The 65,177-nt window shown below is 42.9% G+C and overlaps 3 protein-coding genes across 6 annotated transcripts in view; 1 reads left to right on the top strand and 2 right to left on the bottom strand.

Annotated features, from left to right (window-relative positions):
- Positions 1 to 18,430: 18,430 nt before the first annotated feature.
- LOC118394773 (interferon regulatory factor 4-like) lies at positions 18,431 to 29,242 on the bottom strand. The gene is made up of 9 exons (XM_035788311.2): positions 29,089 to 29,242; positions 28,350 to 28,549; positions 27,754 to 27,940; positions 27,008 to 27,093; positions 26,687 to 26,873; positions 22,352 to 22,444; positions 21,460 to 21,858; positions 20,872 to 20,984; positions 18,431 to 20,521 (listed from the first exon to the last, which is right to left on the bottom strand). Exons 1-9 carry the CDS (start codon positions 29,096 to 29,098, stop codon positions 20,372 to 20,374), a joined length of 1,425 nt encoding a protein of 474 aa, XP_035644204.1. The 5' UTR covers positions 29,099 to 29,242; the 3' UTR covers positions 18,431 to 20,371.
- Positions 29,243 to 30,003: 761 nt separating this feature from the next.
- LOC118394774 (dual specificity protein phosphatase 22-B-like) lies at positions 30,004 to 35,668 on the bottom strand. The gene is made up of 7 exons (XM_035788313.2): positions 35,256 to 35,668; positions 34,172 to 34,205; positions 33,900 to 33,982; positions 33,014 to 33,063; positions 31,770 to 31,844; positions 31,177 to 31,348; positions 30,004 to 30,538 (listed from the first exon to the last, which is right to left on the bottom strand). The coding sequence occupies exons 1-7, from the start codon at positions 35,274 to 35,276 to the stop codon at positions 30,386 to 30,388; spliced, it is 588 nt and encodes a 195-aa protein (XP_035644206.1). The 5' UTR covers positions 35,277 to 35,668; the 3' UTR covers positions 30,004 to 30,385.
- Positions 35,669 to 54,485: 18,817 nt separating this feature from the next.
- Positions 54,486 to 65,177, top strand: part of LOC118394771 (receptor-interacting serine/threonine-protein kinase 1-like) — a 24,341-nt gene continuing 13,649 nt past the window's right edge. Inside the window, exons 1-6 of one of the 4 annotated variants that reach the window (XM_035788309.2) lie at positions 54,491 to 54,699; positions 55,050 to 55,241; positions 56,080 to 56,236; positions 56,456 to 56,593; positions 59,075 to 59,318; positions 64,656 to 64,805. In XM_035788309.2, coding sequence (XP_035644202.1) covers positions 55,087 to 55,241; positions 56,080 to 56,236; positions 56,456 to 56,593; positions 59,075 to 59,318; positions 64,656 to 64,805 — 844 coding nt within the window. In that variant the 5' untranslated portion in view covers positions 54,491 to 54,699; positions 55,050 to 55,086. Of the gene's footprint in view, positions 55,242 to 56,079; positions 56,237 to 56,455; positions 56,594 to 59,074; positions 59,319 to 64,655; positions 64,806 to 65,177 lie in introns of all 4 variants that reach the window. The other 3 variants (XM_035788308.2, XM_035788310.2, XM_035788307.2) reach the window with 3 other exon arrangements.

Here is a 65,177-nt window from a genome sequence, read left to right as displayed (position 1 = left end):
CCTTTATTTAACCAGCTAGGCTAGTTGAGAACACCTTTATTTAACCAGGTAGGCTAGTTGAGAACACCTTTATTTAACCAGGTAGGCTAGTTGAGAACACCTTTATTTAACCAGGTAGGCTAGTTGAGAACACCTTTATTTAACCAGATAGGCTAGTTGAGAACACGTTCTCATTTACAACTGCGACTTGGCCAAGATGAAGCAAAGCAGTTCGACACATACAACAACACAGAGTTACACATGGAATAAACAAACATACAGTCAATAATACATTAGAAAAAGTCTATATACAGTGTGCGCAAATGAGGTAAGATAAGGGAGGTAACGCAATAAATATGCCATGGTGGCAAAGTAATTACAATATAGTATAATTACAATATAATTACATTACCCATCAGCCACTGCTTCCTGGGAGCAGGACATCTGTGATTGACTGGTAGGTGTTGCCAGGGGGGTATGTAATGTCAGATGGGGGTCAAACAGACTGTTCTGGGGTTAGAGGGGATTGCCCATTTTTTCAGCACCCTGGACACGAAACAGTGAGAAGTGTCTCGCTTTTCATCGATCCTAAACAGACAGAGGTCGGTGACACAAGTGTTCAGACACACACATTCTCATTCATCCAAGGGGTACATGTAGGTATGTATTATAATTCCATAATTATAAAGCCATAACGATAATCTGGGATCAACACAGTTAAATGTCAATCCAGGATCAAAACATCCTAAATGGAGATCCTGGCTCAACAAAACTAAATGGAGATCCAGTTGGCTAGACTGAGCCCGATCATCATGGTGAACATTTGTGTGTATCTGTACATTTATATTTGTGTACATGAGTGTGTTCGGGAGTGTGCTTGGAAGAAGGTACATCCTACATGTGACAGAGACAGATCCATGGTCCCAGGGGTTGTTTTGGTTTGGTTGTCCTGACTTTCCTGAAACACTGATAATCTATTATAGACACTGAGAGGACTTCCAGCTGTACCTTGAGTTTGAGTGTCTAGTTATCCAACATGAAGAGGTCCAGACCTCCCTCTTCTTTTAATGTAGGTCTATTGTACGTGTGTGTGTGTGTGGCTGGTGTAGCCTACGCCTGCAGTTCAGGCACTTGGCTACTTGGTTTTCAGCTATAACAGATCTGGGAGTTTTGTTTATTGTTTAACCTACAGTTCCTGTAACTGAAGTATAATCTCACTTAATCACAACCCCCCCATCTCTCTCTCTCTCTCACCTATCATTCATGTGGTTAAACTGAGAGTCCAGTCTAGTCCAGATGGCGGATACCACAGGGTAAAAAGCATGTCCCCATGCAGCTCTTTAATTTGCCAAGTGTTTTACTGCTGTTTTGACCACCCATGGAGGTATTAAAATTATACACAAGCCACCCAGTAAGATGCCTTTCTTCCTACACATACACAGACATGCTGTACACACACACGTGTTCCCCTAGAATACATTTTTGGATGTTCAAGTATTTCGTAAAATAAAAAAACATGAGTTTCTCAGCTTTGATCTCCCATAGAGATCGTTTGTCATGTCCAGCAGAGGTCAGTAAGGTACAAACTAAATTTGAACAAAATCTGACTTATCTGTACCACCATTTTCTTTTGTTTGCAATCCTTGTTTTTTCCCCCCAGTAAAACCATAAGGTCACTATTTTCGGCAAATAAAAAACTCAGATACCTATTTTTGGTTACGTTATTTAGGTCAGCAATTTATATGATAATTTCGAATAAATTACATTCAAGAATGGCAATTACATATTAACTAAATTTAGTAGCTTACATAATTCACCGTTTTATTACATTGGGATTTTATGAATCAAGAAAACATGTTGTAACAAAGAATACCCAGGCATTTTATCACATAATTTCATAGTATCAGGTAATTTGTCATTGCCTTTGTTTCTTGTTTTCTAAGGCAATCGTTATTATGTTATTATGATATGTTTCTCTTTGAGTAATTGGCATTATTAACAGTCATTGGTTAGAGCCCACACCTTCATGATAGTTTCGTTTCTGTGTAAGGACTAATGGTTGATGGTGGGACTGCTTTCTGGTCTCTCTCATGCTAATACCATGTACCGTGTCTTTCTCCACTGCTCAGAAGCCTTTGGTGAGGTGAGAGTTGAATAACAGCTCATAGATGGAAATACTGAAACGTTAGACTCTGCTTCCTGCGAGGGGGGTACCATGGCAAAACTTGTGAATTGCTGTTGTTGTATTTCAAGCCCCTCTCTCTTTGTTTAATAATCTACTGAATGCTATCTTGACTTCACTCATGTTCTGCAATGTAGACTAGCTCTGGATATCATTAGATAATGTGGTAAATAAAAACTAAATATTAGATAAGGTGTATTTATGTCAAGTATGTTCAAATTTCAGTTAAATCCTCTCATGCTCTATCATCCTAGATTGATCGTTTTTTCTTCAAGACATTCAGTAATTTCTGGAGAGTCTGTAACTCTTTCTTTTTGAGTCAGTAATACTGCTTTTGGGGGATGTTCCAAATGGGATCGGTTTACAGTAAATTGATTAGTGTGTGTATGTGTGAGGAGTCAGACCTTTTGTCTGTGTGTGTATGAGTTACTGACGTAACCGGGTTATTACAGAGCGTGTAGGTGGGGGAGTCACGTTTTCTCATGTCTCCTCAAATGTCAAGCACTTAGAGTCGTGCTAGTGCCCCCCCCACACACACACACACATGCAAAGACACACACACACACTCACTGACTGGGGGTCAGACCCAAACACTGTGGCTTTTACAAGAACAATATGAGTTTACATGAGTCAAACGGCTGTGGTTCATGTAAGGTCATGTAACTGGGTAATTCTACAAGAAAGTCTAGTTCAAATATGAAATAAATAACCTTTTATTTTAGCCAAGAGATTGAGGGAGAGTGATTGGAAGAGGTGGGAGGGATTGGACTTTTTAATTCACACCAAATCATCCGTGGTTTTGGTTTTAAGGGCCCACAGTGAAAGTAGTGTGGTTGAAGTGTGAGGGAAGTCACTCGCAGGGACCGAAACTCTGGACAGCGAGAGAGAGAAAAAACAGGACCCTCATCTTTACTCACACTTCAGTGAACAGAACGGTCTAATTCCTGCTATCTAAATTCATGTTCAGTGAAATGCTTAGTTAACAGTGAAATGCTTAGTTACGAGCCCTTATACAACAATGCAGTTGAAAAAAATAAGAATAAGAAAATAAAGTAACAAGTAATTAAAGAGCAGCAGTAAAATAACAATAGCGAGACTATATACAGGGTGGTACGGGTACAGAGTCAATGTGCGGGGAACCGGTTAGTCAAGGTAATTGAGGTAATATGTACTTAGTTAGTTATTAAAGTGACTATGCGTAGATGATAACAACAGAGAGTAGCAGTGGTGTAAAAAGGGGGGATAAATGCAAATAGTCTGGCCATTTGATTAGATGTTCAGGAGTCTTATGGCTTGAGGTTAGAAGCTGTTTAGACACCTCTTGGACCTAGACTTGACGCTCCGGTATCGCTTGCCGTGCGGTAGCAGAGAGAACAGTCTATGAATAAGGTGGCTGGAGTCTTTGACAATTTTTTGGGCCTTCCTCTGACACTGCCTGGTATAGAGGTGGCAGGAATCTTGGCCCCAGTGATGTAATGAGCCACACACGCTACCCTCTGTAGTGCCTTGCGGTCGGAGACCGAGCAGTTGCCATACCAAGCAGTGATGCAACAAGTCAGGATGCTCTCGATGGTGCAGCTGTAGAACCTTTTGAGGATCTGAGGACCCATGCCAAATCTTTTCAGTCTCCTGAGGGGGAATAGGTTTTGTTGTGCCCTCTTCACAACTGTCTTGGTGTGCTTGGACAATGTTAGTTTGTTGGTGATGTGGACACCAAAAAACTTTGAGCTCTCAAACTGCTCCACTACAGCCCCGTCGATAAGAATGGGGACGTGCTCTGTCCTCTTTTTTCTGTAGTCCACAATTAGTTCCTTTGTCTTGAACACGTTGAGGGAGAGGTTGTTGTCCTGGCACCACACGGTCAGGTCTCTGACCTACTCCCTATAGGCTGTCTCCTCATTGTCGGTGATCAGGCACTGTTGTGTCATCGGCAAATGTAATGATGGTGTTGGACTCGTGCCTGGCCGTGCAGTCATGAGTGAGCAGGGAGTAAGGGAGGGGACTGAGCACGCACCCCTGAGGGGCCCCTGTGTTGAGGATCAGCATGGCGGATGTGTTGTTACCTACCCAGGAAGTCCAGGATACAGTTGCAGAGGGCGATGTTTAGTCCCAGGGTCCTTAGCTTATTGATGAGCTTTTAGGGCACTATGGTGTTGAACACTGAGCTGTAGTCAATGAATAGCATTCTCACGTAGGTTTTCCTTTTGTCCAGGTGGGAAAGGGTAGTGTGGAGTGCAATAGAGATTGCATCATCTGTGGATCTGTTGGGGCGGTATGCAAATTGGAGTGGGTCTAGTGCTTCTGGGATAATGGTGTTGATGTGAGCCATTACCAGCCTTTCAAAGCACTTCATGGCTATAGACGTGAGTGCTATGGGTCGGGAGTCATTTAGGCAGGTTACCTTAGTGTTCTTGGGCACAGGGACTACGGTGGTCTGCTTAAAACACGTTGGTATTACAGACTCGAACAGGGAGAGGTTGAAAATGTCAGTGAAGACACTTGCCAGTTGGTCAGCGCATGCTCAGAGTACACGTCCTGGTAATCCGTCTGGCCCTGTGGCCTTGTGTATGTTGACCTGTTTAAAGGTCATTCCCACATCGGCTGTGGAGAGCGTGATCACACAGTCTTCCAGAACAGCTGATGCTCTCATGCCTGTTTCAGTGTTATTTTCCTCAAAGCGAGCATAGAAATAGTTTAGCTCGTCTGGTAGGCTTGTGTCACTGGGCAGCTCTCGGCTCTGCTTCCCTTTGTTTTCTGTAATGGTTTGCAAGCCCTGCCACATCTGACGAGCATCAGAGCCAATATAGTGCGATTCGATCTTAGTCCTGTATTGACACTTTTCCTGTTTGATGGTATGTCGGAGGGCATAGCAGGATTTCTTGTAAGCTTCCGGGTTAGAGTCCCACTCCTTGAAAGCGACAGCTCTAGCCGTTAGCTCAGTGCAGATGTTGCCTGTAATCCATGACTTCTGGTTGGGGTATGTACTTATGGTCACTGTGGGTATGACATCATCCATGCATTTATTGATGAAGCCAATGACTGATGTGGTGTACTCCTCAATGCCATCGGAGGAATCCCTGAACATATTCTAGTCTGTGCTAGCAAAACAGTCCTGTAGCTTAGCATCTGCTTCATCTGACCACTTTCTTATTGATTGAGTCACTGGTGCTTCCTGCTTTAATTTGTGCTTGTAAGCAGGAATCAGGAGGATAGAATTAAGGTCAGATTTGCCAAATGGAGGGAGAGGGAGAGCTTTGTATGCATCTCTGTCTGAGGAGTAAAGGTGGTCCTGAGTTTTTTTCCTCTGGTTGCACATTTAACATGCTGATAGAAAATTGGTAAAACATATTTAAGTTTCGCTGCATTAAAGTCCATGGCTACTAGGAGCGCCGCCTCTGTGTGAGCGTTTTCTTGTTTGTTTATGGAGGAATACTGCTCATTCAATGCGGTCTAGTGCCAGCTTCAGTCTGTGGTGGTTTGTAAACAGCTATGAAAAATACAGATGAAAACTCTCTAGTTAGACAGTGTTGTCTACAGCTTATCATGAGATACTCTACCACAGGCGAGCAATACCTCGAGACTTCCTTAGATATCGTAGGCGGGCAATAGCTCAGGACATCCTTAGTTATCGTGCACCAACTGTTATTTGCAAAAATATATAGTCCGCCATACATTACCAGACGCCGATGTTCTATCCTGCTGGTACGGAGTATAACCAGCCACGACGACACTATCAACTGGCTTGATAGTTGCCAGCCAGTTGATAGTGTCGTCGTTCAACCACGACGACACTATCAACTGGCTTGATAGTTGCCAGCCAGTTGATAGTGTCGTCGTTCAACCACGACTCTGTGAAGCATAAGATATGACAGTTTTCAATGTCCCGTTGGTAGTTTAATCTTCCACGTAGGTCGTCTATTTTATTTTCCAAAGATTGCACGTTTGCTAGCAGAATGGAAGGAAGTGGGGGTTTATTCGTTTGCCTACAAATTCTCAGAAGGAAGCCTGCCCTTTGGCCCATATTTCTCCGCCTTCTCTTCACTCAAATCGCAGGGATCTTGGCCTGTTCTCTGAAGAGCAGTAAATCATTCACGTCGAGCTCGTCAGACTCGTTAAAGGAGAAAAAGGATTTTGCCAGTCCATGGTGAGTAATTGCAGTCCTGATGTCCGGAAGTTATTTTCTGTCATAAGAGACGGTAGCGGAAACATTGTGTACAAAATAAGTTAAAAAATAAGTTACAAACAACGCAAAGAAACAAACAAAAAACACTATTGGATGGGGACACGTAAAACGTCAGCGTTCTTCTCCGGCGCCATCTTAGCCAGTATGTTTCTGTAATGTTATATCTGGTGTTTTAATGAGCATTGTCCATCTCCCTCAACATCATCGAAACGAAGGAGATTATTTCGGAATTTAGGGACAGCAGAGGGAGCACGCCCCAATCCACATCAACGGGGTGCAGTGGAGAAGGTGAAACGCTTCAAGTTCCTCTGCGTACACAGCACTGGCAATTTGAAATGGTTCTCCCACACAGTTAGTGTGTAACGACACAGAGTGGTGAAGAAAGTGCAACAGCGCCTCTTCAACCTCAGGAGGCTGAAGAAACTCAGCTTGGCTCCTAAGACCCTCACAAACTTTTACAGATGCACCATTGAGAGAATCCTGTCGGGCTGTATCCCCGCCTGGTACGGCAACTGCACCATCCTCAACAACAGGGCTCTACTGGGGTGGTGCGGTATGCCCAACACATCACCGGGGATACATTGCCTGCGCTCCAGGACATCTCCAAGATCATCAAGGACCTCAGACATCCGAGCCATGGCCTGTTCATCCCGCTATCATCCAGAAGGCGAGGTCAGTACAGGTGCATCAACGCTGGGACAGAGAGATTGAAAAACAGCTTCTATCTCAAGGCCATCAGACTGCCACCTGGTTACTCAACCCTGCACCTTAGAGGCTGCTGCCCTAATTAAATAGACATGTAATAATAAAGGAAATAAAGGAAAATTTGTCACTTTAAAAATGTGTGCATACTGTTTTACTCATTTCATATGTAAACTCAGCAAAAATAAATGTCCTCTCACTGTCAACTGCGTTTATTTTCAGCAAACCTAACATGTGTAAATATTTGTATGAACACAAGACTTAACAACTGAGACATAAACTGAACAAGTTCCACAGACATGTGACTAAAATAAATTGAATAATGTGTCCCTGAACAAAGGGCGGGTTAAAATCAAAAGAAACACCCTCTGATCCAACAGATCCCAGACGTGCTCAATGGGATTGAGATCCGGGCTCTTTGCTGGCCATGGCAGAATCACGCACAGAATGAGCTGTATGGCGGGTGGCATTGTCATGCTGGAGGGTCATGTCAGGATGAGCCTGCAGGAAGGGTATCACATGAGGGGGGAGAACGTCTTCCCTGTAACGCACAGCATTGAGAGTGCCTGCAATGACAACAAGCTCAGTCGATGATGCTGTGACACACCGCCCCAGATCATGACAGACCCTCCACCTCCAAATCGATCCCGCTCCAGAGTACATACATTGGTGTAACGCTCATTCCTTTGACGATGAAAGCGAATCCGACCGTCACACCTGGTGAGACAAAACCGTGACTCATCAGAGAAGAGCACTTTTTGCCAGTCCTGTCTGGTCCAGTGACAATGGGTTTGTGCCCATAGGCGACGTTGTTGCCGGTGATGTCTGGTGAGGACTTGCCTTACAACAGGAGGCCTACAAGCCCTCAGTCCAGCCTCTCTCAGCCTATTGCGGACAGTCAGAGCACTGATGGAGGAATTTTGCGTTCCTAGTGTAACTCGGGCAGATGTTGTTGCCATCCTGTACCTGTCCCGCAGGTGTGATGTTCGGATGTACCGATCCTGTGCAGGTGTTGTTAGACGTGGTCTGCCACTGTGAGTACGATCAGCTGTCCGTCCTGTCTTCCGGACTTGCAATTTATTGCCCTGGCCACATCTGCAGTCCTCATTGCCTCCTTGCAGCATGCCTAAGGCACATTCACGCAGATGAGCAGGTACCCTGGGCATCTTTCTTTTGGTGTTTTTAAGTCAGTAGAAAGGCCTCTTTAGTGTCCTAAGTTTTCATAACTGTGACCCTAATTGCCTACCATCTGTAAACTGTTAGTGCCTTAACGACCCTTCCACAGGTGCATGTTTATTATTTGTTTATGGGTCATTGAACAAGCATGGGAAACAACCCTTTACAATGAATATCTGTGAAGTTATTTGGATTTTTACTAATTATCTTTGAAAGACAGGGTCCTGAAAAAGGGATGATTATTTTTTTGCTGAGTTTATAATACTGTATTCTAGTCAAGGCCATCCTATTCAATATATATATATATACATATATGTATACTCTATATATGTATACATTGCTTATCCTAATATTTGTATATTTCTTAATTCCATTCTTTTGCTTTTAGAATTCTGTGTATTGTTGTGCATTGGTCAATAATACTGCACTGTTGGAACTAGGAACACAAGCATTTCGCTACACCTGCAATAACATGTGCAAAATATGTGTATACGACCAATAACATTAGATTTAATCTGTACTGCACTTTAGTTGGATAGTCCATCTATAGGTGCTCAACAAACTATTAATAGACTAGCAGTAGCATGTGAACTGCATGTCTGTGGACTTGCAAAATGGAAGCATCTCCCTGTGTGATGCTAGTTCAGAGTGGTTCAACCTGAAAGCTCCTGTCTTGGCTGGCCTGGCCCTATAGTAAATGGAGACCACAGATAGTTTCCCTTCCCATTAGCCTGCCCACCAGTTTCGAGTCATGGGGAACAGGTGTGGTTTCTTCCCACCAGTGAAATATGACAATGGTGACATTTTCCTGACAATCCTGTCTTGACAGTTATTTCGTACATGTGAAATTATAATAACCACTTCGTAAAACACTTAATATACAAAACATTAGGAACACCTGCTCTTCCCATGACACAGAAACAGACTGCCAGCTCTTCCCATGACACAGACTGCCAGCTGAATCCAGGTGAAAGCTATGGTCTCTTATTGATGTCACTTGTTAAATCTACTTCAATCAGTGGAGATCAAGTTTTCTTAAACTTTTTCAGCCTGGGACCCAAATTTGAAATTCTGTGTTTTCCTGGGACTCAAGCTTAGGAAAATATTTAACTATATGTAAATATCGATACATTTCATTGCCCTTATGCCTAAAAAAAATGCAACATAGACGAAAACAAATAACAATGAAATACCCATAAATATCTTTTCATGTTTATTTTTCCCCGCAAAAAACACTCTTACATATCTGTCTTGGTTGGAACTCTTGCTGTTAAAATGCAATAAATCTTTTCAATCTGAACTGGAATACATCACACAGATGTATAACAGAACACACACACACACAGGCTTTTTGATTGTGCAACCCTAAGTAACAGTACAGAAAAACATGTATCAGGCCTACTGTACATCTTACTGTATAAATTATTGTTGATAAAAAGTCTAGGTTGAAACTGTTAAACTGTTAAAATACATATGTTTTTATTCTGAACTGGAATAAACAGACTGATCAAATCACACAGATGTAGACCAGAAAACACACACATACACACAGCCATAATGAGAGGTGTGTGGCTGGTTGAAGTTTTCAACAAGCATGCCTATTCTGGGCTCAGTTTTTGACAGTGAGGTCATGCTCAGCATTGACACTGTTTCTGTACAGTGTCAATTGACACTGTTTCCTGATTTGCATAGGTATGTGGTGCCAAACTGGATCAGAACATCTACTGCTTTCTCAGTCAGGCAGGAGACTGCATCCTGTTGCAGATGAGCAACCCAGAACTGTGTGTGTTTAACTCAAAAAGCATCTTGCTTCAATCAGTTTATTCCAGTTCAGAATAAAACATATTACTTGTATTTTAACAGCAACAGTTCCAACCAAGACTTGTTTTCAACAATCATTTCTACAGTAAAATGTACTGTAGGCCTGATAATTTTTCATCTGCACTGTTTCTAGGGTTGCACTATCAGTAACTAGTTAGCTTGCTTTGGCTAACGTTAGCTATTAGCTGTGTAAATTGCAAGGCAAGGGGATTGTATGAAAGAGAAACTCAAATCTACTACTATGAGAGACAATAGTCGCTCATTTCAGCTTATCATCCATCAACTGTTATAAAATTACAACAATGCCCAGCTAGTTGACTTACTTTTCTACTTTCGAAGCACTGTTTTCTGAAGCATTCTCCCCTGTTCTGAAAGAACTCCCTGAGTGTACCGTTATGTTGTGCCTGGATGTTTGGTCAGGACGTGTCGTTTTATTAATTTGTTCGTTTTGAGAGACTCATTACTAAGCACTTCCCCACACAAAACACATTGTTTTTTCTCAAAGTGTGCATGTAAGAGACAAAAAGTCATCACGATATTTACGTTTCATGACGATTGAGCTGTCAGAACTTGTGACGAGCATGAGTCCAATTCATGACAGCGGTGAGTAATGTCGCGTGGAAATGACAAGTCAGTGGCTTGAACGTCAACGTTGCAGCGTGTGACGCGGAGCGATCTTCAAGAAAACTGCAGAAAAAAAGATCCGGTAAACCGCGAAGCACATGGGCATCTCCCTATCTCACTCCCACTCGCAGCTGCCAAACTGGACAGAGATCGCGCAATGAACCGAGAGTGCAGTTGCACTTGACCAAATCAATTCCAGTTATTGATGAAATAAAAATACATTTACGTCGCGAACCACCATTAACAAGGCCATACTGCTCTTAAACGCTAGTAAAACCAAATGCATGCTTTTCAACCAATCGCTGCCTGCACCCGCATGCCCGACTAGCATCACCACCCTGGATGGTTCCGACCTTGAATATGTGGACATCTATAAGTACCTAGGTGTCTGGCTAGACTGCAAACTCTCCTTCCAGACTCATATCAAACATCTCCAATCGAAAATCAAATCAAGAGTCGGCTTTCTATTCCGCAACAAAGCCTCCTTCACTCACGCCGCCAAGCTTACCCTAGTAAAACTGACTATCCTACCGATCCTCGACTTCGGCGATGTCATCTACTAAATGGCTTCCAACACTCTACTCAGCAAACTGGATGCAGTCTATCACAGTGCCATCCGTTTTGTCACTAAAGCACCTTATACCACCCACCACTGCGACTTGTATGCTCTAGTCGGCTGGCCCTCGCTACATATTCGTCGCCAGACCCACTGGCTCCAGGTCATCTACAAGTCCATGCTAGGTAAAGCTCCGCCTTATCTCAGTTCACTGGTCACGATGGCAACACCCATCCGTAGCACGCGCTCCAGCAGGTGTATCTCACTGATCATCCCTAAAGCAAACACCTCATTTGGCCGCCTTTCGTTCCAGTACTCTGCTGCCTGTGACTGGAACGAACTGCAAAAATCACTGAAGTTGGAGACTTTTATCTCCCTCACCAACTTCAAACATCAGCTATCTGAGCAGCTAACCGATCGCTGCAGCTGTACATAGTCTATTGGTAAATAGCCCACCCATTTTCACCTACCTCATTCCCATACTGTTTTTATACTGTTTTTATTTATTTACTTTTCTGCTCTTTTGCACACCAATATCTCTACCTGTACATGACCATCTGATCATTTATCACTCCAGTGCTAATCTGCAAAATTGTAATTATTCGCCTACCTCCTCATGCCTTTTGCACACATTGTATATAGACTCCCCCTTTTTTCTACTGTGTTATTGACTTGTTAATTGTTTACTCCATGTGTAACTCTGTGTTGTTTGTTCACACTGCTATGCTTTATCTTGGCCAGGTCCCAGTTGCAAATGAGAACTTGTTCTCAACTAGCCTACCTGGTTAAATAAAGGTGAAATAAAAAATAAAAAATAAAAACTTTAAGAAACGCTGGTGTAGATGAAGAGGAGCAGGCAACATTTTTTTTTAAATCTGTGAGACAATTGTGACATGGATTGTGTATGTGTGCCATTCAGCGGGTCGATGGGCAATACAAAATATTGAAGTGCCTTTGAACCGGGTATGTGCCACCTGCACTGGTTTGAGTGTGTCAAAAACTGCAATGTTGCTCGGTTTTATCATGATAAACAGTTTCCCGTTTGCATCAGGAATGGTCCATCACCCAAAGGACATGCAGCCAACTTCACACAGCTGTGGTAAGCATTGGAGTCAACATGAGCCTGCATCCCTGTGGAACTCCTTGTAGAGTCCATGCCCTGACGAATTGAGGCTGTTCTGAGGGCAAAAGGGAGTGCAACTCAATATTAGGAATGGAAAGTATTCATCCCCTTGACTTTTTCCACATTTTGTTAGGTTATAGCCATATTCCAAAATTGATTAAATTGTTATTTTTCCTCATCAATCTACACACAATACCCCATAATGACAAAGCAAAACAGGTTTTTAGAAATGTTTGCTAAATTATCAAAATAAAATACTGAACTACTCAGTACTTTGTTGAAGCACCTTTGGCAGCGATTACAGCCTTGAGTCTTGTTGTGTATGACGCTACAAGCTTGGCACACCTGTATTTGGGGAGGTTCTCCCATTCTTCTATGCAGATCTTCTCAAGCTCTGTCAGGTTGGTTGGGGAGCGTTGCTACACAACTATTTTCAGGTCTCCAGAGATGTTTCGGGCTCTGGTTGGGCTACTCAAGGACATTCAGAGACTTGTCTCAAAGCCACTACTGCATTGTCTTGACTGTGTGCTCAGGGTCGTTGTCCTGTTGGAAGGTGAACCTCCACCCCAGTCTGAGGTCCGGAACGCTCTGGAACAGGTTTTCATCAAAGATCTCTCTGTACTTTGCTCCGTTCATCTTTCCCTCGATTCTGACTAGTTTCCCAGTCCCTGCCACTGAAAAACATCCCCACAGCATGATGCTGCCACCACCATGCTTCACTGTAGAGATGGTGCCAGGTTTCCTCCAGACGTGACGCTTGGATTCAGGCCAAATAGTTCCATCTTGGTTTCATCAGACCACACATTTTTGATTCTCACAGTCTGAGAATCTTTACGTGCCTTTCGCCAAACTCCAAGCGGGTTGTAATGTGCCTTCTACTGAGGAGTGGCTTCCGTCGGGCCACTCTACCACCTAAAATATATTGAATCCATTTTAGAATAAGGCTATAACTTTAAAAAATGTGGAAACAGTCAAGGGGTCTGAACACTTCTGAAGGCACTGTACATAGGGCAGCATCCTCTAAGGTGCTGGGATGAGTAACTGGGTGGTAGCCTGCTAGTGACAGAGACTAAGCGCTTGTAACGCCAGGGTAGTGGGTTCGATTCCCGGGACCACCCATACGTAGAATGTATGCACACATGACTGTAAGTCGCTTTGGATAAAAGCGTCTGCTAAATGGCATATATTATTATTATTATATATTACTAAGTTCAGGGCAGGGTGCAGTCTGATGGCCTTGAGATAGAAGCTGTTTTTCAGTGTCTCTGTCCCAGCTTTGATGAACCTGTACTGACCTTGCCTTCTGGATGATAACGGGGTGAAAAGTCTCAGGTGGTTGAGGTCCTTTGATGAGTTTCTTTGCCTTCCTGAGACATCGGGTGCTGTAGAGTCCTGGAGGGCAGGCAGTGTGCTCCCGGTGATGTGTTGGACTGACCGCACCACGGTCCCTCCTGAGGTTGAAGAGGCACTGTTGCACCTTCTTCATCACACTGTCTGTGTGGGTGGACCATTTCAGATTGTCAGTGAAGTGTAGGCATATTCTAAGTCAGAACCGTCCAGAGTAGTGATGCTGGACGGGTGGGCAGGTGCGGGCAGCGATAGGTTGAAGAGCATGCATTTAGTTTTACTTCCATTTAAGAGCAATTGGAGGCCACGAAAGGAGAGTTGTATGGCATTGAAGCTCGTCTGGGGGTTAGTTAACACAATGTCCAAAGAAGGGCCAGAAGTATACAGAATGGTGTCGTCTGCATAGAGGTCACACTGAACTTTGTCTGAGAAGTCGTTGGTGAACCAGGCGAGGCAGTCATTTGAGAAACCAAGGCTGTTGAGTCTGCCGATAAGAATGTGGTGATTGACAGAGTCGAAAGCCTTGGCCAGGTCGATGAAGACAGCTGCACATTATTGTCTTTTATCGATGGCGGTTATGATATCATTTAGGACCTTGAGCATGGCTGAGGTGCACCCATGACCAGCACGGAAACCAGATTGCATAGCGGAGAAGGTACGGTGGGATTCAAAATGGTCGGTGATCTGTTTGTTAACTTGCCTTTGAAAGGCAGGGTAGGATAGATATAGGTTTGGCAGTGCTCTGTGTTGGCAGTAAAAGGGTCCAGGCCAATTGGCAAAATAGGTATTGTAGCCCAAGATTGGCTGATGGTCCTCTTCATCTAACAGTCCGATATGCACTAGACAGCCAGTGGGCCACGGCTAGCAGGCTAGCGAATGGGCCTTCAGGGGACATCACGACGGAGGAGCCTGTTGAAACCCCTCGGGCGGATAACGTCGGTAGACCAGTTGTGATTGAATTGGCAGGGCTCCGTGTCGGCAGTAAAAGGGGTCCAGGCCAATTGGCAAAATATGTATTGTAGCCCAAGGAGTGTATGATGGACCTCTTAAGCTAGCCGGGAGATGGGCCTAGCACGAGGGTAGTTCCAGGCTCACTGGTGCTTGCTTCGGGACAGAGACGTTAGCCATAGACGGATAGCAGATAGCTAGCTGCGATGAGCCATGTGAAAAGGTTCAGAGCTTGCGGTAGGAAACCGGAGATGTGGAGAAAAAGCAGTCCGGTATGCTATGGGTTGAATCGCGCTGTACAGACTGGCAGGAGTTGACCGGGCTAAGGTTATCTGATGACCGCTAGTAGTGGCTAACGGACTACTAGCTAGTTAACTGGCAAGCTTCTGTTGGGGGTTCCAGTTCTAAAGTATAGAAAATAGCAGATCCATACCACATTGGGTGAGGCGGGTTGCAGGAGAGTATGTTGAAACTGAGGTTGAAAATATAAAGTATCCCTTCTTTCTTTTCTCTCCAAAACTCTTGAACGTGCCGTCCTTGGCCAGCTCTCCCGCTATCTCTCTCAGAATGACCTTCTTGATCCAAATCAGTCAGGTTTCAAGACTAGTCATTCAACTGAGACTGCTCTTCTCTGTATCACGGAGGCGCTCCGCACTACTAAATCCTTCTCGACCTATCGGCTGCCTTCGATACTGTGAACCATCAGATCCTCCTCTCTACCCTCTCCGAGTTGGGCATCTCCGGCGCGGCCCACGCTTGGATTGCGTCCTACCTGACAGGTCGCTCCTACCAGGTGGCGTGGCGAGAATCTGTCTCCTCACCATGCGCTCTCACCACTGGTGTCCCCAGGGCTCTGTTCAAGGCCCTCTCCTATTCTCGCTATACACCAAGTCACTTGGCTCTGTCATAACCTCACATGGTCTCTCCTATCATTGCTATGCAGACGACACACAATTAATCTTCTCCTTTCACCCTTCTGATGACCAGGTGGCAAATCGCATCTCTGCATGTCTGGCAGACATATCAGTGTGGATGACGGATCACCACCTCAAGCTGAACCTCGGCAAGACGGAGCTGCTCTTCCTCCCGGGGAAGGACTGCCCGTTCCATGATCTCGCCATCACGATTGACAACTCCATTGTGTCCTCCTCCCAGAGCGCTAAGAACCTTGGCGTGATCCTGGACAACACCCTGTCGTTCTCAACTAACATCAAGGCGGTGGCCCGTTCCTGTAGGTTCATGCTCTACAACATCCGCAGAGTACGACCCTGCCTCACACAGGAAGCGGCGCAGGTCCTAATCCAGGCACTTGTCATCTCCCGTCTGGATTACTGCAACTCGCTGTTGGCTGGGCTCCCTGCCTGTGCCATTAAACCCCTACAACTCATCCAGAACGCCGCAGCCCGTCTGGTGTTCAACCTTCCCAAGTTCTCTCACGTCACCCCGCTCCTCCGCTCTCTCCACTGGCTTCCAGTTGAAGCTCGCATCCGCTACAAGACCATGGTGCTTGCCTACGGAGCTGTGAGGGGAACGGCACCTCAGTACCTCCAGGCTCTGATCAGGCCCTACACCCAAACAAGGGCACTGCGTTCATCCACCTCTGGCCTGCTCGCCTCCCTACCACTGAGGAAGTACAGTTCCCGCTCAGCCCAGTCAAAACTGTTCGCTGCTCTGGCCCCCAATGGTGGAACAAACTCCCTCACGACGCCAGGACAGCGGAGTCAATCACCACCTTCCGGAGACACCTGAAACCCCACCTCTTTAAGGAATACCTAGGATAGGATAAAGTAATCCTTCTCACCCCCCTTAAAAGATTTAGATGCACTATTGTAAAGTGGCTGTTCCACTGGATGTCATAAGGTGAATGCACCAATTTGTAAGTCGCTCTGGATAAGAGCGTCTGCTAAATGACTTAAATGTAATGTAAATGTATAAAAGAATATATACAAAATATATACGAAGGAAAATATATATATATACACTGGACACAACAAGACAAAGACAAAGACGTCTGAACTGCTACGCCATCATGGATGTTGATCTCAAACACTGAGAGGAAGCATTCATATATACAATATCCCCATAGTCTAGTAAAGGCATAAAGGTAGCTGATCCTAGCCTCCTTCTGGCTCCTAAAATAAAATCCCAACTTCAGCTTAAATATTTTTGTAAATTGTTGAATATGCAATTTAAAGGAGAGGCCCTCATCAATTATAAATCCAAGATATTTATATGAGGTTACAGTCTCAATCGCATTGCCCTGAAAGGTAGTATTAGGTGAAAGGTTCAGAGGTCTATTTCTTGATTTAGAAAACACCATTAGTTTAGTTTTGTCAGTATTGAGGATAAGCTTCAATTGACACAAGGTATGTTGAACAATGTCAAAAGCAGTTTTCAAGTTCTGGAAAGCTTTTGTGAGAGACAATGTGAAACAATAAATAACAGTATCACCAGCATAAAAGTGAAGTTGCGCATTTTGCACATTTTTTGTCTAAATTATTTATATAAATAGTGAATAAGAGGGGACCAAGTACAGAGCCCTGGGGCACACCCTTACAGACAGACAATTTAACAGACATGAGCCCATCAAATTGTTCTATCAAACAGATGCAACTGCATGCTCTGAAAGACCTACCATTGACAATATCTGCCTTGGTATAGCATAATCAACTGTATCAAAAGCCTTAGAGAGATCAATAAAAAGTGAGACACAGTGCTGTTTTTTGTCAAGAGCTTCAGTGATATAATTTAAAACCTTAATGTCTACTGTAATTGTGCTATGCTTCTTCCTGAATCCCGATTGGTACATTGATAAAATAGAGATTGTATATAAAAACTCTTAGCTGTTCACTAACAAGGGTTTCAAGTATTTTCACCAGGGGTGACAGCTTTGAGATTGTCTTATAATTATTTTTAAAAGTTGGATCTCCCCCTTTCAAAAGTGGTAGGACAAATGCTGATTTCCAGATCTTTGGAATTTCATTACATTCCAGGGTTAGATTGAACAGATAGGTAAGTGGTTCAGCTATGAAATCAGCTGCCTGTTTAAAAAAGCAGGGATCAAGAAGATCAGGACCTGCAGGCTTTCTGTGATCTAAGGATTTCAGGGCTCTATGTACCTCCTGCACTGAGAATGGCAAAAATATAAAGTTTGACCAGCTCTTGCTAGGTCATCCACACAGGGTTGTACAGAGACAGAGGACACTGTTGAATCCAACAGCTTACCAGATGATACAATGTGGTCATTGAAACAATTCAGCATTTCAGTTTTCTCATGTACAGCAACAGAGTCCTTCAATACACATGACGGTAATTCATTAACATTACTGTTTCCAGACTTATTAGCCTTCCAAAACCTTCTAGGGTCATTCCGGTTATCAGTTGTGACAGACATAAAATATTCAGACTTGGCCTTCCTGAGAAAAGAAGAACTGCCATAAAAGAAGCAAATCAGCATCAGAACATGATCTCCTTGCTTTAGCCCAGGCTAGATTACATTTATGAATAACAAAAGACAGCTCAGAAGAAGACCATGGATTATCCCGCCCTTTAACTCTGAACCTGCGGAATGGGGAATGTTTGTTAACTATTATTTATGAGCTTTGAGGGCACAATCTGAACTCCTCTCTCAGCATGTCCAGCACACTCATTATCTCAGCCAAACATTGGTAGCGTGAAGGTTGCTGTCTTTTCTTTGCCTAAACCAACTAGGCTTGTAATTTAACAATTTTATTCATATTTACAGATGGCATACATGTTTGTTATTAAGGCACATGAAAGTTCACAAGCTCCAGAAGGCATTTCTGCCAAAATATGCATTTTAATAAAAATAGAAAAAGATTACATTCAAATGGCTCTCGTGTGAAGTAGTGACCCGCAACATATGCCTAGTTTCCTGAAACGGGTCACATATTTGGTAGACAGTGGAAACGCCAACCGTCTCATTGGTCTGTCTGTGACTGTAGTATGAATCTGCAGGTAGCTACAGCTAACCAACTATGTTCAACATTAGCTAGCTAGTTAACATTAAGCTATAACTAGCAATGCAAATGGATTTCTGAGATACAAATAATATTACTATACAGATCATACACGTAACATTAGGTAGCGAGCCAGTAAGCTAATATTCGCTAGCTAGCAAAAAATAAGCTTTAACTTGCAATGAAAAGTTTGAAAAGTAAAATACCTGAAAAATTTAGCTAGACACTTATCGTATACATGGATGAACGCTTCACTCCAGACTAGAACCACTTTAACTAACTAAGACATCCTGTGTCTTTTCCATTTTATTTGTAGCTAGCTACACCTTATTTGGCTCGTTGTGTCATGTCACTCTGGTTCACACTGACCATGTGCAGAAAGTAGTCCATCACAACTTTTTCCCACAGATCATGTCTATAGTGCCTGCTAAATTCAGAGCAACAATGTTGTTGAGAACAGTAGCAACCCTTTTGTAGTTCTCCATGGCTAACGTTATCTATTGCAAAAAGGCCGCCATAGCATGGATTATCAACACATACTGAGCAGCTTATGTTATGGACAGAAGCGTGCTTCATGGCAGATCAATCCGAACTCATCTCTCAGCATATCTCAGCCAATCATGGCTATCGGAAGGTTCCTGTCTTTTTTTCGTGGCTAAACCAACTAGGCTCGTAATTTAACCATTTTATTTGTATTTACAGATGGCATACAAGTTTGTTATTAAGGCACATGAAAGTTCATATGCTCCAAAATGCATTTCTGCCCAAAAAGTATTTTGATATAAAAAAAAATGTTTTTCCTTAAAATGCCTCTCCTGTGAAGTAGTGACGTTCAACATATGCCTAGCTTCTGGAAATGGGTCACATTAAGCCTCTTCTCCCTTTCTCCTGAGGGCTACTCCACTTCCTGTGCACCTGTGACTGGTGCTTCCTGCTTCTGTCAGTCGCCCTCTGCTTCACATTGGTCCTCGTCCCCTCAAACCGCATCCTATACACTGTCACAATCTCACATGCAGACACATACATGCACGCCCGCACACACACACATACACACAAAGATACACAAACACATGCATCCCTCTCTCGTTGAAAGCAAGTGTTAGCAAGAGAGAAAATGTAGAGGGAGACAAAGAAAGAGAGCGAGATGGGGAGAGAGAGACAGGGGCAGGCTACCTCAGCCCACCACACCACTACCACAGGTCAGGGGGTGTTGTGGGTTTCCTACAGATGTCACCGGAAAACACACTATCTCTTGTGATAAGCCTACACACACCACACACTTTGTAGCTATAATGTATCAAGGATCAAGTGGGAACCAATGCTAGGGTCAGCCTAAAACCAATCACTTCAATTATCTACAGCTACCTTAAGCAGATTTTGCTAAATCAACCAATCAATCAAACACATTCACCTAGACACTGGCATGCAGATGTGATATTGAAACAAAACTATTACAACAGATCAAATCAAAAATACTTAATCAGTTTTTCATATTGTTTAAAAAAAGACAAATAAATGATGATTAGAAACATAATTGTAAGGCTGTACAAACTAGGGTAGATACTTTCATCTTTGATCATCTTTGGCTCAAACTGTTGACACTGATGATGGAGGCACAGTTCAGTCTTACATTGAAATCACAGTGAGGCATTTTAGTCCAAGACCTGAGTATACCATATACATTACAGTAGTTAAGCTCATTGGTCTATCTACATGCATGTCCATGGCTCCTGAGGCATGTTTGTATGTGTTACTCCTGCATGTGTTGGAGAGTCCTCTGGTAGTCTCCTGGAGCTGGAGGGGAGCTCTCTGTGTGTCCCTGGAGCTCATAGTCCCTAAGGTAGTGACTGCTGTTCTGCTGGGTGAAGTACAACAGTTCCCTGGCAAACATTGGCTCCACCTACAACACATACAGAGGTCACACTGTGATTGATGAATGACAATGAATAAAGATGGCTCACATTTACCAAATCTCTCCCTACCTCTCCCTCTAGTTTCTGCAAATCTGTAAGGTGTAAGCAATATGCACTGCACTGTTTATATCAATCCGGACCATGCAGATCTACAAACATTGATGAGTTGGGGTCAAGGGGGAGGGAGCGATTTGGAACCGGTTGATAGAGTCCTTTCTTTCACATCATGACTAACAAGGCTAGGCAGGCTATAGAGATGTCATTTAGTTTAAACCTTTCTCATGTTGGCCTGTTATTGAAATGCATTAAAACAGTGGAAGTATGTAGTGTACTGTACCTGTGCTGTGATCATCTTGGTCTGGCGTTGGGGATCTGGGTACTCGTCACCGAAACACAGCACCACCTGGTGCCTGGGCATGGGACGGCCATGTTGGGCATACCCCTGCAGCTCTGGAAGGAGGGAGGGAGTGTACAATGAGTTTCTCACTTTATTTCACCCCAAATCATCAGTTTGCCCTCTAACAGCTGAAAACAGCTATTTTGCTCATGACGGAGGCACCTTCAGCTGAAGAAGGTTGGGTATTGTGATACAGTAGCACTGCAAGGAATATGCTATGCTGAGAGAATAAGGTTCACAGAATCAGAAAGAGGAGTCAGTGAAACATTTTTCCAGTCATTTGCAAGGAAGTCCTTGGGTGTGAAAAATGAGTGATAAACCTGAAAACGTGTTTCATGGAGAGACACCACGGATAGGCCGCCGCTAAGAACGTGACAAGTCTCTTACCCACTGATACCACAGTATGGAGAGGGACTTTACATTTTACAGTACGTCTCCTCCGATCATCTTCATCATCATCATCACCCCCATTATCATCATCATAATCAGCGTCATCATAAGCATCACAATCAAAATACTGTTTCTCACCAGTGAGGAACTGCTGAGTGTCAAACAGCTTGCAGGTCTGTTCTTTCTCCAGTTTGTTGGGTTTGTCCGTGTACGGGGCCAGCGGGCCCTCCCAGTACACTCGGCTCTGGCAAAGCCGCTTGGCATAGAGCCCATCTGACGCCATCCACAGGAGCACGCCCCTCTCCAGGACGTTGGGTAGCTTCTCCGCCCCCCTCCTCTGTGACTCGGGGTAAGGGGACGGGAACAGCACCACTTCTGCACCGCTGTACAGCTTGTCCCCAGGGCAGGGGGAGGAGGGAGAGGAAGACGAGGAAGAGGAGGAGGAAGACGAGGTGATCTGGCAGCCTTCGGGACCAGAGGTGGTTACCTTCTTGACCAAAGCCTCACGGTAGAACAGGGACACATGCAGTCGGAAGTCTGGAGGAGAGAGGGGGGAGGTTGTTAGAGAATAAACAAGTGAGTAGAAGTATTCCAAATAAAACAAGATGGACAGCTGTCTGAAAACAAATGTGTATGTAGGGAGAAAGTGAATGAAAGTGAATGAGGGAAGTTAGCAAACGACTGAACTTTACGACTTTCATAATCAGGGTACTTTAACTGTAGTAACTGTACTACAGTTACCCATCTAAAACATCAACAGTATACTCATAGAATACACTTAATATGAGAACAAACAACTAAACTTTTAAAACCCAGATTAGGGAAGTAATTGTCCTATAAATAGCTTCTAGTTTCTAGTGGTTGGTAACAAGAAATAACAATTCAGTACACTCCACTACATCTTACTACTCCTGCCCTTTGTGTCCAGCTGTCATTGCAATGTTCGGTGGTGTAGCAGTAGCAGCAGCTTCAGCAACAGCAGCAGTAGTAACTAAGTAATGTAGTAGTAATAGAATAAATATGTCTTTACCAGAAAGGGTGGCCATGTTGTGGTCCATTGTAAATGCTGTGGGGTGGGACTCTGAGGAGGAGTATGAATAGAAGGAGCCAGTGAACTGATAACCTGGGAGGAAAAGATGAAAGGAGTATTGTTATTAACCGATGAATAAGTGTTTACAGAGTACATTTCATCGTGGATAATGCACTACACCTTGTTGTCATGATTTTATCTCAGGAGGAACCTGACGAGAACATGTCAAATAAAGCCCTCAATATTTTGTAGAAGTGGCAGCCACCAAAGCCTTCACTGTCAACCAAAAGCTTTTTTTACAACGTTTGTGTTTGTCATACAATGACCTTAGCCTATACAATAGTGCACTGTCTTTTATATATAAAGTTTGGACAGTCAAAAAGTTTGGACACACATACACATTCAAATATATGTTATATTTGAGATTCTTCAAAGTAGCCACCCGGTGCCTTGATAACAGCTTTGCACACTCTTGGCATTATCTCAACCAGCTTCATGAGGTAGTCAGTCACCTGGAATTCATTTCAATTTACAGGTGTGCCTTCTTACAATATCATTTGTGGAATCTCTTTCCTTTCCTTCTTTCCTTCCTTAATGCGATTGAGCCAATCAGATGTGTTGTGACAAGGTAGGGGTGGTATACAGAATATAGCCCTATTTGGTAAAAGACCAAGTCCATATTTTGGCAAGAATAGCTCAAATAAGGAAAGAGAAACAACAGTCCATTGTTACTTTAAGACAGGAAGGTCAGTCAATCATGAACATTTCAAGAACTTTGAAAGTTTTTGCAGTCTCAAAAACCATCAAGCGCTATGATGAAACTGGCCCTAATGAGGACCGCCACAGGAAAGGAAGACCCCGAGTTACCTCTGCTGCAGAAGATAAGTTCATTAGAGTTACCAGGCTCAGAAATTGCAGCCCAAATAAATGCTTCACAGAGTTCAAGTAACAACATCAACTGTTCAGAGGAGACTGCGTGAATCAGGCCTCCATGGTTGAATTGCTGCAAAGAAACCACTACTATAGGACACCAATAAGAAGAAGAGACTTGCTTGGGCCAAGAAACATGAGCAATGGACATTAGACCGATGTAAATCTGCCCTTTGGTCTGAAATGTGAGATTTTTGGTTACAACCACCGTGTCTTTGTGAGAAGCAGAGTAGGTGAACAGATGATCTCCACATGTGTGGTTCTCGCCGTGACGCATGGAGGAAGAGGTGTGATGGTGTGGAGGTGCTTTGCTGGTGACAATATCTGTGATTTATTTTGAATTCAAGGCACACTTAACCAGCATGGCTACCACAGCATTCTGCAGCGATATGCCCTCTCTTCTGGTTTGCGCTTAGTGGGACTATCATTTGTTTTTCAACAAGACAATGACCCAACACACCTCCAGCCTGTGTAAGGGCTAAATGACCAAGGAGAGTGATGGAGTACTGCATCAAATGACCTAGCATCCACAATCACCCAACCTCAACCCAATTGAGATGAGAGCTTTTGACTGTTATTGTATATATATATATATATGCAATATATTTGGAAAGTATTCAGACCCCTTTTTCCACATTTTGTGACGTTACAGCCTTATTCTAAAGGATTAAATTAACTATTTCCTCATCAATCTACGGACAATAACCGATAATAACAGAGCGAAAAGAGGTTTTCAGTAATGTTTGCAAATAAAAAACAGAAATAGCTTATTTACATAAGTATTCAGACTCTTTTCTATGAGATTCGAAAATGAACTCAGGTGCATCCTGTTTCCATTGATCATTCTTGAGATTTTTCTACAACTTTATTGGGGTCCACCTGTGGTAATTCAATTGATTGGACATTATTTGGAAAGGCACACACCTGTCTATGTAAAGTCCCCAAGTTGACAGTGCATGACAGAGCAAAAACCAAGCCATGAGGTCGAAGAAATTGTCCGTAGATCTCAGAGACAGGATTGTGTCGAGGCACAGATCTGGGGAAGGGTACCAACACATTTCTGCAGCATTGAAGGTCCCCAATAACACACTGGCCATCATGCCATCCTTCTAAAATGGAAGACATTTGGAACCACCAAGACTCTTCCTAGAGCTGGCCGCCCGGCCAAACTGAGCAATCGGAAGAGAAGGGCCTTGGTCAGGGAGGTGACCAAGAACCTGATGGTCACTCTGACAGAGCTCCAGAGTTCCTCTGTGATGGGAGAAACTTCCAGAAGGACAACCATCCCTGCAGCCCTCCACCCATCAGGCCTTTATGGTAGACTGTCCAGAAAGAATCCAATCCTCAGTAAAAGGCACATGACAACCTGCTTGGAGTTTGCCAGAAAACACCAAAGGGACTCTCAGACCATGAGAAACAAGATTCTCTGGTCTGATGAAACCAAGATTGAACTCTTTGGCCTGAATTTTCAAGCATCACGTCTGGAGGAAACCTGTTACCATCCCTACGGTGAAGCATGGTGGTGGCAGCATCATGCTGTGGGGATGTTTTTCAGCGGCAAGAACTGGGAGACGAGTCAGGATTGAGGGAAAGATGAACAGAGCACAGTACAGAGAGATCCTTGATGAAAACCTGCTCCAGAGTGCTCAGGACTCAGGAATGCTCAGGGGCAGAAAGACAGATTTGTACTTTTGTCAGCTTGGGGATTCAATCCAGCAAGGCCAGGGGGGGTGTGGTATATGGCCAATATCCCACGGCTAAGGGCTGTTCTGATGCACGACGCAATGCGGAGCGCCTGGATACAGCCCTTAGCCTTGGGGGCGGCAGGTTAGCCTAGTGGTTAGAGCGCTAGACTAGTAACTGGAAGGTTGCAAGTTCAAACCCCCGAGCCGACAAGGTACAAATCTGTCGTTCTGCTCCTGAACAGTTAACCCACTGTTCCTAGGCCATCATTGAAAATAAGAATTTGTTCTTAACTGACTTGCCTGGTTAAATAAAGGTAAAATTAAAAATAAAAATTAAAAGTTGGCCACATCCCACAGACCCCCAAGGTGCATTATTGCAATTATAAACTGGTTTCCAAAGTAATTAGAGCATTAACAAGAAATGTTTTGTCATGCCTGTGGTCAGCCAATCAGCATTCAGGTCTTGAAACACCCAGTTTATAAATATATGTACACAGTACACTGAAAAAAGTATATAAATGCAGCATTAAAGTGTTTGTTTCATATGCTGAAATAAAAGATGCCAGAAATGTTCTGTATGCACACATTTTCTTACATCCCTGTTAGTGAGGATGTATCCTTTGCTAAGATAATCCATTCACCTGACAGGTGTAGTATATCAAGAAGCTGATAAACAGCATGATCATTATACAGGTGCACCTTGAGCTGGGGACAATGAAAGGCCACTCTCACTAATATGGACAGTTTTGTCACACAACAAAAAGCCACAGATGTTTCAAGTTTTGAGGAAGCGTACAATTGCCATGCTGACTGCAGGAAGGCCCACCAGAGCTCTTGCCAGAAAATGTAATGTTTTAGATAATTTGGCGGTACGTCCAACCAGCCTCACAACCGCAGACCCTGTGTAATCACGCCAGCCCAGGATCTCCACATCCGGATTCTTCAAATGCCCTATGGTGGCGGTGGGGTTATGATTTGGGCAGGAATAAACTATGGACAACAAACACAATTTAATTTTATCGATGGCAATTTTAATGCACAGAGATACCGTGATGAGATCTTGAGGCCCATTGTTGTGCCATTCATCTTCAGCCATCACCTCATGTTTCTGTATGATAATGCACGGCCCCAAGTCGCATGGATCTGAACACATTTCCTGGAAGCTGAAAATGTCCCAGTTCTTCCATGGCCTGCATACACACCAGACATGACACCCATTGAGCTTGTTTGGGATGCTCTGGACTGGATCAACATGTACGACAGCGTATTTCTCTTCTCGCCAATATAGAGCTACTTCGCACTGCCATTGAAAAGGAGTGAGAAACCATTCCACAGGCCACAATCAACAGCCTGCTCAAATCTATACGAAGGAGATGTGTGGCGCTGCATGAGGCAAATGGTGGTCACACCAGATACTGACAGGTTTTCAGATCCACCACCCTACCTTGTTTTAAGGTATCTGTGACCAACAGATTTATATCTGTTTTCCCAGTCATGTGAAATCCATAGATTAGGGTTTAATGGATTTATTTCAATTGACTGATTTACTTATATGAACTGTAACTCAGTAAAATCGTTGACGTTTTTCCTTGTTGCGTTTATATGAAGGTCAAATGAATAAATACAAATAAATATACTGTGTATTCTACTCTCCATTATCTGTTCTTTCCTATAATCAGTGCCCACCCCATAACCATGACCATGGTATGCCATGTCTCACCGTTATCTGTGTGTGGCCCGGTGTGCCACAGTCGGCTGAGTGGCGATGGGTAGTGGCACTGGCTATACTGCAGCTCAACGTGGGGTGGCTGGTGGTGCTGAGGCTGAGGTTGCTGCTGGTGGTCCTGTGTGTGGCTGTAGTCCTTCCACTCCTTCCTCTCCTGGGGAACTATGTAGCTGCCAGACACCTTGGGACAAGCCAGGGGGAGAGGAGACAGCTGTTAGTCAGATAGTGGTGGGTTCCTGGTCCACACACAGCAGGAAGAGAGAGCTCTGAAGACCTTTGAAGGTACATGTTGCAGAGGTAAACAAATGACGTTACCTGGCTGTGTAGAGTTGGGTACAGAGAGTGCATGGGGTAGTTGCTCTCTGAGCTCATATGTAACGTTGTCTCTGCCATCTTGATCCCTACATAACGGAAATGTAACACTAGACATCACACATAGAACTCTCTAAATTCCAATCTACAATGCAAAATGATGTGGAGGTCCCTCAGAAATGTGTGTAATCCTCAATAAAAAACATGTCACTATAGTCGACATTATTAGAGCTGTTTCAACAGAGCTCACATGCTATTCAGCCCCTTCAAACAGTTGAACACAGCAACTATACAAGCTTGCAATAACAACTTTTGATTAAAGTGTTTGAACCCCCAGGTTGCAGGTATGGTCTAAGAGTCACTCCCCAAGACTGCCATATGAGAGTGACAAAGGGGTCTTCTGTCTAGCCTTCAGCCTTCGTTATGCAAGGTTAAGTGTGTATGTTGTGCATTCTGCACGGGTAAACCGAAGCCCTCTAAAAAAAGCTCAGAGGCCTTTTTGGTCGATGCATCGGCTTCCTCTCGGCTTCCTGCCTCATTAGACGATGGTGGCAAAATGAAACATTGCTGGCTGTGTGTGTGTCTGCTCGGGTATGTTAAGAGTTAGACAGTGTTTTCATTACTTTTGACATATGAAATCTGTGACATCACCTGCCAGTAGCCTATATAAATTAATTATGGTATAGCAGATTACACTTGTGACATGGACTTGACTTTGGAAATACAGCAATTAGATTAATAAAACTTGCCTCTCTTAGCTCCCTCCGGTATGATTCTGTAGACTTTGTAAGGGTCTGATATATCAAGTTGGCTTCTCTCCACCAGCTCGTCAAAGTCATTACTTTTGTTAAGAGCACATCGCAGTCTAGTCTTCCATGTGGGGGGGTCTGGTTTGTCCACTCCTTCCCTGTGTTTCCCTTTGAACAATGCCCAAGCCTGCAATAATCAACAGCATAATAAATTGACTTGATTTATACTTTCTCTCTGCATTCAATTTAAATGTATCTGGCAATAAGTAAGGCATTAGTAGGCCTGCATCAAAATCAACATGCATTGGTCTTTGTCTTGAACAAATATCCATTGCCTTGAACAAAGATTATCACTTGTTATACTGTACAAAAAAAACAACAACAGGTAGTCTAGAGAAAATAATGTAAATTACACCTGCCCAAGTAGACTAGGTCTGGAGAGTGAATTGAGTGACTGAATATGATTGAGTTAGGAATAATTCATGGGGTACCTGCACACTATATTCAATATTCACCCGTTGTATATAGTAACTAAAAAGTAGAAGAAAAAAACTGCAGAGAAGTATGGTGAAGTGAGTGTGTGGTTCCAAACGCACCTTGAAGAGTGCAGCATCCTCTTCTCGATTGTAGTCCTGTTTGCCCGCATGTTTCCACGGGATCCTGAAAATGCTTTTCTCGCCATTCTCCCAAACCAGTCCAGGATAGCTACTGCTGTTAATCTGATCGATCAGCCACTGTCTAAGTTTCCCGTTGCCGCAGCTCACTGACAGACTGCTGTCCCCCTCTAAGTTCATCTCTGTCAAAAAGCACATGCAATAGAAGGATGGGCATGTGCGTTGCAATAAGGTAGGTAATGTGCGTTGCAATAAGGTAGGTAATGTGCGTTGCAATAAGTCCGTTATCATGCAATGCAAAACAATGTCAGTTGGTGCTAAATGATGAAGGTTAATGTTATCAGGGAAGACACACTTTTATGAAATTAAGCTATAATATCACAATTTATTTGATAGTATATATTTGTTGATTAAATATGCACTAACACATTTATTATTATTTCTTTTTGAATTGCATAAAATAAATCACATACAAAATAGGTAGGCCTTAATTTAAGAATGAAACCTTTCTGGATGTCTTGGGTTATTTTAATTCAAAGACAATGGAATTCATATTTTGTAGGCTCATAAGTAAAATCAGAAAAACAGTGTTATAATCACACGCATAAAAATAAATAACATAATAGTCTTTAAATGCATCAACATCACTGCATCAACTTCAGAACGTTCCCCTCTCTTATGTTTCCTTATAGCCTACTGTGAGTGAGAATAAACTCCTTACCTCTAACCATGTGAGCTTCTCTGACAAGTGATGAAATCGATTTCACTGACACTGTTCTCAAGTGAGAGCATCGGGTGCCCTATTCATATAGTCAGTCACATCTTGATGTGTCGGTGCCGCTACTGGGAGGAGCTGCAGTTCTCTGAAGCTTATCGAGAACAACCTACAGTCGGTGGATGGGGAATCCCTCTCGAGTGGCAAACACAGGAAGCAAACGTCACCATGGAATGGAACAATTACCTGTGTCAATATCAAAAAAGAAACTCCCTAAAATCGTAATTATGTCAATATCTTCCATTACCATTATATGTTTATGCTTTAAATACTGTTTTATAAAGTCCTAAAATAGAATTGTTCTTGTGCTGTTGTTTTCATAATGTTATATGGTCATTAAAATGTACTCAATCCTCCTGACAGTTAATTACAGTAGCCTATGACATTGATGAAAATTTGGGATATTTTAGTGGAGTGTGTTTTCATTTCATTCACAAATACAATATAGCCTCAATTAGTTTTACTGTGGTTATACTGCTGCCCTCCAGTGGTTGTGTCATGCACATAACCTTTAATATCAACTGGGTCTAATTCATAGGCTGTATGCTATATCTATTGGAGAAGGGCTACATTATATGTCGGTGCGTGGGTAGGTAGGCAACAGACAAATTCAAATGCATCCCTTTTCAGAGCCAGTGGCACTCATGCCCAGCTCTCTGTATCCCTCCAATGCTGACAGAGGGGGCTGAAAATGTTGTTTTTACTGCTGTCATGCAAGGCTTCCTTTGCATTAACAGACAAACAGGAAATAGACCCAGAAACAGAGGTAAACAGAGCAGAGAATGTCTGTCTGTCATCACATTGTATCTGACAGCATAGCAGACCTACCGGTAGTTAATAACCATTTAATCTCAGTCATAATTTCATCTTTAATCCTTTTATTAATGCACAAAAAGCTGACGTGGCTTCAAGTAGGAAGAAATTACATGACAACAATATCATACATTTTCGAGGTTTAGAAAAACAAGTACAAATGCTGAAAGTGCCATATATAACTAAACACTGTACATAAATTAGGGGTAATAAAACCAGTGGTATTAGCAATAATAAAACATCAATAAACATTCTCAAAATGGTGCATCCATCGATCCATCCTCCCCCAGTCTTCTCCAGTAGAGGGACAACAATAGAGAGAGAGACTGGTCTAACAGCGTACCGACAGAGAGAGAACCCCCCACCCACCCTCTAGGAGCCAGAGTGGTATCATCCCACGGTGTAAACCTTCAGACCTGGATAAGGGATCTCAGGTACCCTGCAATCCTGGAGGGGTGGATGGCTCAACATTCACCTCCACACCCACCCCATTGGGTTTGAAACTCTTGGCCAACAGGATGCGAATGTCATCCTCGTCGTTGAAGGGCCTCTCTTTGTATAATTGCCAAAGCCACTCCCTGAACTGCAGAGACATACAACAAAATACAGTATGTCAATATTATTGTCTCTTGAGGCAGGTGTATTCTCTTTCTAAAGTAACTACAGCATAGTCTGACTCCTCGCTCTGAAGGCTTTAATGCTTAAAGGCCCAGTGCAGTCAAAAATGAGAATGTTCCTGTGTTTTTTATTCCACATTATGAGGCTGGAATAATACTGTGAAATTGTGAAAATTATGATAATGCCCTTTTAGTGTAAGAGCTGCTTGAAAAGACCACCTGAATTATCAGCCTATTTTGGTGGGATGGAGTTTTGATGACATCACCAGTCGGTAAATGAGTTAATAGACAAGTAAGAAAGAGTGTTTGAATCATGGCCAGATTACCAAACGGATACCCAGACTGCATGTGATAGCAAAATGTGTAGAATTGCTTTCCTTGTTCCTTTTTGACCATTTTAATTGAAAACAATCACAGTAAGGTACTTAACTGTTACCCGGAAACGACTTGTTACCCGGAAATGATTTGATATTGAGATAAAACGGCTGCATTGGAAGTTTAACACATTCCTTTTTAATGATAAGTCACTTTTTATAGAACTTCCATTTTCCTCCAAGAATGACATTTTCCCATCTATCCTTCCTCTATCCCCCTCTGTATTGACCTGGTCAGCGTGATTGGTCTCAAACTCCTGGAGCTGGCGCTGGAAGCCCAGGTTGGGCCCAGCGCAGGGCCGAGCCACCCTCACAGCAGCCAGAGCCTCCTGCCAGCCCAGCCCTGTCACCGTCATGATGTAGGCCACCACCAGGGTGACACTCCGAGACACACCCGCCAGACTCCATGGAGAGAGGGATGGATGGTGAAGGAGAGATGGATAGGAGTGGGTATGGCCATGATAGAGATAAAAGGACATCAGCAGAAGGCCATATTAAAAGACAATACATTGAATTGGAAGTCAAACAAACGAGGGTATGCTGTGGAGGCAACATTAGAGATTGAATATCAAGGAAGGTCTTCCTCTGTATTTCTCAGAAGACCCTCAACCTCACCAGATATACCTCAGATAGTTTAACAAACACAATACATTCAAATCAAGATTGTTGTTTGGGGAAGTTCAAGAATAGCATTCTGCGTTATCTATCTGTCTTCTGCTTACCATCGTCACACATGGGTTCACTTGTGAGCACTCAGTTAAACCCAGAGATACAGTAGCAGTTGGACAAATAAAGTTGTTTTGTATTTGATAAAGTTTCTCACCAGTGGACCAGACAACCCTCTCCTTTGAGACGTGACTCGTGAATGAACATGATGCTCTGTTTAAAGTGCATTCTCCTGAGAATGACACAAATACAGGTTATGTAAGGTCATAAGAAGGTCATAAAAAAGTTACAAACCAGTTGCCATTCCCATAATGGTAACACAATTGTATCAGTTGTGGAAAAGAAAGCACATAGGACAAGTAACACTTATGTCGCCAAAAAACGTGCCCCCTCTCTAGTCATAAAAACTGGGGTGATGAGTGGTTAAGGGTGTGCGAGCGGTGAGATATGCGTGATGAGAGGGCCATAGGGGTGAGGATGGGTGTGTCCTACTAGGCTCTAGGACCATCCATCTATCCTCCTGACAAGACCAGGATGAGAAACTGTTGTCTGTCTCCATCTCTGGTTAGTCAGGGACAGTTTCATATTTCGCCTGCAGGTTTCACACCGCGCTGGAGCGCCGAGGAGTGGGGGTAACAGGGGTTAATGACAGCGACATCTGTGTGTGAGTGTGTGTGTGTGTGTGTGTGTGTGTGTGTGTGTGTGTGTGTGTGTGTGTGTGTGTGTGTGTGTGTGTGTGTGTGTGTGTGTGTGTGTGTGTGTGTGTGTGTGTGTGTGTGTGTGTGTGTGTGTGTGTGTGTGTGTGTGTGTGTGTGTGTGTGTGTCTGTGTGTGTGTGTGTGTCTGTGTGTGCGCGTGCGCGCAAGTGTTTTGGGGAGTGTTATAAAAATAGAGGCACAGTGCAGATGGACGAGGCAACACTGCAGTACAGAACATTAGACTTCCTGTTCCTTCCTGCATATCAGAGGACCAGACCTCCTGCATTCTACGCACTTAACCAGAGTAAATGTGTGTGCGTGTGTGTGTGTGTTTCAGCATTATCTGTCCACCTATCTATGTATGTATAATATATGTTGGTATGAGTGCTCAGTACATCTCTGTATATGTTTGTGTCTTAATCTTAGTGTGTAAAAAATCCCTCCATGATTTCTCAATAAGAAATAAGAAGCTGAATCACCTTGTCATCTAGTAATTTATTCAGTGCTTTGATTCACAGCTAAATGGTGAGAATGTGAAGCACTTCATTTTCATACCAATAGAACATGAACTAGAGACGCCCACACAGAGTGTATCTGCCTGATAGAATGGATATGAATGGTCTACCTCGCTTCAGTCCTGTGCTGTTCTGTTCTGTACCCAGTAGCCTTGAGCACTGTGTGGTGCTGTGTATTTGGGTACTTACAGGTTTTGTGTGGGCAGGTCTGCTGCTGAGATGCACAGATAAGTCATCCCCTGCAGGACAACGGCCAACTGTTAAACGGTCTAACACACAATCACAATCTATTAGGCAAAGTCGGACAACAGGATCGTTGGAAACACCACTCACTACACACTATTACATCCATGCTGAATCCTCAGTCTTACAATTGTTTCTGCTAACAGCAAGAACCATTATGTAAGCTTACACACAAGGGCCTTGCCTATAGGCTGTGTTTGTGAAGGTGTGATTGCAGCTGTAGTGAGGAAGTGATGGAAGGGGACAGACCTTGCTAGTTGCTAGAGGGAGTAGTAGAATGCGAGAGCACCGAGTTCCACACAAGCTCGAGCCAGAGCACCGGGTCAGAAACTCAAATGAAACTCCTCTCTGCCTAATCCCCCGCCTACACTCTCCCACAGAGCTCACACAGGCTCCAACAGATGATTTCTATTGAAGTCATGGGAACCTCGTTGGTTTGGGATGGGGCATAGTCTAATGCTACACGCTGAGCCCTACTCTCATACTACAGTCCGGAATTACCTGACAGACAGGTCCAGGGCAAACACGCACCATACTCTTCCCATGACTGTCAGACGTGCAATTAATTTCCTTAAACAAACAGTGTGCGCATATTTCGATGGTAAACATGATTGATATGTTTGACATCCATCTAAATGTGATTTTTTTTCAAAACTGGATTTTAAGCGTGCATGATACGGGATAAGCATGAATGAACGTGTGTAAATGCATGCGTCGGCTATCATTACATCATGTGTACATTCATTCATATAATAGCCTCATGCGTAAAACATTTCTAAGGTGGTATTTAGCTTCGTTCTAGTAAATGGCGCCCTGGGAAGTGTTTTCTTACCGGTAGGATAGGGGCTGCACTGTCATGGATGGAGAGGATGTGTGTGATGTTGTTCCTCGTTAACTGTTCCCTGTCCCTCGCATCTGTGAGAGAAAAAAGGGAATAGAATGACAAACTAGAAATATTCATTACAATCTTGACATATTCATAGAATGTTCTCAAAATGAATGTGCCACTGAAATGTACTGGAAGGTGAAAACAGTGACGGAGGATGCTTGTCTTGTCCTTAGCTCAAGCCTTTGACCAGTAGAGTGGGGGGAAGAAACACATACCTTTGAAGTTTCCCAAGTACAAGTCAGGCAGGACCTATGGGAAGGTAAGCATAGAATATTCATGTGTGACCTCTTGTTTACATTCATTCACTGGTGTACATAAACCTAACATAATTACAACACGCATTAAAATCATTACCCAAATAGCTAGGCTAGGTAACCATATTACTAGTCAACATGCAAGCCCCCTGGCTTATTCTACCCTTACTGACATCAAAGACGAAACTCAAATATATAGCCTGTGTACTCCAGGAAAGACAATGTGAAGGTGCAGGGACGGTATATTTAGTTTGACACCAAATACCAGAGGAGAGTGAGCTCAGACAACTGATACGTGTCACTCTGACTTCGCACAAAATAATGGTGATAATAAGAAATGTTAATGGGGATATGTGTGTGTGTGTGTGTGTGTGTGTGTGTGTGTGTGTGTGTGTGTGTGTGCGCGCGCGTGCGTGCGTGCGTGTGCATGGTAAAAGTCTTTATCCCTCATCCCGCAGCTGGAATAACACTGATGAGGGTTGCAGAAATATTTTCCAATTGAAATGAATTGATGACGCCTGTTGTGTACAACAAGTGCCAAGCCAACTTTTGAAAAGGTCAATCGCTAAAGTATTCATGACATGTAGCCTACAGTATGTGATAACACACAGCAATGCATTACACCCAGAACAAGTAATATCACCAAAGCATGTGGTTTGTTTTCGATGGAATTTGTCCACTGTGTAGCCAAGGAGTTGGAATATAAAAGTACAACGCCTACAGACCGGGTGTGTGAAAGCTGCTTTGAAAGACACCTAGATTCATTTAAGTGTACAGTGTACAGTACATAGAGCAGCAAAGCGACAATCTTATGGCATAAAGTGGAAATGATATTACGCAAATGTATACCTGATTCAATATAATACATTAGGCGTAATATGTTTTTACTGCAGCAATATAACACACACATTAAACACAGCTGACTACGCGTTCTTGATTGACATCGTATAATTAATTGAAACCTGCGGTCTACCGAACTAGTGTACGCGAAGACCGAGTATATATGAGCGCATGCACATAGGCTATATTTCAACAAATAACATACCTTATTGAGCCCATTACCCATTGAAATCAAATACGTCTGTAAAACCAACGAATGGAAGGAAAATTACGTAAAATATTGTTGCACTCTTGTCTCGAGAAGTAGTTCTCCAAAGGCCTTCCCAAAAGCTCCCCAAATTGCGAGCGAGGACCTCACACAGTCCGCAACAGAGTGGTGGTGCCAAATAGTGATGGGTCTTTCACGAACGAACGGCTCTAAAAGGCTCTTGTAGGTGAACGTTGGAAGCTGGCTCGCATATCAGAAGAGCCGAATCTATTTAAAAATATATATATATATTTTTTTAAATATTAATAATACAAATATTTAAATGAATAGAACTAACTCAAAGATCGAAAAAAATACAAAAAATAATATAGGCATAAATGTTCATGCGCACACACATTCCTTCTGACTTTCTGCTCAGAATCTATTGTTCCTGTCAATCAGACACGCAGTGTCAACCAATGAAACAAAGATGTGTGAGGGAGGGCCAAGCCAACTCACTCACAGTCACACACTTAGCAGCTGAGGAGAGAGAGGAAGGACAGCTGGGAAAACAACAGCTGGAAAATGAGTCAGAAGCACAGTAGCATTTGGATGCATTTTAATAATGTAGACAATGTTAGAGCAAAGTGTAGAATTTGTCAAAACAAAATCTCATATAAAGCTGGTTCTACGCACAACCTACACCGGCATATGCGAACTGTGCACCCAACTGTGAAGCTAGCTGTAGCGGAGCTTCGAGAAACTAGCGGGCCCGCTAGTGATAGTGGTGGAGCCAGCACCTTCGCAGGTGGAGATGAATCCACTCAGTCAAGTAGGCCTCCTCCCACAGCAACGCAGTCTTCTATGGACCAGTTCATGTCAAAGTCTATGTCTGAAGCAAAACAAAGCCAAATTGATATTGCATTGGCTAAAATGATTGCCACCGATTTTCGATTGTGGAGGACAGAGGTTTTAGAAATTATAGCAATAGTCTAAATCCAATGTACACAATTCCAAGCAGGAAACCCCTTTCAAAATCACTTATTCCACAACTGTATGAGAGCACACAGGCTTCAGTGCAGGAAAGAGTACAAAAAGCTACTGCAGTTTGCCTTACCAATGACTGCTGGACACACCACTTCTTACATGTTGGTTGCATGTCACTACATTGTAAATTTTTTGATGTCTAGCTGTCTTCTGGACTGCTTTGAGTTCAGCGACAGACACACCTCAGAGAACTTGGCAGAGGAACTGTTGAGAGTGGCCAGAGAATGGCAAGTAGATGGAGAAGTGGTCTGTCGTGTTAGCCACAATGCAGCTAACATAAGCAAAGCCATGAAAATTTCAAAATGGACCAATCATCCAGGTCTTGCCCACACAATCAACCTGATTTTAAGAGATGCTCTGAAGGTGATGAAGCCCACTGTGGACAAAGTGAAAGCATCTGTGGAATACTTCCACAGGAGCATAGTAGGTGCTGAAAAACTCTGGTCTACACAACGCCAGATGGGGATGCCTGAGCTGAGGCCTAAACAAGACTGCATTACAAGGTGAAATTCAACATTTTATATGTTGAAGCGGTTTCTTGAGTCAAAGGATGCCATCATCTCTACCCTGGCCAATGTCAATGCACCTGTTGATGCTCTGACCCAAGAGGAATGGCAGGTGTTGGAGGAGGTGTGCAGAGTCCTGGAACCCTTTGAGCAGGTCTCAGTGGAGACAGGTACCGTAAGCAGTTATTACAACATCATTATTTAATCCAGTATTATATATGTACAGTGGGGAGAACAAGTATTTGATACACTGCCGATTTTGCAGGTTTTCCTACTTACAAAGCATGTATAGGTCTGTACTTTTTATCATAGGTACACTTCAACTGTGAGAGACGGAATCTAAGACAACAATCCAGAAAATCACATTGTGTGATTTTTAAGTAATTAATTTGCATTTCATTGCATGACATAAGTATTTGATACATCCGAAAAGCAGAACTTAATATTTGGTACAGAAACCTTTGTTTGCAATTACAGCCATCATACGTTTCCTGTAGTTCTTGACCAGGTTTGCACACACTGCAGCAGGGATTTTGGCCCACTCCTCCATACAGACCTTCTCCAGAACCTTCAGGTTTTGGGGCTGTCGCTGGGCAATACGGACTTTTAGCTCCCTCCAAAGATTGTCTATTGGGTTCAGGTCTGGAGACTGGCGAGGCCACTCCAGGACCTTGAGATGCTTCTTACGGAGCCACTCCTTAGTTGCCCTGCCTGTGTGTTTCGGGTCGTTGTCATGTATCGCAAGATCTCGCGATACACGGCCCCATCCATCCTCCCCTCAATACGGTGCAGTCGCCCTGTCCCCTCCCTTTGCAGAAAAGCATCCCCAAAGAATGATGTTTTCACCTCCATGCTTCATGGTTGGGATGGTGTTCTTGGGGTTGTACTCATCCTTCTTCTTCCTCCAAACATGGCGAGTGGAGTTTAGACCAAAAATCTCTATTTTTGTCTCATCAGACCACATGACCTTCTCCCATTCCTCCTCTGGATCATCCAGATCGTCATTGGCAAACTTCAGACGGGCCATCACTGGCTTGAGCAGGGGGACCTTGCGTGCGCTGCAGGATTTTAATCCATGACAGCGTAGTGTGTTACTAATGGTTCTCTTTGAGACGGTGGTCCCAGCTCTCTTCAGGTCATTGACCAGGTCCTGCCGTGTAGTTCTGGGCTGATCCCTCACCCTCCTCATGATCATTGATGCCACACGAGGTGAGATCTTGCACGGAGCCCCAGACCGAGGGTGATTGACCGTCATCTTGAACTTCTTCCATTTTCTAATAATTGCTCCAACAGTTGTTGCCTTCTCACCAAGCTGCTTGCCTATTGTCCTGTAGCCTATCCCAGCCATGTGCAGGTTTACAATTTTATCCCTGATGTCCTTACACAGCTGTCTGGTCTTGGCCATTGTGGAGAGGTTGGAGTCTGTTTAATTGAGTGTGTGGACAGGTGTCTTTTATACAGGTAACGAGTTCAAACAGGTGCAGTTAATACAGGTAATGAGTGGAGAACAGGAGGGCTTCTTAAAGAAAAACTAACAGGTCTGTGAGAGCCGGAATTCTTACTGGTTGGTAGGTGATCAAATACGTATGTCATGCAATAAAATGCAAATGAATTACTTAAAAATCATACAATGTGATTTTCTGGATTTTTGTTTTAGATTCCGTCTCTCACAGTTGAAGTGTACCTATGATAAAAATTACAGACCTCTACATGCTTTGTAAGTAGGAAAACCGGCAAAATCCTCAGTGTATCAAATACTTGTTCTCCCCACTGTATATGAGCAGTAGATGAGAATATAGTGTCAGTAGACAAAACATGAACTAATAAGTTACTGTTCTCTCTTTTCAGCTATGTGACAGCCTCAAAAGTGATACTCCTGTGTAAGGGTCTGCAGTGAATCACAGCCAGCTGCCAGAGAGAAGCAAATATAACCACAGGACATGTGACAGAGTTGATGGACACCCTATGTCCATCAATAGACAGAAAGTTGTACAGAATGGAATATAATCACGTGCAATCAGAAACTGCTGCAATTGACCCCAGGTGTAAGAAGTTAGCCTTCAGTGATGCCAGAGTGATTGATGAGGCTCTTCAAAGAATAACCTCAGCAGCAGGGAGGGACAGCCCCAGCAGTCAGCTGGCTCAGGCACCAGGGCAACAGGAAGAAGAGGGATCAGATGGAGCAGAAGCACCAGCAGTAGTGCCACAAATGTCTTCTGTTTGGATGCTGTTTGACGAGAGAGCAACTGGGGATGCAGCATGAAGGAATCCCTCAGCAGATGCCATAATGGAGGTGCGATCCTATTTGGAGGAGCCCCTCCAAGATCTGCAGATCATCTGAGCTGATGGAAGAGCAAAGCCTCTGTCTACCCATGGGTTACTATAGTCATGACAGGAAGACTGCATAGTGGCCACATCTGTTCCCTCTGCGAGGGTCTTCTCGAAAACGGGACAAATAATTACGAGGGAAGAAACCGCATCAGCCCCTCGAAAGTGAGGCAGCTTGCATTTCTGAATGCAAATCTCTCATAAAAGCTAAATATGGTCAGCATTGCTGTGTGCTGCTGGTTATAACATGGCAATAAAGAAGAGAGAGAAAAAAGGGACCAGTTTAATGTTTTACATTACATTACATTTAAGTCATTTTAAGTGGGATGCTGCAGTTTTGCACATTGTTAGTTATTTTTCTTTGATATGGTGCAATATTCTATTATGCTGTTTAGATTGTATTCGTTTTGAATGGTCAGATTTATATGCACTTTTTTTATATACATTAAAAAGTTCAACTTTAAATGCAAATGTTTAATAGCATTCTTTTTCATAACAAACCATGCATTTTTAAATACATTGTGGTTAAGGTAGAGTATGATTTCATTTAATAATTTAATTAGAATTGCTTTAACACCAAGCATTGACAAACTATCGCAAACTGTTTGACTTGATAAAATACAAAACATATTTTGTTGAAAGAGCAGTTTGGGAGCCGGAATGCCCATCACCAGTGCCAAAGCTCCCGATCTTTCCAATGCTTCCTGGGATATGTAGTGTTTTCTTATCTAGAGAGTTCTGCGCTCTGCAAATTAAGGACGGTACTCTTACTCACTTTTTGTTTACCGTCTATGCCATAGACGCTATGGGTAGGCCATACCTATACAGTCAAAGATCTCTCAACCAATGAATGAACGTGTCAACACAGTGTCAAAACAAAAGTATTCTAATTTCACAACATACAAATGCATTTTTGTTAAAAGCCACTAACTCTACGTATGTGTTTATCACTCTTAATTAAATTACTTATTATTTTGGAGATGTGGAAAGTAGTGAGATGCTGCCAATGTCTTTTTCTGTCTTAATATGAGACAACTAATGGACACGGAGTGTACAAAACCCTAGGAACACCTTCCTAATATAGAGTTGCACCCGTTTTTGCCTTCAGAAAAGCCTCAATTAGTCGGGGCATGGACTCTACAATTTGTCGAAAGCATTCCACAGGGATTCTGGCCCATGTTGACTAAAATGCTTCCCACAGTTGTGTCAAGCTGTCCTTTAGGTGGTGGACCATTCTTGATACACACGGGAAACTGTTGAGAATGAAAAACCCAGCAGCAGTGCAGTTCTTGACATAATTAAACCGGTGCGCCTTGCACCTACTGCCATACCCCGTTCAAAATCCATTAAATATTCTGTCTTGCCCATTCACCCTCTGAATGGCACACATACACAATCCATGTCTCAATTGTCTTAAGTCTTAAAAATCCTTCTTTAACCTGTCTCTTCCCCTTCATCTACACTGATTGTGGATTTAACAAGTGCCATCAATAAGGGAATATAGCTTTCACCTAGATTCACCTGGTCAGTCTGTCATGGAAAGAGCAGGTGTTCCTAATGTTTTGTACTCTGTGTATATATTGTGTGATAATTGTAATTACATCATGACCAGAAGCTTAAAAACATATTGAGGGTTATTTGCTTTGAATCAAATGCTTACCAAACGTATTACGAGCTTTGCTGTGGGCCGAAGTGGTTACAATGCTGACTTATACAAAGTAGACATTTAGATAGACAGTGATGCATTGACTACACTCATACATTTAAAGTGCCTTCAGAAAGGATTCACACCCCTTCACTTTTTTCATATTTTGTTGTGTTACAGCCTACATTTAACATTGATTAAATTGAGAGGTTGTGTCACTAGTCTACACACAATACCCCATAATGTAAAATTAATAAAAACTTAAATGTCTTGAGTCAAGAAGTATTCAACCCCTGTGTTATGGCAAGCCTAAATAAGTTCAGTAGTAAAATATATCACTAGCCACTTTAAACAATGCTACTTAATATAATGTTTACATACCCTACATTATTCATCTCATATGTATACGTATATACTGTACTCTATATCATCTACTGCATCCTTATGTAATACATGTATCACTAGCCACTTTAACTATGCCACTTTGTTTACATACTCATCTCATATGTATATACTGTACTCGATACCATCTACTGTATCTTGCCTATGCTGCTCTGTACCATCACTCATTCATATATCTTTATGTACATATTCTTTATCCCCTTACACTGTGTATAAGACAGTAGTTTTGGAATTGTTAGTTAGATTACTTGTTGGTTATTACTGCATTGTCGGAACTAGAAGCACAAGCATTTCGCTACACTCGCATTAACATCTGCTAACCATGTGTATGTGACAAATACAATTGGATTTGATTTGATTTGAACATGTTCTTAACAAGTCACATAATAAGTTATAAGGACTCACTGTGTGCAATAATAGTGTTTTGCATGATTTTTGAATGACTACCTCATCTCTGTACCCCACACATTTCAAACAAAGGTTCAACCACAGTGACCAGACCAACAAAATGTGAAATACGTAAAGGGGCTAGAATACTTCCTGAAGGCATTGTATTGATTAAAGCTGCAATATGTAACTTTTTGGGCAACCCAACCAAATTCACATAGAAATGTGTGTTATATACTGTATCTGTCATTCTCATTGAAAGCAAGTCGAAGAAGCGTTAGATTTGTTCTATGTGCACTATTTCTATGCTGCCTGTTCTTAAGATTAATTTGTACGTCTTTTACTTTCTGTTTTATACACCAGCTTCAAACAGCTGAAAATACAAGATTTTTGTTTATGGAAAATATATTTCACATCAGTTCAGAAAGTACAAGGATTCTCTACACTATACTTGCTTGTTTGTCACACAAACTGATATTAGGCGATCTATTAGAATTTTAGAAACCAGGAAATGGCAGAGCGATTTCTGCATTGTGCGTCTGTAAACCAAATGGATTAACTCTGTTACATATGGCAGATGATAAGATCCAGTAAAACAGTGGAACGTCAGGGTTACCGTAATGACTGTGACTCATGAAAGAGAACCCAGAGCCATAGCAAATGATGATGTGAAATACTTTGTTGTGGCTTTAGTGTGTGGGGAAAGAAAGAGAGCGAAGCTGAGGCCGGGGGCGTTTACAGGGTACATCATACTCCAGATCTAGGCCTAGGTCTAACTCCGAATGTTTCAGTCGAGTCACATGTCACCCACACAGTCAGATGGGTTACAATTCAGGTGGTTTCCCATCCGGGTTTCAGAGAAAATCTTATTTTATCAATGGATCATAATCTCTCTTGTTTTGTGACTGCGTTTTTTTTTTTTTAATTCAGTGTGATTTGGCGGTGTTGAGTCATTTTGACGGTAAGTGAAAGTGTCTTGTTGTGTATTTCTTACTGTCTGTAAAGTACTCTGAAATAGATTATTAAAATAATTCTGGTTATTTTAGGGTTTGCTATTTGTATGTTGTATTATTATATGACATTTGCTGCCTGTGTGTTGCACTGTGTTGTGTTGTTGATAAGTGTTGTTGATATACTGTGTCATTACTTGATAGGTCAAAAAGGTTAAAGTAGTCATAAAAAAGTCAAACTGAGACGGTGTCCAAAAACAAAACCTTCTGGTAACGATCCTTGTAAAAAACAATCTAGTGCAGTATGTCTTTCACAATGCCATGGCTGATATATGCTTGCGCAGCATGACCATTGACTTCCAAGAACAGCCAGGATGTGGTAAAGTGGCCTACATGATTCAGATGACCATGACCCTCTCTCTCTCTGAGCAATCAAGAAAATCTTCACATCCATATTGGACGGTACACGTTTCAAGAATTAGGCTAGCCTACTGTCTCACAGACAGACACATACACACAATCAATATTTCCTCTACAGTGCTTTTGAAAGTATTCAGACCCCTTGACTTTTTCCACATTTTGCTACATTACAGCCTTATTCTAAAATGGATTTAAAAACTAAGAATCATCATCAATCTACACACAATACCCCACAATGACAAAGCAAAAAACATGTTTTTATTTTAATTTTTTAAAATCTTAACAAATTACAGAAAATAAATACATACTGAAAGTCTGAGGTCCTGAGTGCTCTGGAGCAGCTTTTCATCAAGGATCTCTCTGTATTTGCTCCGTTATTCTTTGCCTCGATTCTGACTAGTCTCCCAGTCGCTACCGCTGCAAAACATCCCCACAGCATGATGCTGCCACCACAATGCTTTAGGGATGGTGCCAGGTTTCCTCTAGACGTGACGCTTGGCATTCAGGCCAAAGAGTTCAATCTTGGTTTCATCAGACCAGAGAATCTTGTTTCTCATGGTCTGAGAGTCCTTTAGGTTCCTTTTGGCAAACTCCAAGTGGGCTGTCATGTGCCTTTCACTAAGGAGTGGCTGCCGCCTAGCCACTCTACCATAAAGGCCTGATTGGTAGAGTGCTACAGAGATGTTTGTACTTCTGGAAGATTCTCCCATGTCCACAGAGGAACTCTGGAGCTCTGTCAGAGTGACCATCATTTCAAGTCCCATAGCAAAGGGTCTGAATACTTATGTAAGGTATTTCTGTTTCTTATTTGTAATACATTTGCTAACATTTCTAAAAACCTGTTTTGCTTTGTCATTATGGAGTATTGTGTGTAGATTGATGATGGGAAATCTTTTTAGAACAAGGCTGTATTGCGACAAAATGTGGAAAAAGGTATAGGGTCGGAATACTTTCCGAATGCACTGTATGTTTATGCATGTTCTCTCTCTCTCTCTCTCTCTCTCTCTCTCTCTCTCTCTCTCTCACACACACACTCACACTCTCACATGCTTTCTCTCACACACATGCACGCACACACACGCACACACACAAAATATCATTGCGGTCAGCGCCAACAGGTCTTCTAAGCTCCCTAACAATATGATGTTGCAGCAACAGGAAGTGCCACACAACACTCTCTGTTATACTGTAGACTGGAGAGGTGACTTGAAGCAGTATGCTGTAATACTTAGAAAAATATAGATCTTTAGAATGACAATCACCCTATAATGTGCAACTCCCAATAGTCAGGAGGTGTGTGGTTGTGCATAGGCTTATGTAGTAAGAATTTATATTCTCTTTGGTAGATTAATTGTGAGAAAATGTATTCCACCAGTAGGTGGTGATAGTGGTCTATTTTTACTGGGCTATCTTTATTGTCCCCCACAATCAAATCGGGAAGGAGACTGTGGATGACACAATAGCTCAGACAGCACTGTCCCGATTTAGACAAAAACCTGTCACAGAGATCTGGCATTTACAACATTTACACTGACTGCCCAGATAGGGGAACTATAACTCCCCTCACCCCATTTGATCTAAGGTTAGGACACAGAGTACATAAATCCCTCTCCTCACAAGGAACATATTTGCCTCTGGTCCACCATGATGGATTTTCCGCAATTTTTTATTTTGTGAAAAACGCTTAAAACGATACTCCTCTGGCACTGAATGACGGCTCTGCACGACAATTGATACATGTCATTTAAGGTCACATCTCTCTCAAAGCAATATTTCCCAGACTAGTACCTAAAACAACATGGCAGCTATTGATCAATAAATATACACGTGGATGATGCACATTAATGCATATAAATCAGTCACAGATATTCGGATTGTAACAACATTTGTTACATATGTTGCAAACACTGTCAAGACTCAACATATGCAAGAACATCCATAGCTAAGTAATTCCATGAACATGTGAATTGTTTTGGAACCAAAAAAGTTGTCTTAACTGTGACATCATTGTGTGTAACCTAGCCTACGGCACAGGCTAGGTTACCAAAATGTTCAGCTGCATTCACACTTTAACATAAACCACCCAAAATAAATGGTTGAAATCTGGTCTGGAAGTCCTATAAGCAGATCACAAACAGTTCAAGACGTCTTTTTGGTTGATATCTGGTTTCTGGTTGAAATCTGATTGGACAACTGACCAGTTATATAAATGCTGTTCAATTAATAGACATCAATCTATATAAACATGGGCATATTGTTCGTGGGCCATACACCCATTGCATGTAAGACACTCAAACCATTACAATTATTAAAGTTATTTTTCAGCAGTGTTTGTATGATTCAGCACTTGGCAAACATCAGCTGGCAGAGTGCAACAAAAGCAGATTAGGGTATCGTGGCATAACGTACCCAGTCAACACAATGGGATAAATCCGCGACATGGGGGACTCGGGGTGCTTCATGCTGGCCAAGCTCTTCCAAGGTCCGGCAGAATCATATTTTTCAAGAGTAGGGCCATTTTAGGCTTTTATTCGGCAGGTGTTGAAATACCAATTTTTTTAAACAAAGAAATGTGATATATTTCACCCCCAAGTCATGGAATTTGCTAGTTCATTACAAGTACAGCATTTGTGACAGTCTCTATGGTCCTATAGCTATCAGAGATGGTCCCTAATTTAGAAAATCTCTGATGCTATAAATGCTTTTGCTTTTGCTACAGGCTATGCTAGTGTTTTTCGTAGTTGCAGTCCACCCAATTGAAAAGGGCACATTCACTTCCATAACATTTGTTCTAGGCTACCAACATGTAAGATAAACATGCACAATAATACAGGATACATTTACAAAAAATGCACTGCCATTTTAAAATACAGTAAAACGGCAGTACAATGAAATAATGGTTGTTTAATTAATGACATCGGATCGCTTGATGTTGGCTTCTGATGGTCATCTTTGATGTGTGTCAGCTAATTGTACTGTTTATTGTGCTGCACATTGTCTTCTGTTCCAATGAATGCTGTTTTGAAGTTCTATTATGATTAACTCAATTTGTTTTCAGAATTTAACAAATAACATGCAGGCCTCTGTCTTTTATTTCAATATCCTACAACAATCCACCAGAATTTACACAACACAACCCTTTTTTTTACCCCTGAATTTGACTAAATAACAATCATGACTATTATTTTTTAATTAATTAACATAATGCATGCGGTCATTTTATTCTAATTTCAATAGCTAAATAGGAGGTAGGCATATCAGTTCCAGATAAAACTTGGATAGGAATATTTACCTGCTGCACAGTAATAGTTCTCTGCACGCAGGCAGCCTGCTTGCTCAAGCACATCGTCAACATTCCATACAGCAGTTGGGACAGAGCGCCCTGTAGGATACACAACAACGCAGCTTAAAAAAGTTTTACAAAATGTACACAAAACGTACTGCTAAGTGGTAGTCCGTGGTTTTCCTGCATTCTTGTTTGACTTTTGTGAGTAAAGTGGTGCTGGGGAGAAGAACGTCAAGGAAAGATTTGCTACCTACAGTGCCTTCAGAAAGTTTTCATGCCCCTTCACTTATTCCACATTTTGCTGTGTTACAGACTGAATTCTGAATGGATTACATTTTCTCCCCCCCCCCGTCACCCTACACATAATAACCCATAATGCAAAAGTGAAAACATGTTTTTGGAAATGTTGAAACACATAACTATCTCATTTACATGAATATTTACCCCCCTTGAGTCAGTACATGTTAGAATCACCTTTGGCAACGATTACAACTCCTCAATGATATTGTCCATTGCCTATGTTAGTGTCACATTCTGACCTTAGTTCCTTTGTTTTTGTCTTTGTTTTAGTATGGTCAGGGTGTGAGTTGGGGTGGGTAGTCTATGTTTTTCTATGTTGGTTTTTGTGTTCGGCCTAGTATGGTTCTCAATCAGAGGCAGGTGTCGTTAGTTGTCTCTGATTGAGAATCATACTTAGGTAGCGTTTTTCCACCTAGGTTTGGTGGGTGTTTATTTCCTGTTTACTGTTTTGTCATTCACCTTACGGGACTGTTCGTTTGTTGTTTATTGTTTTTATTCAGTGTTCATTTTGCTTCATTCAATTATGGACACTTACCACGCTGCGTTTTGGTCCTCCGATCCTTCTCGCTACTCCTCCTATGAGATCCCTTACAGTAAGAAATGTAGGCCCTTATCAGGGCCACCAATATACCCCAACCAATCAATGTAGTTCAATAGACACATGGAGTCTTGAGGTCGGTAAAAAAAAGTTGATAAAGAAAAGTATGTAACCCCCACAATTACACATATTATTACAGAACAAAAGCACCACAATATTATCAACTCTGTCAGATAACATGTATATTTTATATTTATTGTCCAAAACAGGACATGGACACACACACCCACACACACAATGTGTAGCCTAATTGATGTGCTGATTTCTGTAACATGAATACATGGAAATCACGACACATTGTTATAAATGAAGAAACATCAAGATCAACAAGATCTACTATCTAAAAAATCTCGATTAAGCATCTCGTCAGGAAGTCATGGTCCCAGTTGCACAGGGCGGGGTTCAGACCCAGGGTCTCTGTCACGACTCCCCTTCCCCTTCGGGTCTCGATCTTAACGATGAGCTTGGAGGGTGTTGAATGCTGAGCTGTAGTCAATGAACAGCATTCTTACATAGGTATTCTTCTTGTCCAGATGGGACAGGGGAGTGTGCAGTGCGATGGCGATTGCATCGTCTGTGGATCAATTGGGGCAGTAAGCAAATTGAAGTGGGTCTAGGGTGTCAGGTAAGGTAAGGTAGAAAAGATATGATCCTTGACTAGTCTCTCAAAGCACTTCATGATGACAGAAGTGAGAGATACAGGGCGATAGTCATTTAGTTCTGTTACTTTTGCTTTCTAAGGTACAGGAACAATGGTGGACATCTTGAAGCATGTGGGGACAGCAGACTGGAATAGGGAGAGATTGAATATGTCCGTAAACACTCCAGCCAGCTGGTCTGCACATGCTCTGAGGACGCGGCTAGGGATGCCATCTGGCCCGGCAGCCTTAGGAGGGTTAACATGCTTCAATGTCTTACTTACGTTGGCCACGGAGAAGGAGAGCCCACAGTCCTTGGTAGCAGGCCGTGTCATTGTGTTATCCTCAAAGCGGGCAAAGAAGGTGTTTCGCTTGTCCGGAAGGAAGACGTGGCTGGTTTTCCTTTTGTAGTCCGTGATTGTCTGTAGACCCTGACTCTGTACTGACATTTTGCGTTTGATTGCCTTATGGAGGGAATAACTACACTGCTTTTATTTGGCCATATTCCCAGTCACCTTGACATGGTCAAAGGAAATGGTTCGCACTTTCAGTTTTGCACGAATGCTACCATCTATCCACGGTTTCTGGTTAGGGTAGGTTTTAATAGTCAGTGGGTACAACATTTCTTATACACTTCCTGATAAACTCAGTCACCACCGTATCAGTGTATTCGTAAATGTTATTCTCAGGGGCTACCCGGAACATATCCAAGTCTGAGTGATCAAAACAATCCGGAAGTGTGAATTCCAATTGGTCAGTCCAGTATTGAATAGTCCTTAGCATGGGTACTTCCTGTTTGAGTTTCTGCCTATAGGAAGGGAGGAGCAAAATGGAGTCATGATCAGATTTGCCGAAGGGAGGGCAGGGGAGGGCCTTGTAGGCATCCCGGAAGTTGGAGTAGCAGTGGTCGAGTGTTTTATCAGCACGAGTACTACAGTCAATGTGTTGATAGAACTTCTGCAGCGTTTTCCTAAAATTTGCTTTGTGAAAATCCCCAGCTACAATAAATGCTCCCTCAGGATATGTGGTTTCCAGTTTGTATAAAGTCCAGTGAAGTTCTTTTGAGGGCCGTCGTCCAATTGGCTTGAGGGGGAATATACATGGCTGTGACTATAACCGAAGAGAATTTTCTTGGGAGGTAATACGGTCTGCATTTGATTGTGAGGTATTTTAGGTTGGGTGAGCAAAAGGACTTGAGTTCCTGTATGTTATCACAATCACACCATTATTAGTTAATCATGAAACATTACACCCCTGCCCTTCTTCTTCCCAGATAGATATTTATTTCTGTCTGCGTGATGAACTGAGAACCCAACTGGCTGTACGGACTCAGAGAGTATATCCTGAGAGAGCCATGTTTCCGTGAAACAGAGTATGTTACAATCCCTGATGTCTCTCTGGAAGGAGATCCTTGCCCTGAGCTCATCAACTTTATTATCCAGAGACTGAACATTAGCGAGTAATATACTTGGAAGCGGTGGATTAGAAGTCCACTCCGAATACCTCTTCTCCGCTGCCTGTATTTTAGATCAGCCTCTCGAATCAGTTAAATTTCCCCGAGGGGTACAAACAAAGGATCCGATTCAGGGAAGTCGTATTCCAGGTTGTAATGCTGGTGAGTTACCTCTGCTCTGATATGTAAAACTTATTCCCGGCTGTATGTAATTACACCCCAAAAAATCTGAGCTAATAATTAAGAAATAACAGATAAAAACAAAATACTGCAAAGTTGCCTAGGAACTAGAAGCACGGCTGCCCTATCTGTTGGTGCCATCTGGACTTCCTGGTGGTGAAGGTAGGAAACAACACCTCCATTTCACTGATCCTCAACAATAGGGCCCCACAAGGGTGTGTGCTCAACCCCCTCCTGTGCTCCCTGTTCACCCATGACTGCATGGCCACGCACAGCTCAAACTCAATCATCCCGTTTGCAGAATACACAACAGTAGTAGGCCTGGTTACCAACGATGATGAGATGGGAGTGTGGTGCCAGGAAAATAACCTCTTACTCAACGTCAACCAAATAAAGGAGCTGGTCGTGGACTTTAGGAAATTGCAAAGGGACATCCCCCCCCCATCCACATCAACGGGACCGCAGTGGAGAAGGTGGGAAGCTTCAAGTTCCTTGGAATACACATCACTGACAAACTGAAATTGTCCACCCACACAGACAGTGGTGAAGAAGGTGCAACAGCGCTTCTTCAACCTCAGGAGGCTGAAGAAATTTGGCTTGGCATCTAAAACCCTCACAAAATGTTAAATATATTAACACAGCAAAAAAAGAAATGTCCTCTCACTGTCAACTGCGTTTATTTTCAGCAAACTTAACATGTGCAAATATTTGTATGAACATAACAAGATTCAACAACTGAGACATAAACTGAACAAGTTTCACAGACATGTCAATAACAGAAATGGAATGATGTGTCCCTGAACAAAGGGGGGTCAAAATCAAAAGTATCAGTCAGTATCTGGTGTGGCGACCAGCTGTATTAAGTATTGCAGTGCATTTCCTCCTCATGGACTGCACCAGATTTGCCAGTGCTTGCTGTGAGATGTTACCCCATTCCTCCACCAAAGCACCTGCAAGTTCCCTGGACATTTCTGGGGGGAATGGTCCTAGCCCTAGCCCTATCCCTCCGATCCAACATGTCCCAGACATGCTCAATGGGATTGAGATCCGGGCTCTTCGCTGGCCATGGCAGAACACTGACATTCCTGTCTTGCAGGAAATGACGCACAGAATGAGCAGTATGGCTGCTGGCATTGTCATGCTGGAGGGTCATGTCAGGATGAGCCTGCAGGAAGGGTATCACATGAGGGAGGAAGATGTCTTCTCTGTAACACACAGCATTGAGATTTCCTTCAATGACAACAAGCTCAGTCCAATGATGCTGTGACACACCGCCCCAGACCTTGACGGACCCTCCACCTCCAAATTGATCCCGCTCCAGAGTACAGGCCTCGGTGTAACGCTCATTCCTTCAACGATAAACGCAAATCCAACCATCACCCCTGGTGAGACAAAACCGTGACTCATCAGTGAAGAGAACTTTATGCCAGTCCTGTCTGGTCCAGCAACAGTGGATTTGTCCCCGTAGGCGACGTTGTTGCCGGTGATGTCTGGTGAGGACCTGCCTTACAACAGGCCTACAAGCCCTCAGTCCAGCCTCTCTCAGCCTACTGCAGACAGTCTGAACACTGATGGAGGGATTGTGCGTTCCTGGTGTGTTGTTGCCATCCTGTACCTGTTCCGCATGTGTGATGTTCGGATGTACCGATCCTGTGCAGGTGTTGTTACACGTGGTCTGCCACTGTGAGGATGATCAGCTGTCCGTACTGTCTCCCTGTAGCGCTGTCTTATGCGTCTCACAGTACAGATATTGAAATGTATTTCCCTGGCCACATTTGTAGTCCTCATGCCTCCTTGAAGCATGACTAAGGCACGTTCACACAGATGAGCAGGGACCCTGGGCATCTTTATTTTGATGTTTTTCAGAGTCAGTAGAAAGGCGTCCTAAGTTTTCATAACTGTGACCTTAATTGCCTACAGTCTGTAAGCTGTTAGTGTCTTAACGACCTTTCCACAGGTGCATGTTCATGGATTGTTGGGAAGCATGGGAAACAGTGTTTAAACCTTTTACAATGAAGATCTGTGAAGTAATTTGAATTTTTACGAATTGTATTTGAAAGACAGGGTCCTGAAAAAGGGACGTTTCTTTTTTTGCTGAGTTTATATATAAGTGTTTGTTTTGGGCTTCATCCCCATCATGTTCATGACGTACGCTATTTTGGGATAGTCAAATTAAAAATATATATATATTTCGTATTCCTGCGCCTGTCTCCAATCAGTATTCAATTTGACACTTCCCAACTAGTTTGGACAAGTTGGTTTGTGTACATTGAAGGAGTTGTCTTTCTTGGGTTTGCACAATAGTTCAACAAAATGTTTTTGATCGCTTGATGACTCAGTTATAGCTTCCAAATTGCAAAACCTGTTTAGCCAACTATAAAACCCATTGTAACAAACACTATTGCACCTCAGTGCTGATTGGTCCAAATATTTTTGTTTATTTTAGGATTTAAGGTGATTTTGTTTTGTTTTGTTTTTACCTTGTTTTTACCTCTGTAAAACACATCTCCTCTCTCTCCCTTTAATCTCTATCTCCCCCCCACTCCAATCCAAGAGTTTGTTTTTCTTGAAGCCTAATGATCAAATACATTTTTTTTGTCACGTGTGCCGTATAAATGCTTACTTACAGGCTCTAACCAATAGTGCAAAAAAGGTATTAGGTGAACAATAGGTAAGTAAATTATTAAAAACAACAGTAAAAAGACGATGAAATGCTGTATCGAGGCTATATACAGTAGCTAGGCTATAAAAGTAGCAAGGCTACATATAGGCACCGGTTAGTCAGGCTGATTGAGGTAGTATGTACATGTAGATATGGTTAAAGTGACTATGCATATATGAAGAACATAGAGTAGCTTGGGGGTAGAAGCTGTTTAGAAGCCTCTTGGACCTAGACTTGGCACTCCGGTACCGCTTGCCATGCAGTAGTAGAGAGAACTATGGCTGGGGTCTTTGACAATTTTTAGGGCCTTCCTCTGACACCGCCTGGTGTAGAGGTCCTGGATGGCATGCAGCTTAGCCCCAGTGATGTACTGGGCCGTACGCACAACCCTCTGTAGTGCCTTGCGGTCGGAGGCCGAGCAATTTCCGTACCAGGCAGTGATGCAACCAATGCTCTCGATGGTGCAGCTGTGCAGCTGTAGAACCTTTTGAGGGGGAATAGGCTTTGTCATGCCCTCTTCACGACTGTCTTGGTGTGTTCGGACCATTCTAGTTTGTTGGTGATGTGGACACCAAGGAACTTGAAGCTCTCAACCTGCTCCACTACAGCCCCGTCGATGAGAATGGGAGCGTACTCGGTCCTCCTTTTCCTGTAGTCCACAATCATCTCCTTAGTCTTGGTTACGTTGAGGCATAGGTTGTTATTCTGGCACCACCCGGCCAGGTCTCTGACCTCCTCCCTATAGGCTGTCTCATCGTTGTCGGTGATCAGTCCTACCACTGTTGTGTCGTCTGCAAACTTAATGATGGTGTTGGAGTCTTGCCTGGCCAGGCAGTCGTGGGTGAACAGGGAGTACAGGAGGGGACTGGAACATGCACCCCTAGGGGGCTCCAGTGTTGAGGATCAGCGTGGCAGATGTGTTGCTACCTACCCTCACCACCTGAGGGCGGCCCGTCAGGAAGTCCAGGATCCAGTTGCAGAGGGAGGTGTTTAGTCTCAGGATCCTTAGCTTAGTGATAAGCTTTTATGGTACTATGGTGTTGAACGCTGAGCTGTAGTCGATGAATAGCATTCTCACATACGTGTTCCTTTTGTCCAGGTGGGAAAGGGCAGTGTGGAGTGCAATAGAGATTGCATCATCTGTTGTATTTGAGGTTGTTTTTGCATAGTTTTCAGTAAATCAAATAAACAAGTTTGAAAAAAATTAACATTTAAAGTTTTACGGAGGCAAATTGTGATTGTAATCAAATAATACAAGTGTCATTGACCTAATAATTACATTTAATCTAAAGTGTTTATTTGACCTGCAACTAGTTTGATTGTTAATCAAAATCAATGTTGAGACAGGCATTTTTAGTTCTTTATGTCATTGACCTTTTGGGGGGGGTATAATTTGACATTTAATCTAAAGTGTTTATTTGACCTGGCAAAAATGAAATGTTTTGGGGGGTTGGAACCAGTTCCGTGTTTGACCGCTATAATTTATAGGTGTTATGACACAAATCAAATTTTATTTGTCACATGTGCCGAATACAACAGGTGTAGAATACAACAGGTACACCTTACAGTGAAATGCTTACTTACAAGTGCTTATCCAACAATGTATTAAGACGTTATTAAGAAAAATAAAGAAACATAAGTGTTAAGACTCATACTGTGGTACTCTATAGCTGAGCCTGTGTAGGGATGTGTTTTGGATTGGTCAGTGACCAGGGAAGAAGAGTCGAAGTGAGAGGTACTGTATTGTATACTCTGCCCAAAATCTGTCCACAAAAATAAGCACACGAAGTGTGGAATTTTTGTACGGAGGGCAATGAGAGGGTGTCGAATTTGGTCAACAAAAAATGTAATTGCTAATTTGCTACATGAGTCTTATTTGATCGAATAGAAGTTTAGAAGTTGGTTAAGTTGTCATGAATGCACTGATATAAGTGGACGAATGGGGCATTTAGGCATCTTTGAAAAAACTACTTTACATAGTATAATATGTATATATTATTGATACTTCGTTTTATTAGTTGTAGCAGTAGGTTTCATTCGTCGTAAGCCTATTAGTAGTTGTAAAACTTTTTTAATGCTGTTACTATTATTTCATTGTTATTTTTAGACAGTAGTTGGCATATTATTGTTACTATGTAACGTTTTAACATGGACCTTGCCATTGAGGGCGTCCACCATTTTAAGGTATTCCTATGAATGGGAGCAATGAAGAAAATGGACTACTTTAAAATGGAGAAAGCCTCAATGGCACTGCCTATTCTGTCACAGACTCTAAAATGGCACAGATACAACGATACATTCTCTAACTATCTCAATGGCCTGTTGTTCACATGTGTATCTGCCCTCACAATGGCTAGAATGGTTACACATCTCACCTCCCACCCACCTTCCATTTCCGAGGACATGTATTTCCATTGTCATTTTAATTTACAATATTTGTTTTGACTGAAGGGTTTGGGATGTGTTTTGTTTATGGATGTGTCTATTTTTGTATTTCGTTTTCAACCTTTTCCCCGCAATGGATTTTTTCTCTCGTTCACTATCCTTTCTAGTTGGTGGCGGTAATGCACCAACAACATTGAATGCCAACCGCCCTTAAACCCCGTCGAAGAAGAAAAAGCGAGTTTGACAAATCCCGGAACTATCCGCGGAGTGTGAAAGTAGGATATTTCTCTATAATTTACAGTTTTGTCCAACTTTTTTTATCATAGTGCATAAATAGGCATAACATATTTACATCGAATGTTAAACGGTATGCGGGCTTCATTTTGTGTACTTTAGAAATTGACAACATTGTCGTTAAATGTGTTGAAGTTAACGTTACAGTCGTGGATTTCTGACTAACGTAACGTTTCACTTCCAGATTCAGTTCTGTATTTCGATTCAACGCCGCTTAATCTTATTAGTCTACTGCTCATTTCGTTCTGAAATCAACTATTGATACTTTTACATAATGAGATATTGCGCTTTATTATTAACAATGTATGCGCTGGTATAATCTCAATGCTAGAGGGACATACCGAGGTCGGACCAGGTAGACAGCCACCATGGCTGCAGTGCAGGACATCTACATGAAATCCTCTGACCTTATCAAAAAGGAGCCTCTGGACTACGGCGGCTTCGGTACCGTGTACCTGTGCTATCACAAAACCCTCGGTCAGGTGGTTCTGAAGAGCGTCTACACCGGGCCACCGCGCAATGAGTAAGTAGAGGGCCATGGTGGGGATTCCCCAGTGTCCATGACCAGTGTTGTGACTGTCACGCTCCAAAAGTTTCATATTGTTTTCTAATTTAAAGAAGCAACTTTAAAGTATATTTTTCTATGCTATCCATGAAGTAAAGTTTGTTTCATAATATTTTATTTTTAGTTAGATAAAAATATATATATGTTTGAATGATATGCTACTTACTCGCATGGTTTAACATAACTTTTAGATCAGGGATTCCCCTTTCAGCATTTGGGAACATCCCGCGCCACGTCTATTTCTATGCGCCCAGCATTGTTCATGACACAAACTGTTCACACACCTCTTGTTGGTGGAGAGAATTGTGCAGGTTTCAAGTTTATTTCCTGCAATTCTACACATTTTGTTATGTGGTGCAAAGAAAATGTTGCAGTTTTAAAGCTAATTGTCTTGCACATCTATACATTTTGCCATGTCTAATCTGTATTTGTGTTGGGATAGTTAATAAATAGCTCTCTTAAGGTATGTAATGACTAACATGACAAGAGGAACTGTTGATGCTCTACCCAATTTCGAAATTAAAAACGAACGGGCGTGCCCCACATTTTGGTAACCACTGTTTTAGATCATGTTTTATGAGTTCACACAGAAAAAGAACCAGTCCAATGGGTAGGCTACACTTCTCCATTCCTGTGACACAAATGATGATAAAAACAGAGAAAATGGGTGTCTGTAGTGTGTATAGTGCTCAAATAGCGTACAGTTAGCTTAGTTATTACATAGTAATACATCTCCAAATTAACACATTTTTCAAACTGGTAATCTTGACCAAGCCTTCCTCCCTGTCTTCCCCAGGGGCAATAAGCAGTCCCTGCTAGAAGAGGGCAGCCTGATGACCAGACTGAACCATGAGCGGGTGGTCAGGCTGCTGGGGGTGATCCTGGAGGATGGGGACTACTCTCTGGTCATGGAGCTCCTCCCTAAAGGCAACCTGCTGGCCATGCTGGACCAGGTGAGAGGAGATCACAACAAAAACAATGACAACTACATTAACAACAATATCTAACTTAGTCTACAGTGTCACTATAAGTTAGTTCCTGAACTCACAGGCTAGCCTCCTTCCTCGCTGCAGAGGTGGGAGGTCTCTGCATCACACTTTGGTCTGTGTAATATCAACGAGCTGTTTTCTCTTTGGGATAACAACTTTTATATATTCCTGTCTTTTCTCCAGGTTTCTGTGCCGATATCTATCAAGGGCAGGATCATATTGGAGATTCTGGAGGGGATGGTGTACCTGATGAAGAACCGTGTCATACACAAGGATCTCAAACCAGAAAACATACTGGTGGACAACGATTTTCATATTAAGGTACAGCACACACTGTATAATATATGTCGTGACTAGACTTTAACATTAATTTGATGACTGTTATCTAATTAACTATGTTTAATTGTTACCTGATTTAAATGAATCATGTAACTAACTCATTAGGATCTGGGGCACCACGAGAGCGGTTCTTTAAAGAGTTACTATCTCCCGAATTAAACTCTAAAAGGTCTTTCCCTATCACATCGATAAACTGTCAACGTATTAATCAGAACCTTGTATCATATCATCATTCTGAACAGTCGTCACCTCCTTGCATCTGCAAAAACTGGAGTCTTAATTATGATTCAATACTACACAAATTGGTTTAATTATTTATTTACCTGCTAATTAAGTGGGAACACAGAATAAACATACACACACTGCACCGGTTATTGACTGGAGACGTAATACGCTGAAAACGTATCCCGAGCGGAATGACAACAACATGGATGCTGGTTAAAAAAGAGAGGGAGAGGGACGGAGACACTTAACATGGCTACATTCAGAAACTACTCTCACCTACAATAACCATATACTTTGCACAATAACCGCTGCCCGCTTTGAGCAAGAAATCAGGATTGCATTTACGTGAAATGCCTGGGTTCGCCGGGGATCTTTCGGTGAACGGGGCAGCCTTGGAAAGGGGGTTGGGCCTTTTCTCGGGACGCTGATTGTCCGAAAAGGTTCCAACAACTCTTCTACTGTTGTCCTTCTTTGTAGTTGTCACGTATCCGGTGACTTGTCATGTAGTCCTGAGCAGTTGATTTTCCTTCCATTCGCTCTTGAAGATGCTTCTTTTGAAGATAAGCTGCCAGTTGAGGACTTGTGAGGTGTCTGTTTCTCAAACTAGACACTCTATGTACTTGTCCTCTTGCTCAGTTGTGCACCGGGGCCTCCCTCTCCTCTTTTTAGTTTGTGCTGTTCTGTGAAGGGAGTAGTACACAGCGTCATACAAGTTCTTCAGTTTCTTGGCAATTTCTTGCATGGAATAGCCTTCGTTTCTCAGAACAAGAATAGACTGACAAGTTTCAGAAGAAGGTTATTTGTTTCTGGACATATTGAGCCTGTAATCGAACCCACAAATGCTGATGCTCCAGATACTCAACTAGTCTAAAGAAGGCCAGTTTTATTGCTTCTTTAATCAGAACAACAGTTTTCAGCTGTGCTAACATAATTGCAAAAGGGTTTTCTAACGATCATTAGCCTTTTAAAATTATGAACTTGGATTAGCTAACACAACGGTTAGGACATCTACTTTGTAAAGACCTTGTGAAGATGCTAGAGGAAACCGGTACAAAAGTATCTATATCCACAGTAAAACAAGTCCTATATCGACATAACTTGAAAGGCCGCTCAGCAAGGAAGCCACTGCTCCAAAACCCCCATAAAAAACAGACTACAGTTTGCAACTTCACGTGGGGACAAAGATTGTACTTTTTGGAGAAATGTCCTCTGGTCTGATGAAACAAAAATAGAACTGTTTGGCCATAATGTCCATCATATGTGTTTGGGGGAGGCTTGCAAGCCGAAGGACACCATCCCAACCGTGAAGCACGGGGGTGGCAGCATCATGTTGTGGGGGTGCTTTGCTGCAGGAGGGACTGGTGCACTTCACAAAATAGATGGCATCATGAGGGAAGAAAATGATGTGAAGCAACATCTCAAGACATCAGTCAAGAAGTTAAACCTTGGTCGCAAATGGGTCTTCCAAATGGGCAATGACCCCAAGCATACTTCCAAAGTTGTGTCAAAATGGCTTAAAGACAACAAAGTCAAGGTATTAGAGTGGCCGTCACAAAGCCCTGACCTCAATCCTATAGAAAATTTGTGGGCACAAATTAAAAAATGTGTGCGAGCAAGGAGGCCTACATTCCTGACTCAGTTACACCAGCTCTGTCAGGAGGAATGGGCCAAAATTCACGCAATTTATTGTGGGAAGCTTGTGGAAGGCTACCCGAGATGTTTGACCCAAGTGAAACAATTTAAAGGAAATGCTACCAAATACTAATTGAGTGTATGTAAACTTCTGACCCAATGGGAATGTGATGGAAGAAGTAAAAGCTGAAATAAATCATTCTCTCTACTAATATTCTGACATTTCACATTCTTAAAATAAAGTGGTGATCCTAGCTGACCTAAGACAGGGAATTTCTACTCGGTTTAAATGTCAGGAATTGTGAAACACTGAGTTCCATTGTATTTGGCTACGGTGTAAGTAAACTTCCGACTTCAACTGTATGTAGATAATCCATTAACAACGTTAAGAATGTCTACATTGTATTTCTGATAAATTTGATGTTCTTTTAATGGACAAAAAAATTGGCTTTTCTTTAAGAAACAAGGACATTTCTAGGTGACTCCAAACTTTTGAATGGTAGTGTATGTGTATGATGGATGTATGGATGTGTGTGTGAAATCCATATATGTGTGTGCGTAATGCATGTACATGTATGAATATGCATGTCTGTAAATGTGCTCCAGATTGCAGACCTGGGCCTGGCCACCTGTCAGACGTGGAGCAGACTGACTAAGGAGGAGTCTCGCAGGCAGAGCCGGCTAGGACGTATGGGGGCTGGAGGAGGGGGGGCCAGGGCAGCTGGTACTCTGTGTTACATGGCTCCTGAGCACCTTGACAGCATCCATACACTCTCCTCTGAGAAGTCTGACATCTATAGCTTCGCTATTGTCATCTGGGTCATCCTCACTGCCAGGGAGCCCTTTGAAAGTGAGTGTTGCTCATTCAGTCTACAGAGGCCTGTTGGGGTTATAGTAATCGGATGTGATTTCAGCCATATACAGTGAATTCCAAAAGTGTTGGGACAGTGACAATTTTGTTGTTGTTTCGGCTCTTCTCCAGCACATTGGATTTGAAGTGATACAATGACTATGAGGTTAAAGTGCAGACTGTCAGCTTTAATTTGAGGGTATTTTCATCCATATTGTAACGCTTCTCGTTGGTGGAAGGAGAGGAGGACCAAAATGCAGGGTGGTAAGCGTTTGTCATTTTTTAATTGAACAAACTGAACACTACACAAAATAACAACGAAGAGAAAACGAAACAGTTCTGCCAGGTGAACAAACACTAAACAGAAATTAAACACCCACAACCAAAATGGGGAAAACAGGCTACCTAAGTATGATTCTCAATCAGAGACAACGAACGACACTTGCCTCTGATTAAAAAAAATACTAGGCCAAACACATAGAAATATAACCTAGAAAAAATAACATAGACTACCCACCCCAACTCACGCCCTGACCAACCTAACACAAAGACATAAAAAAGGACCTAAGGTCAGAACGTGACAGTACCCCCCCCCCAAAGGTGCGGACTCCGGCCGCAAAACCTGAACCTATAGGGGAGGGTCTGGGGGGGCATCTGTCCTCGGTGGCACGGGACGTGGACCCCACTCCACCATAGTCTTTGCCCGCTTAAGTGGCGCCTTTGGAGCGGCGACCCTCGCTGTCATCCTCAAACTGGGGACCCTTGCAGCGGGCCCGAATAGATGGGAGACTCCGGCCGCGCCGTAGTGAAGGGCGACTCCGGCAGCGCCGTAGTGAAGGGCGACTCCGGCAGCGCCGTAATGACGGGCGACTCCGGCAGCGCCGTAGTGACGGGCGACTCCGGCAGCGCCGTAGTGACGGGCGACTCGGCAGCGCCGTAGTGACGGGCGACTCCGGCAGCGCCGTAGTGAAGGGCGGCTCCGGCAGCGCCGTAGTGAAGGGCGGCTCCGGCAGCGCCGTAGTGACGGGCGACTCCGGCATCTCCTGACTGACGGGCGGCTCCGGCAGCTCCTGACTGACGGCCGGCTCCGGCAGCTCCTGACTGACGGGCGGCTCCTGACTGACGGGCGGCTCCGGCAGCTCCTGACTGACGGGCGGCTCCGGCAGCTCCTGACTGACGGGCGGCTCCTGACTGATGGGCAGCTCCGGCGGCTCCTGACTGACGGGCGGTTCTGGCAGCTCAGGACAGACGGGCGGCTCTGGCAGCTCAGGACAGACGGGCGGCTCTGGCCTGGAGAGAGAACCTGGAGGGAGGAGATGGAGAGACTGTGTGGGGCTGCCACAGGACCCACCAGGCTGGCGAGACCTACAGGAGGCCTGGTGTGTGGAGGAGGCACCGGATGGACCGGTCTGTGGGGGAGCTCTGGTGCGCAGCCTTGGCACCACTCCTCCAGGCTGGATGACCACTTTAGCCCGGACCATCCAGAGTGCAGGCACAGGTTGAACCGAGCTGTGGTGGAGCACTGGAGATTTGGTGCATACTACTCGTAACTCTCCCTTAGGCTCAATGTCCACATTCGCCTGCATTAACTGTCCTGTAGTCCATCCCAGCCTTGTGCAGGTCTACAATTTTATCGCTGGTGTCCTTACACAGCTGTCTGGTCTTGGCCATTGTGGAGAGGTTGGAGTCTGTTTGATTGAGTGTGTGGACAGTTGTCTTTTGTACAGGTAATGAGTTTAAACAGGTGCAGTTAATACAGGTAATGAGTGGAGAACAGGAAGGATTCTTAAAGAAAAACTAACAGGTCTGTGAGAGCCGGAATTCTTACTGGTTGGTAGGTGATCAAATACTTGTCATGCAGTAAAATGCAAATGATTTACTTTGAAATCATACAATGTGATTTTCTGGATTTTTGTTTCAGATTCCGTCTCTCACAGTTGAAGTGTACCTATGATAAAAATTACAGACCTCTACATGCTTTGTAAGTTGGAAAACCTGCAAAATCGGCAGTGTATCAAATACGGGTTCTCCCCACTGTATATCCTGAGGCTGCAAGCTGGGGATTTTAACAAAGCAAATTTGAGGAAAAGGCTGCCTAAATTCTATCAGCATATCGACTGCAGTACTCACGCTGCTAAAACACTCAACCACTGTTACTCCAACTTCCGGGATGCATACAAGGTCCTCCCTCTCCCTCCTTTCGGCAAATCTGACCACGACTCCATTTTGCTCCTCCCTTCCTATAGGCAGAAACTCAAACAAGAAGTACCCGTGCTAAGGACTATGCACCGCTGATCTGATCAATCGGAATCCGCACTTTAAGATTGTTTTGATCATGCGGATTGGGATATGTTCTGGGTAGCTTCCGATAATAATTTTGACTAATACACTGAGACGGTGACTGAGTTTATCAGGAAGTGTCAGGAGATGTTGTACCCACTGTGACTATTAAAACCTACCCTAACCAGAAAACATGTATAGATGGCTGCATTCGCAGATAACTGAAAGCGTGAACCACCGCATTTAACCATGGCAAGGCGACTGGGAATATGACAGAATACAAACGGAGTAGTCATTCCCTCCACGATGTAATCAAACAGGAAAAACTTCAGTATTAGAGACAAGGTGGAGTTGCAATTCAACGGCTTAGACACGAAACATATGTTGGCAGGGTCTAGACAATCGCAGACTACAAAAGGAAAACCAGCCACGTCGCGGTCACACCGACATCTTGCTTCCGGATAAGCTAAACACCTTCTTTGACCGCTTTGAGGATAACACAGTGCCACCGACGCGGCCAGCTACCAAGGACTCTGGGCTCTCCTTCTTCGTGGCCGACGTGAGTAAGACATTTAAACGTGTTAACCCTCGCAAGGCTGCCAGCCCAGACTCCATCCCAAGCTGCGTCCTCAGAGAATGCGCAGACCAGCTAGCCGGACATATTCAATCTCTCTCTATCCCAGTCTGCTGTCCCCACATGCTTCAAGATGGCCACCATTGTTCCGGTACCCAAGAATATAAAGGTAACTGAACTAAATGACTATCGCCCCATTTCACTCACTTTTGTCATCATGAAGTGCTTTGAGAGACTATTCCAGGATCGTATCACTCCCACCTTACCTGACACCCTAGACCCGCTTCAATTTTCTTAACGCCCCAATAGGGCCATAGACGATGCTATCGCCATCACACTGCCCTATCCCATCTGGACAAGAGGAATACCTATGTAAGAATGCTGTTCATTGACTATAGCTCAGCATTCAACACCATAGTACAGCATCCAACACCATAGTACCCTCCAAGCTTGTCATTAAGCTTGAGGCTCTGGGTCTGAACCTCACCCTGTACAATTGGGTCCTGGACTTCCTGACGGGCCACCTCCAGATGGTAAAGGTAGGAACACTGGGGCCCCACAAGGGTGCGTGCTCAGCCCCCTCCTTTACTCATTGTTCACCCATTACTGTGTATCATTGCCTGGTACGGCAACTGCACCGCCCGCAACCGCAGAGCTCTCTAGAGGGTGGTGCGGTCTGCGCAACGCATCACCGGAGGGAAAACTACCTGCCCTCCAGGACACCTACAGCACCCTATGTCAAGAAGATCATCAAGGACAACAACCATTCGAGCCACTGCCTGTACACGCCGCTATCATCCAGAAAGCAAGGTCAGTAGTCAGTACAGGTGCATCAAAACGGGGACCAAGAAACTGAAAAGCAGCTTCTATCTCAAGGCTATTGTTCTGGTAAATAGCCATCACTAGCACAGAGAGGCTGCTGCCTATACACACAGACTTGAAATCATTGTCCACTTTAATAAATGGAACACTAGTCACTTTAATAATGTCACTTTAATATTGTTTACATATATTGCATTACTCATCTCACATGTATATTCTGCATTTTATACTATTCAACTGTATGTTAGTCTATGCTCCTCTGACATTGCTCGTCCATATATTGATATATTCTAAATACCATTCCTTTCCTTAGATTTGTGTATGTTTTGGTTTATGTTGTGAAATTGAGGCATTCTTTTGTGACTGCTGAATACTAACTATCAATCACTTAGATCATGTGTTTTCAAGTAGAGATACCTTGAGAAGCAACAGCTGCTCTCTATATCACCTCACGATCGTGCATTCTTCTCTCTTCTGTAGCAGGAGTAAAAGAAACACAGACTGGACATGTAGATGCGCAATGGATTATGGTCATTGTAGTTAATTACCACATTGTATGCATCAAACAAGAATATTGGTATGTTGGAAACTACATCTCCCTACTACATCTCACAGTTCAGACTTAATCTGATTTATCTCTAGAGAAACTGTATTGAACTCACAGGAAAAAACTCTGAATGAAATGGAATTCAAATAATTGAACCGACTTCAGTCAGTTAGTTTAAAAATGGAAAAATAACTGAAATGTTGGCTAATCGCTCATGGGCGAACCGTTTAGAAATTACAGCACTTCTTGTACATAGTCCCCCAAAGTATTGAGACAAATTCACTTATGTGTATTAAAGTGGTAGAGAGTTAAGTATTTGGTCCCATATTCATAGCACGCAATGACTACACAAAGTTTGTGACTACAACTTTGCTGGATGCATTTTCTGTTTGTTTTGGTTGTGTTTCAGATGATTTTTTTCCAAATAGGAATGAATGGTAAATAATGCATTATCCTGAATGGACCGTGAATAATGATGAGTGAGAAAGTTAGAGACACACAAATATCATACCCCCAAGACATGCTAACCTCTACCATCACAATAACGGGAGGTTAGAATGTTTTTGGGGCGGTTGATATTTGTGCATCGGTAACTATCTCACTCTAGAAACATTATATTTTTTATTTACAATAAGTAATTACACAATACATTATTTACCATACATTTCTATTGGGCACAAAATAATCTGAAACACAACCAAAACAAACAGCACATGCATCCAACAAATTTGTAGAGTCACAAGCTTGATGTTTTCATTGCGTGCTATGAATATGGGACCAAATACTTAACTTTTTACTACTTTAATACACAACTTCATTTGTCCCAATTTTGGACCCCTAAAATGGGGGGAATATGTTCAAAAAGTGCAGTAATTTCACCTGATATGGATGAAAATACCCTCAAATTAAAGCTGACAGTTTGCACTTTAACCCCATAGTCATTTTATCATTTCAAATACAAAGTGCTGGAGTACAGATCCAAAACAACAAAAACTGTGCTGGCTCAATACTTTTGGAGACCACTGTAGTTTATAGTAAACATTTTATGAATGTTTTCAGTTTTCAAATGCCTGTACAGATGCACTGAATTCATTTTGGACTACTGTATTTTCAGATGCTCGGAGTGAGGACCATATCTGCCAGTGTGTCCGTAAAGGCGATCGTCCGAATGAATACCTCATCCCTGGTGATACTCCTGTAGAGATCATAGAGCTAATGAAGAGTTGCTGGCATCAGGATCCACAATGGCGGCCAACATTCAGAGGTGTGTGTGCATATGTGTGGTGAGATTGAGGTACAGGTATTTCAAATCATGTATTACAGTATACGCACAATGGCAATCAATCAAATTGTATTTGTATAGCACTTTTTACAAAGTAATATCACGGCACAATTCACGAAACCCAGACCTAAATAGCAAGTTCAGGGCAACAGGAGCCTGATATAACTATTTAGGGGGGTGAAGAAGAAACCTTGAGAGGAACCAGACCCTCCAGGGGTCCCCATACACCTGTGACTAACTGGATTTACACTACCGTTCAAAAGTTTGCAGTCACTTAGAAATGGTCTTGTTTTTGAAAGAAAAGCATTTTTTTTGTCCATTAAAGTAACATCAAATTGATCAGAAATACAGTGT

Source organism: Oncorhynchus keta, chromosome 15 (assembly GCF_023373465.1).
Source record: "Oncorhynchus keta strain PuntledgeMale-10-30-2019 chromosome 15, Oket_V2, whole genome shotgun sequence".
NCBI lineage: Eukaryota > Metazoa > Chordata > Actinopteri > Salmoniformes > Salmonidae > Oncorhynchus > Oncorhynchus keta.
Note: the sequence above shows the minus strand (reverse complement) of the source record. Positions and strands in the feature narration are given on the sequence as shown.

Coding starts and splice junctions, on each gene's coding strand:
- LOC118394773 (XM_035788311.2), bottom strand. Junction 27,941..28,349: donor AGGATGCTGCACTCTTCAAG/GTGCGTTTGGAA, acceptor TGATTATTGCAG/GCTTGGGCATTGTTCAAAGG. Junction 27,094..27,753: donor ACCGGAGGGAGCTAAGAGAG/GCAAGTTTTATT, acceptor TCCGTTATGTAG/GGATCAAGATGGCAGAGACA.
- LOC118394774 (XM_035788313.2), bottom strand. CDS start 35,276: ATGGGTAATGGGCTCAATAAG. Junction 31,845..33,013: donor GACCTGCCCACACAAAACCT/GTAAGTACCCAA, acceptor TGTCATTCTCAG/GAGAATGCACTTTAAACAGA. Junction 31,349..31,769: donor GAGGGTTGTCTGGTCCACTG/GTGAGAAACTTT, acceptor CTCTCCATGGAG/TCTGGCGGGTGTGTCTCGGA.